The 72089-nt window shown below is 36.8% G+C and overlaps 1 long non-coding RNA gene across 1 annotated transcript; it reads right to left on the bottom strand.

The window, feature by feature from the left end:
• Positions 1–30879: 30879 nt before the first annotated feature.
• On the bottom strand, positions 30880–53772 carry LOC118530369 (uncharacterized). The gene is made up of 3 exons (XR_013445437.1): positions 53613–53772; positions 38847–38950; positions 30880–31010 (listed from the first exon to the last, which is right to left on the bottom strand). It is a non-coding gene; the product is annotated as an uncharacterized LOC118530369 (long non-coding RNA).
• Between the last annotated feature and the right edge of the window lie 18317 nt (positions 53773–72089).

Here is a 72089-nt window from a genome sequence, read left to right as displayed (position 1 = left end):
TTTTCTTGTATACAGATTTGTATGTTTTCTCCCATTAGGCCACAATAGATTATGTTTTAGTGTGGCTGATGTTCTTACTCTGTGTCCAAAATACATAGTACAAAACTCCAAACTTCCACTGTGAACCTGATTCTCTCTATTGTCTCAGATTTAGCATTAAGACTCTGGCTTAAATCCCCTACTTTAAAGTGGAAATAATCATGTCTCCCTAAGACCCAGGGCCTATTCAAAAGAAAAATGATACTCTTTAGTGCCACAGACTGGGACCATCCCTGAGAAAGCCATCCCCCATTACTGTTTCAAAGGTTTCTTTTTTTCAATCTGTTATGTTTTTCCTTCCTAACATTAGGATGTGTTTCTCATTTTGCTCTATGGACGCTACTGTTTTATAAGATTTTTCCCCTTTCTAAATTCTGTACATATGATAGTCATTCTCCTTGACTCCTGAGGACATTTCCTTGGAGTCATTTATAGAGACAAGAACTTCCTCCTAGGCTCTTTATATAGACTGCTCTCCATGATAGTGCCTTTCGAGCAAATGAATGTAAGGACTCCTAGATGTAATGGAGAAGGCAAAAAGGAAATTCACCATGGGTGGAAAAGAAAACGAACCACCAGGGACAAGATAAATGCGTACAATCAATATAATATTGTGCCCCAGGAGATGAGAGAGTACTGTACCCAATGGCTACAGAATATGGTAAAGCCATAAAAATAACATAAAATAAAATAGTGCACTATTCTCAGTTGCCACTCTCCCAAATATTGCCATAAACCTAGCAGTACCACCGGAAAAAATGAACAGACATTTCCATGATGCATGGACCACCAAAGAGGCTTGGAGAGATATGATTTAATTGTAGGTTTCTGGTTTATCTTTCAAAAGCAGTTCACATAGGAATGTAAAGTAAAAACCAATTTCAATTTCCAAAAGAAGCTTAAAACTACACATAATTTATAAACTCACACAAAGGGGTATGTATACTACTTATTAAGGCCCAGATTGTCTGTTATTAAGGAATTATACAATTATTAAGAAATAATTATAAAATTATTACTAAGTAATTATTAAGCTGTCATTAAGGAATAATGATAAAATTCATGAGTCTTAGGGATAATTACCTTTTTTTAGAAATTATAGTTTCCAAATATAATGTGTATATTAATTTTTAAACTTTTAAACTTGTGAAATATAATGAACAGATAAATAGTGCATAAACATAAAGTAGTGTTGTATTCAGCTGAATGAAATGTAATAAAAAGAACACCTGGGTTATTTATACCTGAGTCAAGAAAGAGAATGTTCCTATATCCCAGAAGCTCCTCTCTATCATAGACTGCTCCCTCTCCCCCCATGGCAACCACTTTCCCAAATTTTTTATAGCTTTATGGAGGTATAATCGACTGAACATATTTAAAGTCTGCAATTTGATAAATTTTGTTATATTTAGATGCTTGTAAAGCAATGATCATAATAAAGATAATGAACATATATGTGAGCACCCCCAACTTTTCCTGTACCTTTTTTTTTTTAAAGATTTTTATTTATTTATTTGACAGAGAGAGACACAGCGAAAGAGGGAACACAAGCAGAGGGAGTGGGAGAGGGAGAAGCAGGCTTCCCGCGGAGCAGGAAGCCCGATGCAGGGCTCGATCCCAGGACCCTGGGATCATGACCTGAGCTGAAGGCAGACACCTAACCATCTGAGCCACCCAGGCGCCCCCCTGTACCCTTTTATAATTCTTCTTCTTACATCTTCTATCCCATCCCTGGGTATCCAATCATCTTTTTTCTGTCCCTATATTTTAGTCTGAATTTCCTAGAATTTTCCATCGATGGAATCATACAGTTGTACTCTTTGTCTTTCTGCTTTCATTCTGCACATTTGTACTGAGACTAAACCATGCTGTGGCATTTATTAATAGCTCATTGTTTTACATAATGTAAAACAATGAGCTATTAATAAATGCCACAGCATGGTTTAGTCTCAGTACAAATGTGCAGAATAGTCCATCACATATATAATGTTATATATATGTTATAATATAATAATATATAATTATATAATGATATATAATTACATAATATAGTAATTATAGCATTGCATACATTATATATTATTTTATAATAACATATTATAATAGAACATTATGTATATGTAACAATTATTTTATCCATTTGCCTGTTGATGGACAAATGTATTTTTGTCAGTTTGGGATCATTACACATAAGGGTGTATCAGCCTTCAGTGAACATTCCTGCACATGTTTTTATATGGGTATGTGCTTTCCCTTGGGTAAATACCAAGGAGTAGAATGGCTGGGTTATACTGTAGACTTATTTTTAAATGTTTAGATAACTGCCAAATGATTTTTCCAAAGTGGTTCTATCTGTTTACATTCCCACCAGCAGTGTACGAGAGTTTCAATAATTTCACATCTTTGTCAAAACTGCGTATGGTCAGTCTTTGAATTTTAACAATTCTATTAAGTGTGGAGTCATATTCCCTTGTGTTTTTAAAATTTATTTTCTGAATGACTAATAATGTTGAGTAAATTTTCAGGTGTCTATTCCTTATCTGTGTATCTTCTTTGGTAAGGTGCCTGTTAAATATTTTCCCCTTTAAAAAAAAAAAAATCTGTGGTTTGCTTTTGTATTTCTGAGTTTCAAAAATTCATGATATACAAGTCCTTTCTCAGGTAAATGATTTGCAAAAATCTTTTGCCAGTCTATGGTCACTTTATTCCTTTCACAATGTCTTACCAAGAACAGAGATTTTTAATTTTGATAAAGTACGATTTATCAATTGTTGTGATGGCTCATGCTTTCTGTGTTGAGTCTAAGAAATTTTTACACAGCTAATTATAACAAAGGTTTTTTTTTTTTCCTAGGTATTCTTTAAGAAATGTTATAGTTTCACATTTTTACATTTAGGTCCATGATCCACTTTCTGTTTATTTTTGTATATGGCACAAGCATGGCTCAAAGTTCCTTTTTTTCCATATGGGTATCCGATTGTTCCAACAGTAATTTATAGAGAATTTTAAATAACCCTCGTTCAATAACTTCTAAAACAACTAGAGAGGCAATTAGTAAACATATAGAGGATATGCAGATAAAATACTTTGAATCAAAATAAAATAGTGTGGGTGATGGAGAATTGTTGTGGTTTTTAACATTTTAGAAGTGAGAAACAGACTAGGAAATTTTACTCTTTGTTTCCTTTCCAACAGCTCTGGGCCCAATGGAAATCTGTTTTCCTCCCTAGTGTAATGCCTAGGAAATTATTCTGTCTCAATATCCTGAGTACCCAATTGCCTATTATCAGCATGATAAAGGTTGTGGATTCTTGGAAACAGTCAAATGTAATATTTCACTATGTAATTAATTTCTGGTCAGAGTTTTCCACCAGATGTTGACAATATTTCTATTGATGCATTCAGAATATTCATGATAAATACAAAAATTTTCTCCCAATCAAGAAAAACTATATATATATATATATATATATATATATATATATATATATACACATATATATGTATATATGTGTGTATGTGTGTGTGTGTATATATATATATATATGATGAACATAATGGATTATTATGGCCAGTAATTTACCTGGGAACAAATGCTGTTTCAGGCAAAATACAGGATTCTAGGCTATTTATGATGATCGAAGATGTCAATGATGATATTAATAAATTGCCTTTGAAAGAATATCACTATCACTACATCAAAAACTAATGATGTATTGTATGGTGACTAACATAACATAATAAAATTTAAAAAAAAAGAAAGAATATCACTAACTAACTAAATATCAATAATATTTTAAGCCTTTATTTGTTGAGAACTGGAATTTTTTATGTTGCAAATGCTTCATCTAGAAAGCAGTGAGGTTAAAATCGAATACAGTGTGCAAGGAAAAAGAGAAGTAGAAAATGAAGCTGTTATCTAGCCCTAAAATTCTTTAACCACATTAAGCTAAATAGTTATTTTCCCCACTTTGAAAATCACATGTTGTTATGTAACAGAAAAGTGTAGGTTTATATCCATTAATTTAGCTTTTCTGAGAGATCAAACTGAAGCCAGAATTGTCATGCGTGCGTACGTGTGCACACACACACACACACACACACCCAAGATTAATTAAATAGGTTATAATACAGGCACATTGAAGAGGTAAATCCCAGGCTATATCTTGTTCAACATGTACAAAAACTAGGATATGTCTGCAAGACATTCACCTTGAAAACCCTAAGAGTATAAACTGTAATCCATGTTGGATGCCATTTCCTGTCCAATTAATACTTGTTCCCTATCTTGTTACCATGAAAGCTTCATAGCTTGTTAACAAGATGTACCCTTGGGAGATCTTGATTTTAAAAGATTATGATTAGCTCCTGCAAAATACAACCCACTATTTATGACCCGACTGATGTTACTGTATAAGTTAACTGGAATGTAAATGGCTTGGATTTACCTAATCAAGAAACATCAAAGGGCTTTTTCTCCTTTTGACAGTCATGATGGACTATAATAAAAATCATACTCTAACAAATTCATTTCTTAAAAACACAAAAAGTGAAACATTTTCTCTAACCTAGTAGCCATTTTAATCCTGTGTCTGTTATCTGTTTGCATTCATTGGCTTAAACATCTTATGCTAAGGAATGTTACTCCATAAGAAGACAGCTTTAGAAATAATTACATGTAGAGAAACTGTTCATTTTCAAACAGAACGTAAATGACTAAGAGTCAATTATGATCTACTCTGCTTCAAAAAACTGAAATAGAATATTAATAATAAAAAGAACGAGAGCTAGGATAAGAGGCTCATGGTTTAATGAGATTGTACTTGCAATGCTCTGAACAGGATCCTCAGCATCACCACTTATGGACCCAGGCTCTCATTTCTGGTACTCACTCTACATACTGGGAGTATTGCCTGCTGACACAGCTGAGTCCCTCCCTAGGATTGTCTTTGGCTGAAGAGAGTTTATGCCTCCTCCTTGGGGACAGCCTATGTTCAGTGACTTGTCTGTGCATCAGGTCTTGCCCCCTTGCCTTGACTTGAGGCATCTTGTAAGGACCATTCCAGCTGCAAAGCTTCCCTTGGGATTGGCCAAAGCCCTTGACACACCTGCTTCTCCTTCAGTCCTTCTCCCCTTTCTCATTACAGGTGATGGTCTCAAGAACTCTCCCCAGGAAATCTTCTGTACACACATCTCCACGTAGGAGTCTCTTTTGGGGGTAGGGGGCTGACTTACAATATGTGAGCATAGGACAGGTAGTACTTTCTCACGAACAAACTTCACTCACTTTCCTTCCGCGATCACCAGGAGCATTTTTTTTTTTTTGTCACACATTAGTCTTCATTCGTACATAAGAATTCTATGTGCAGTCATTTTCCACATCAGATTTCCATTCAACTTTAAGAATCATGCGGAATTTTATGAGCACAAGTGAAACCAGGAGAATCATTAGATCACCTTGGTGAATAGTGGAATGAGAAGGTGGAGAAATGAGAACTGGTGATTTTGGTGTTTGTGTAATCATAGAATTGCTGTTTTGTAATCGGGCCATGTTCAAATCACTTCCTCTGATTTTTCATCTGCTTACTAATCTTTGTGTAGACCTGACTTTTTATGTAGTTATAAACTCCAAATAATGTGGACATGCTATCAATTTCATAAGGCATACTTCTCTAATATAATTTTCTAGAGATTAGAAAAGTGTATATTGATGCTTTGGAATTAGAGAAACCATTAAAAAATGAAGCAAATTTTAATTTTCAAAGTTTAATTTTGGTCATTTCCATTAGCACCAACAACATATGTAACAACATTAAATCATCCAAGCAATCCTGGTATTATTTTGCATGAAATCAGAATATTTTAAACATTTCAAATCACCGCCAGAAAAAAAGTATGTGATCCACTGGCACAAGTTCTATGGAAATGTTACACTCACGTTTTTAAATTAAACATATACTCATGTTTAAATGAAAGCATCTGAGAATCACAGGGCCTGTAATATGAGATACACTGGTTAAATACAGTGGTATATTGCCGCTGACTTGCACTGGCTCATGAGAACCAATTGTGAGCATCTCTTCCCAACTTTGCATTCAGTGACAGCATGTTGATAGTTTAAAATTGGCCATTGTGAGAGTATTTACATATAGGAAATCTGTAAAAACTACACATTAGGGCTTTATTTATGTTTTTCTGGTTATTAAACTGTTACTAGGACCCCACAATCTGTAGATCAGATGATGGGCTCCAAATCAAAATATCTAAATATAAAAATGGAAAATACTTCAAATAATTTATTAATATTAATTAAAGAAAAAAGTGGGAGATCAGGAGTTTTCCAATGAATTATTTGATTTTTATATTCTGGGAAAAAGATCTACATATGTGTCTAATTATTGCACCCATATATATTTTTATAACACACGCTGCAAATCATCATTACAATGTTATAATTAAGAACCTTTTTGATTATCTAATTCAATATTTCAAAGAGTATTTTTTTCTCAGAAAAAAAACATTGTGAGGTTTCTCTAAAGATGAAAACCAGAAGTGCAAGGTTTTGTGAAGATTCAACAGAAAAAAAAAGAAGGCTTTTTACTTTCTGCCTTTATTTATAATTAGCCAATCCTCCAGCAGATTATGCTTTAATGGAGGTAAATTTAACAAGTAGTGTTCAGAGAAGATTGCAGCAATGCTTATGATACATTTGACATATGATATTACAGGGTTAGTACATTTAAAAATACCACCTTCAGGAATATCTTGCAAAACCCCTTTCATTTATCCTAACATTTCCTTCAGCCCTTGACTATCAGAGATTAAAAATTATAATTTGTTTGTATGTTTATTTGACATTTAAAAATCATGTGGCTTTGAAAAGATTTTTGACTTAGATCTCTGTTATGACATTTTGAGCTAGGATTGATCCCCAAATCAGGAAGAATTAATAAAGGAAAAAACATTTTTTTTCTGCCCTTATAAAGAAATTATAATACCTAGCCAGCAAATGATCAAAAATAATTGAGCATCAAAAGGATATCTGAAAAAAAAATAGGTGTAAGGATATGATATTTTTTTATAAGAACATGAGTTCTAGTTTTCTTTCCTTTTTTTCCTTTTCCCTTTCTTTCTTTCTTTGGTCTGAATTGCCTCGGTTTTTTTTCTCTGGATACCTTTAATTTGTTTGTTTGGTGTCTTTAGATTGGAAATTCTTTTTTTTTAAGATTTGCTTTATTTATTTGACAGAGACACAGCGAGAGAGGGAACACAAGAAGGGGGAGTGGGAGAGGGAGAAGCAGGCTTCCCGCGGAGCAGGGAGCAAGATGCGGGGCTCGATCCCAGGGTCCTGGGATCATGACCTGAGCCGAAGGCAGACACTTAACCAGCTGAGCCACCCAGGCGCCCCTAGCTTGGAAATTCTTATTCAAAATTCTGGTGATTCTCTCCTAGAACTCTAGAAAAACCTTTTGGAATTCTGTAACATACATGTAATATACCAGATGCATGTTAGTTAATGGGTTTGCATGTGGGGTGATCATACTGTGGCTGGCCTTTTAGTTACAAATCCTCTGTGCAAGTAAATAACACCTCTCAGGCTTTAAAGCAAACAATCCTTTAATCTTCTGTTTGTTGAGATGGGGTTCTACTTCTATATTCCAGGTGGACAATATGGGAAGGAGTTTGAAAGACTGTATTAGTTTTTGATGCTGCATAATGAATTACCACAAACCCAGGGGCTTAAAACAACACACATTTATGATCTCTCAGTTTCTATTAAGTCAGAGGTGCTGGCATGACTCATCCGCACCCTCTGCTCCAGGTTCTCTGCTCACAGGCTGAAATCCAAGGCTATGGTCTTATCAGAGGCTCAGTTGAAGATAGATCTACTTCCAGGATCCCTCATGTTGTTGGGAGAATTGTTTTCCTTGTTGTTTCAGAACTGAGGCTCCCATTTCTTCTAGAGGCTGCCTTCCATTCATAGGGAGACCACTTACAGTTGTTTGCTGCATGGGCTTCTTCAACATGGCTAGTTACTTTATGACAATTTGCTTCTTCAAGGCCAGTGAGGGGGAATCTCTATAGCTCCAGCCTGCTAAGACTGAGTCTTATATAATGTAACATAATCATGGGAGTAACATCCCATCTCATTCCATATTCTATTGGCTGAAGCAACTCAGAGGTCCCATTCACGCCGTAATGGTATTAATCTAGAAGACAAGAATCACTGGGGGTGGTAGGTGTCCCTTAGGCTTTGTCTACCATAGAGACCATGGTTCTCTGTATATTGGTTCTCTGTTTTTGAATTTGTGTCTCTAGGACCAGATTTAATTTCTTCAAATAAGAATCTCCAAGGAAGAGGATGAGAGGCAGTCATTGGGTTCTGTAGGCTCTGGGAGTCCAAACTGTATTAAATTCAACCACTTTTTGTATACTCAACACTCCACCTTACCCCACCTCCGGGTAGTATCCATAGTCTGTAGTCTAACTCTTGAGGTTTTTAGGGCCAGTTGGAACACTTCCTTATCAAATTCCCATCAGACTCAGGTTGCGAATTCTTACTATCTGCCCAGTCTGGTCCTTTCCTGAATCTCTTAATCTGCAGTTTCCTTAAAGTCTGTTGAAATTTCTGAATTTCATTTGAGTCCTCTCCAATTTTTTTTGTCTTTGGGTTTTCTCCTTCTTTTTACGCTAACTTTATTGTTATTTTAATGAGACATGGGGAGGAGAAGAACAGCAAATTTAACTCGCTGTTTCTCCTTAAGATGTTGGATTTTGCCTTTCCCAGTGCTGTCCCTGCTCTCTCTTGTATCCACATTATCCCAGGGGAGGATAAGACCAGGGCGGTTTCTCTGTTTTTCCATGTCACTTGAAGCACCTTTTGAGATTTCTTGCCCAGAACAGTCGTGGTCAGAGCAGGTATCCTCAGGAAGGATCTGATGAGGAGCCTCAAAGCCAGCCATGCTGATGGGCCTCACAGAAACCCACTTTTTAGCCAGAGAGATAGCCTTGCCCTCTGGCCTCCCCTAGGCCACTCATTAATTAGTACACAAGAGGAAGTACTTTGGCATATTTCACAAGGATAGGTTATATAGTCTTTATAAATGCAGTACATGGGACAGCAACAATGTGGTACTGTAGCCATCTGAGTCCATTCTTTTCTGTTACCCAATCAGAGAGGAAGGGCAGGGTTGCATTTTTATTGTAGCTCAGCATCTCTCCTCCAAATCACTAACGATCAAATGCATTAGCTCCTACTGATACATTTCTCCCGAAAAGACATTATAATATAATAAAGAGAATGCAAAATCAAACAAGAGCAAAGAAGAATGTTGTGCAGACTTAGCTCTCTTAAGTATAACCAGTTTAAAATATTAGAAGGTCTGCGTCAGGTGTCAGAACACCTTCCCCATCCCAAATCAAACCCAGGTCCTGATTTGAACTTCCATAACTAAAATCCTATCAAAGTGATTATTCCACAATGAAAAAATAAGCTACCCCCAGCTTAATTCACCTTTCCATTCTTTGGGATGGAGATACTGCTTACAGGTTTGGTATGACAGTATTTTCTAGTTGATAGCCTTAAGAATTTTGTAATATATGGAGGCCCATTCTCATTTTTCTTCTAATAGATGCAGCATATGGAAAGTATGCGTGTGTGTGTGTGTGTGTGTGTGTGTTCAAGCAAAGGTTTTGAAAATTGTTTTTAAATTGTAATTTAATTATTAATTGCTGAATTATGCCCCACAACAAGTATTCATGTTTCAGGTGAGGACAAATGAAAGACCTCAAGAACATGATTTGACCAAGTTGATGCTACTCTGATTAGGTCCTCTCCCTCCAAGACTAATATTCCTGGCTATCTCACATAGCTTGGTGTTTATTAAGACACAGAGCTAAAAAGAACACTATTCTTCTTTTGTAATTAACATAGAGTCGTAGAGGCCATACATTATTCTCTTATCACCCCAGCAAGTAAATGGCACTCAGCTCTTCCAGTGGACCCTCTTTATAGACCTGTGGCAGAAGATCAAACTGAAATAAGCCATTTGGACCCCCCATTCTCTTCTCTGTGAACTTGACAATGTTCTGTTTTGTATTTGCTGTACACTACATCTTAAGACTTTAGATTACACTTAAAAAAAAAACTTGCCACATTCTTATTCAGCAATTAGAAATCCTCAAATTATTGTGATCTTTTTCCTATAGAGGGATATCAGCTTTATACAGTGAGCACTAATCTTCATTTTAAAAAAAATGCAAATCTTAGCATTTCCTTCATCTATGTCTTTTAAGTGTAAGCTGTTGAAACTTAGAAAGGAGAGAAAAAAAAAAGGACTGCATCCAGGGATTATTTGGAAAAAAGAATGACCTCAAAAATTTGAACTTAAATGCATGAAAGGAAATACATCATATATATTTTTTTCCTATGGGTGATGACAGGGCTTAAGATGCAAAATGCTACGCTTGCCTGGAAAAGCTACCTATTTAAAAAAAAATTAGACTTTAAATGATCTCCTGGGTACTACTATGTTACTCAGGACTGTCGACACAGAGAAATGAGGCATTCCAGTTACTGAAATGTTGAGAAATGGCCCAAGCACTGCCAAGTGCATGTCCCCTACCGTGAGCCATTTCTCCTTTCCCTGGACACTGGCCCAATTATGGAGTGATAGTCATTCCAATGCCAAATATGGGGAGTCAGGATGCCAGGCCAGAAATGTCCCTTGATGTTTTCCCCTGTCCTCATTCAAGAGAATGAACATATAATTGTTAACTGTGATAAGATAATACTTCACTCACTCTTGTAAAAGTGTCTAAAAAAGTCTTCAGATTTTCCAGCAACATTTGGATAGTGATACGTAGTATATGGTGTGTGCCAAGCTCAAAGTTACAAAGCCTTATTCTTGGCAACAACTACAAACAATTTCCATTTTACTATGAAAACGAAAAGAACACACAAAGTTACAGTGTTCTTCTCTGGGGTGTTTCCAATGTGTTATCCTAGAGTAAGTATATTCTTCTTTGGAATCATTTTTCCATCAGAATCACAAGTAATGTATGAAGACAATTAACATTATTTTAGAACATAAAAGCCTCATAAAAGAATAGTAAGATAGTACTTATTTTATTTTGACTGATTATAAGAAATCATTTTGTATGGGAAATTTAGAAAGTAAACTAAAAACATGATAAAATGTCACCTGTAATTCCTATATCCAGCATTAGAAGGAATGTCATTATTTCTGTGCATGCATTTCCAGGAAAGTGTGTATGCACATGTATTCTCTGTGTCTATGCTTTTGTGTAGTTATTTTACCATGATTTGTGATCACACTGTGTAAATTCGTATTTAGGTTTTCCCTTATAATGAATCTTTTTTAAGATATCCACAGTCATGGGCACAGATAAATTTTACAAAATTCTTTGGCCAGAAAATATTTATGTGTAATCATAAGCAATGGTTAACCATAAGCAATATAACTGTAGAGTGATGTATCTGGAATGGTTTTTTAAAGTCTTTAAATCTTAAAAACAGGTATATCCAAAGGGGAATATTTGATTTACTCCATAGAAGTTTGGACCTTCATTTACCTGCTTTTGTAAGAAAAATGCCATAGGCTCAGACTATCATAATTTTTTTTCTTATGGGGATGACTTAATCTGCTTTACATTTTGATTTGCCTTTCCTTTTTGAAAGAAGTGGCAACCTAGTTTTCTTGAGGATTCCACTGAGTCACTTCATGTATTTTTTGTACAATCTGTGTTCCTTGTTTAGAACTGTGCTACACAGGATAAATATTTTGAGTAAAACTACACTCTACTATGGGCATTAGTTTATATTTTCCTGATGATTTTAGTTCTGAAATGAATTTCAAATTCATGTATGAATCCGGTGTCACTTCAGGTATAGATTTCTTTGTTCAAAGCCTGGCCACCACCTTTGCTATGCTAGGATGGTAATCCTAGCTGGACCAGATAGCTTCTACTTGTTCCTCCAGATTCACCCTGCCCATCCTTCTTCCCTGAGCTCTGTGTCTTAGGAAGCTGGTCTTTTGGGGTTCAGACCCTGGAAAGCCTCTGTCAAAGTCAGGAGATGGGAGAAAATTGAGGCCAGGTGCCTCATCCCCAAGCTCCCTCACTGTGGGGGTCTCTCACTCTCTCTCTACCCTCCACTTAATGGTGTCTTATCTGTTTTGTTCAAAATCGCCACCTTCTGGTCTGCCGGAAGCTGGCTCTGTTCCTTTCCTATTTTTTTTGGGGGGGGGGAGTAGACTTAGGGTCATAAGATTTAGCCAAAAAAAGCAAGGATTTGAAAATGGCATACTTATATTAAAACATTTATAACATTTATTTGTTATTTACCTGAAATATAAATTTAATGGGACACCTGATATTTTATCTGATGACCCTAAGAGTGATATAATCATTTTGCTGCTCTCTCATGTGGTTTATCTTTGTGCTTTCCCCACCAGACCCCCACATGTAATAAGTGGGTCCTTTGTCTATAAACCCTTCTCAGGTGCTCCTTATTTGATTATGCCATTGCTTTCCTATTGGGACCCTTGCAGAAGCACTGTCTCATCAAGCCAAGTTTAAGATAGATCAGTCTTAGGTGTTTTTTCTTGGTGTATCTTGATTTGTACCGGGGTTAAAAGGAAAGAATGTCTGTACCATCTCAATGTAAAAGCAAACAGTAATGAGCTCTTTTAGACTATTGAATGCAACACACTATGTCAAAAATGTCAGGGAAAATAGCACCTGTAGTAACCATACACCAGACACCCCAACCATGCCAGGTTAGTTCTGGAGTATGGATGATCCAACTTAATTATTCATAGCATTCTCTTTCCATCCAGGTTAGATATAGTGTATTATGGGATCAACCTGAGCATCATGGTGAAAAGCAAAGGAAAGTATACATTGTGTTCTTGGCATGTTCATTACAGAGCTGTGTGTCCTTAGAAAGGTAGCTACTTTCCAGGGGTACCTGGGTGGCTCAGTCAGTTGAGTCTCCAACTCTTGATTTTGGCTGAGGTCATGGTCTTGGGGTCATGAGATTGAGTCCCACATCAGGCTCTGCATTTAGTGGGGAGTCTGCTTGAGATTCAATCACTCCCTCTCCCTCTGCCCCTCCCCACTAAAATAAATAAATAAATCTTAAAAAAAAAAAAGAAAGCTAGTTTCCAAAGCCCATAATTTACTTATGAATAATATAATTATAATAGAGTGAACTCCTCGGATTTTTCTTTTTACAAAGTTAAGTATACACTTACTATCAGAATCTTTAGGTTCTGTTTCCTCATCTTTAACCCGAAGATAATAATACTATCTGTGAGAATGAAATGACTTGGTAGGGGCAGAGCACACAGAAGTACTAGTTGTTAGTAGCCAGTGCTCACATTAATGTGTTACTCGATTGCCAAATCTAAGTATGAAATGCTATTTTTACTAGACTTAGGAGTAAAATGGCCATAATGATTTATTATCCAAAGCAGGCAATTAAAAAAAAAAAACACACATTGCTTTATTATCATACAATTTACTTATACCCAAGTACACCTATTTTAAGTATAAGTCCAATGAGTTTTGACAAATTCATACACTTATGCAATCACCACCCCTACCAAGATATAGAATATCTCCATCATTCCAAATGGCTCCCTTATGTCTCTTTGCAGTCAGTTTCTATGCACAATTAGCCCAAGGCAATTCTAGGCTGCTTTCTGTCATTGTAGATTAGCTTTGCAAAGGACTTGTGAAATACGGTTTATTTTATAAATAGTCCCAGATGGACCCCTAGTCAAGAAAGAATTTCAGTTATAATGAGAAGTCACTCTGGAAATTAAATCATAACTGTAAAGAGGACCATCAAATTCCTTATTGTTTGTCCCAACATCAGATATTAGCCATTACAGAAAAATGCCATTTTATGAATAAAAGGCAAAAATGTAAGGATACTTTGTCTTATTTGTAATCTCATTTAATACTTAATGGTGACCCCATGCATTATTATAACACTCTGCAGAGACTATATGATCTTTGTTTCTTCTCAGTAAGTTGGATTTTGAAATCTGATTTAGTAATTTTAATTATTACATTAGGCAATGGTAGGAAGACATGTTTTGCCTCTGGTTTGTCTAAGTCGAGAGAATGTATTTTATCTTCAGCCTATACATTTCTCAGCCTCGGAACACACACACACACACACACACACACACACACACACACACACACCCCTCCCTAAAATAGGAAGCAAACTACTATGGGGGGAGGGGGGGCGTTTGCTTGTTTGTAGTGCAGGATTCCTATTTACATTTTGACTAGGTAATTGTTTGTTGGGTGCAGGGGTGGCCCGTCCTTTGTAATTCAGTATGTTTACCAGCATGTTTACCAGCATGCCTGACCTCTACCCACTAGATGTCAGTAGTCAACCCCCTCCAGGGCCATGCTAATCAAAAACTCTCCAGACCTTGCCGAATGTCCCCTGAGGGGCAAAATCACCCTTTGGAGAACCACTTTTGTAGAGGGTATTGGGATGTGTAGTTTTTTTATTCTCCTATTAAGATAGCAATCAACTAGAAGTCGACCTCTAGGATTCTCCTGTAGCTTAAATCAGCTTGGCATTAATGTTGTTACACATTAATGTTATGCATTGACATTTTTCCGTACTAACATTAAGCTCATAAATACGATGTCAATATGTACTGTGGGATGATAGGTAAAGCAGGAATCATGGGATTTATTATTTTTTAAATTAATTTTTTGAAATTGGGACAGGATGCCATGGACAGATTTACTACTACCTTTCTACAAATTAATTAGGAAAATCTTCCAAGGGGTGGAAGATTTTTTTCTTTTTTTGAAGCAATAACATGCAAAAAAACCACCATAGGTTACATTAAGTTTTGATTTGTATGTGAACCAGCTAGTTTGCCTGAAACATCCAAATCATTAAACCACCGTGGTTCTGCTTCCTCAGCAGAGGGGAAGTCAGAGCAGAGTTCCCTGAATTGGCTCATTATATACAAAGGTAACACATCCAAGACGGGCAGTGCAAAGAATTTGTAGGAACAAACCAATGAGCAAGTCATCAAAACTTCAGGAGTAGGAAAAGCCCTCGTTTAGATCACGAAAGCATGTATCAGTCGTTTATATTTAGCAAATTGTTCAGAACACAGCTCGTGGCTTCCTATCAGTACAAATTAGAGATAACCTTTCACTCTAATAAAGAAACAATTAGATTGTCACACTTGTTGAAATGCACACATGTGACCGAGATAAATTCCCAGTTTAAATTCTGCGAATTCATCTCCCTTTCTCCACAGACTCTCAGAATCCAGGTTATTTTACCCTGAGAGGAAGTACATCAGGACAATTCTCACCCTTGTGCTTGAGAATTAAGGTATTCTGAGATCCCACAGTGGACAGCTAGCTTCCTTAGAGTTTACTAGCTGAATGAGCAGCGTGGCTGAGAAAAGTACTTTACCCTTCTACTTGGATGGCCCTCAGCTCTTTGAAATTAAGAATTTACTCATTTTATAAAAACATGTGTTCTTGCAATAGCTGCTGTCACGATGTACCTGGAGAGGAGAGATGTCCACACCATGGATTTACTAGAACAGCTTTTTAAAGAAGTTCTTCTCAAATTTAAGTCTTTGTCATCTTCTTAACTTGCCATTTGGAAAAGAGTTAAATTTCCTAACTTTATTTTTCTTTAAATTCCTGATAATATTCTATTTATAAAGATAATTTTAAGAGCATTTCAAACTTCCACCTCCAGCCACACAGACAAACACACACACACACTTCAGAATTCAGTTCAATAGCCTGTTTTCCTTGCTCAATGCTTTTTCTAATTTATACTACTTTTCAATATTAAATTCATAGTTTAAAGGACAGAAGGAATACCTCAATAGATCTATTAATTATTCACTGTTTCATGAGCAATTAAGAGCTTTGGTCTTGCTCTTAAAAGCATGTATCCCTACATATAATGCATTTATATCAAATATCATGAGACAGACTTTCCAAAGACTACAAACTCATTTTGCATATCTCAATTTATAAACTGTCATGGTTGAGAGATATCTTTCTCTTAAAATATGGAACTTTTATAGTCACTTTTATTTTTTGTTACTACTCTTTCCATTTATAGATTGACACTAGGGACCCCCCACTTACAGTTGGGTGCAGAATGTCCCTCTAGATAAACATCTAGTTTTAATAAGTTCAGATGGGGAAAAATGGTATTTCATATTATCTTAATCACATCTTCCTTGAACAGACTTATAAAGTGAGTTCTGTTGCAAACCAAAAAGGCATTGAAGACTGTGTGTGTGTGTGTGTGTGTGTGTGTGTGTGTGTGTGTGTGTGTGTGTTTGTAGGGGGGAGTTTGAAATGCTCTTTGGGGGATTTCATGGGGCATGAGGTTGGGGACCTAGGGGAAAACTGTGTCAGGTTTATGAGTATGTAAATTGAACACATTTTCAATATTTTTTTTAGAAAGTTGTCCGCATAAAGGATATTCTCTGACATTTTGGTGTGCTGTACATTCAATATCTTATAGCATCTTAATATAAGGAGCTATGCTGATACACACAATAGCAAAAGAATACTTCTAAAATCAAGGGTGTTCAAGTAGTTGGAAATCCTAGTCATTGAAAGGAGCATACCAAAGTAACATGTGAACTCCCCACTGGAGGGGACTAAACTTTTCATTACTAAGTAATTCCAAAGATGAAGATTCCTTCTTCTTTTTCGCTTTTCTTTTTTTTTTTCTTTTCTCTTTTCTTCTCTTCTCGTCTCTTCTTTTCTTTCTTTTCCCTTCCTTCCTTCCTTTTCTTCCTTTTGTTCTTCTGTTCTTTCGTTCTGTTAGTTTTTTTTTAGTATTGATTTGGGACTTTTGATGCCTTAACCTAACAAAACTCCTTGAGTCTCCAAGTGCAGTGGGTTCCTCCTTCCATGTCATGCAGCAGTTTTGTTTTATTTTTTTCTTTTGGTTCTGCCACAACTTCACTTTAGCCTCTCATCGTCCCCTTCAGTGCTATAGCAAAAGTCCCCCATCTCCTTTCCTTCAGTCTATTCCTTATCAAACTGCAGCAAACTAAGTCTTTTGAATATAACACTTTAATTCATTTTGCAAAACTCCATTTCTTTCATTTCCTAGAGGGTAAACTCTTAAATTCTGACCATGCTATTCAGACCTCCTGCAGTCCAACTAATCCATCTTCCCTTTTACTCTTCTCTGCCCTTTGCCGCTAGCTAGTCAATCCAGATATGGGGCTCCAACAAGCCCTGTGTTATCTTACTTCCCTTCCTTTCTTCATACTTACCTCTCCTGCCTACATGCATTTGCTCTCATTTCAAAAACTCCTTCCAGGCCCAGATAAAGAGTTCCCTTTTCTATGCAGCTGCCTCAGTTCATTCATGATAAATATAACCTCTCTCTCCTGTGAAAGTATCTGAGCCACTGTCCTTACCAATGGAACGTACCTTGCCTTGTGACACTGTATACAAATATCTTCAATTATTATTTAACTAGCCTATGTTTATAGCTTGTTTGCCCAACATGATGGCATCCTTTATTTTTTTAGCTTAATTATCCATTTATGTGTTTGTTTGCTTATTTGTTTATTTATTTTTATATTCAAGGAATGATAATGGATTATGAAGAAAGGAAGGAAAGATCAAATTAAGGGAGAGAAAAAGAAAATTAATCCTACAGATTTCATCTATGTTCAGTAGAATTAGGAGATATTTAAGACCTAATCAAAAGTAGACCGGCTCTGTAAGACAAACATAAATGTTTTTCAAAGCTTACTTGGGTGATGGCAAGGGACAGAAGCTGTTGGTATTGCAATATGATTACTCTGAGGAATTATTCTATTATTTTACCAAATTAGATAAATGAGAGATGAATTAGAAATTGTAATAGACTAAAAATACCTATCAAATATGAACCATTCATTAATAAGTGTTCCTAGTACCACTAAATGCCAAGCATGAACCCTATTATGGTAAATCAAGTATGGGAAGAAGTAGCTGTTGGCTTGAATTTTTGAGAAGTTTTGTTGAGGTCTTATATGGGCCTCAAAGGATCACAGAGATTATAGATCATGGAGAAAGGGTATCAAGAAAGTCTTAGAGAGTGGCAGGCAAGAAGGGGAAAATAAAACAGCACAGAACTTCATAGGAATTCTAAGAAAACTGTTTTCTGTAAGAAGATATTAAACTAGAATTTTTTTTTTTAAAGATTTTATTTATTTATTTGACAGAGAGATAGCGAGAGCAGGAACACAAGCAGGGGGAGTGGGAGAGGGAGAAGCAGGCTTCCTGCCAAGCAGGGAGCCCGATGCGGGGCTCGATCCCAGGACTCTGGGATCATGACCTGAGCCGAAGGCAGACGCTTAATGACTGAGCCACCCAGGTGCCCCTAAACTAGAATTTAGTACTTGGTTTATGTCATAACCTGTTCACGATAAGAGGAAATCTTTTTAAAATTAAATCTTCTAAGGCTAGGCCTTGCAGATGTGGAAAAAATTTTAACAGGATGATATTTTAAATTTCCTCTTGGTTAAACTTGCCTACTTGTAGCCAATATAGAAAGAAAGAAAGAAAGAAAGAAAGGAAGAAAGAAAGAAAGAAAGAAAGAAAGAAAGAAAGAAAGAAAGAAAGAAAGAAAGAAAGAAAAAGACAAAGAAAGAGAGAGAAAGAAATCTTTTCTCCTTATGACTTAGGGTAATGATCTATCTCATTGTTCTTTCTTCCAACAAGTGGTGACCCAGAAGTATTAAAAGGTACCTCCTAGTGTAACATGTTTTGCAGGATTTTGGTACATGCATAAAATGAAAAAGGAAGTCTGTGGCTTAGTGACTCATGTTTATACCAATCTGGATTTTATGATATCACATGAATTAATGTGAAAGTGACAATAGGACTCTACCCATATGAATATTTCTACCCCAGTCCTCTGGAAGAGAAATTTGTCCCAATTAAATGGACTTACTTTGTTATTAAGGCATTGCATTTTTGAATTAGATTTTATTATTAACAACTGGGAAATTGAAATCAAAATAACATCACTTTTGAAATAGAAAAGCATTTTAACAAGGACCTATATTAGTTTCCACTACGTAATTAATGTCATCTACAAACAGTGGAAAATAGTTTGCGGACTTGAATTTAAATTAACTCTTTTTATATGCAACTAGTCAAGAGAGACCAATGCCATATAGGCCAGGAGTTAAAACAAGGGAAATTATTCTTCTGGAAAATTTAACACCTGGGAAATAGATCCTATTAAATAAAAGACATTTTATAGGAGAAATAAAAGCCTAACCAACATTGTGATGATTCCAATTGGAGAACGGAAAATTTGTTGTCTTTCTACACATTCTGAGAGCAGGGGATTTCAGAGAATATTTGTTAAGAGGGAAAGGACTCAGAACTTTTCACACTAATTAGACACAAACCAGATTAATATTAAAATATTTCCCCAAAGCAGTTTGTGGTTTGATATACCAATTAAACTGTAGACTTTTCAAGCTATCCTACCCACATATATTATTGAAAAATTTTGGGTGCGTGGGTGGCTCAGTCATTAAGCGTCTGCCTTCAGCTCAGGTCATGATCCCAGGGTTCTGGGATCGAGTCCCGCATCGGGCTCCCTGCTCAGCAGGGAGCCTGCTTCTCCCTCTGCCTCTCTCTCTCTGTCTCTTATGAATAAATAAATAAAATCTTTTTAAAAAAAAAAGAAAAATTTTACCCTAAAACGGGTAAAAATGATTCAAGAATTATTCAATAACCCTATATGCAATGTTGATAAAAATTGTATATTTTTTAAGAATTTCTGTTTCTCAAAATTGTCATCATATTTTTACATTTCACTTTCATTTATAAAATCAGATTTAGTGAGCTTAAGGTAGTTATTATATTCTTACATAATTACCTGTGTAAGGCAGGAATTTGGGGGTATAAGCATTCACATAAACTTTTGTTCATTTAAGTCTAAGAAGATGAGCTTATTAACAATGAACAGTATCTCCAGAAATCAGGGTTAGAAAGTAGGCAACAATGGAACCAAGAAATGGAGACTTTAAGGAGCCCAGGTTGAGATGTTTGTAATCTCTCTGGACATATCTTTCATTCTTACATTTCCGCAGATTGGCATTCTTTGCTTTGCTGATAGTGAATTCTGGTGAAATCATTGTGCCAACCTTGGAAATTTTCCATCTCTCTTACCAAGGACAGCTCAGGCTGATGAGAACCACTTAGCCACTATTTCAAGCTTTCGGGCGAGAGGATCTTACTGGCTCCTCTCCTTTCAAGTGCTTACCCTTGTTTAATCAACTAGGTTCAAATTTGGCTGCTGGAGACACATTCCATTGGGTGCTGTGGGCAAGAGCAAAATGTCATTCTGAGCTAAGCAAACATCACCTATGGTACCTCTGGGCATTACAAGCTGAAAAAAATAATAAGACTCAAGCATTTGCATGACGAAGACCCCACAATATGTGGTAGAGTTAATTTTCATCTAATGAATTAATCTTTTTAGCATAAATTCAGCTGCAAGATCCCTCTTTACTAATGAAAGGAATATTTAAGATTATACCTGACCTAAGATCAATTATTGTTCCTATTTTCTTTTGTCCAAAGGGTTGATATTTTGACTTATTATGTGAGATGTTTTAGTTTGTTTGTTTTTTTCTCTCTTGTCTTACTCTTTTGTGTGTATGTGTACGTGCTATGTGGTTGGGGAGGGGGGGCACAGTAGTACTGGCAGAGATTTATCACCGAAATAATATTTATCATGGCATTATTAATGGCTGACCACGTGGGGTGTTCTTATTACCACTACATAATTCAATTTCCTTTGGATTTTAATATGAATCTGGACTTTGTATCATCAAAATGGTATTTCAGAACATAAGTTTGGATAGCTCACTCCTTATAAAAAAAAAAAAGAAAAGAAAAGAAAACTCTTTGGCAGCACAGTTTAAATTTCCAAATCCTAAAGATGTGTTCCTGAAGCTCCCTACAGAAGACAAGATTTGTAGGAATTTAGAGTATTTAGTAAATCCTCTCTGCGTTCTAAAGTGAAGCATGATTCCATATTTCTTACAGCAATTCGGCTTCTATGGATACTGCAGTTTTTCAGAATGGAAACATAGGAATGGAGATTGAATACAGTTTTTAAATCTCCAGATCATGAAAGATAATTGCGAAAGATTATTCCGTCAATTAGCAAGTACTTCTGAAATGACACAGCAGACAGGAGATAATTCATTTGGAAAGTCATTCATTCACCCCTTCCTCTTAGGTCACAAGGTGTTTAAATAATTTTGTAGAGGAAGTAGGAAACAGCTGTGGTAAAATTGTGGATTTTTATGTCTTTCACTCTTCGGTATGTAGCTGCCAAAATGAAACCATTAATAAGATTGAGACTAGGTGAAGTTAAAGTGTGCAAACCTGAGCTCCTTCTTTGAGTGAGGCCTATAATGGGCTGCTTTCTATTCCATTGTTCCCACAGAATACTGAGGGTAAATGAGTTAAAGATTTGATTTTTTTTAGCTTAACTCTTTGCTGGAGTCATAATTGAGCGAGGCAAAGAGAAGAACCCAGTACAAGATCTGGCCAGTAGTTTATTTTCCCCATGCCTATTCTCCTCACTAGATGAAAATTGAACCCTTGTAAGATACTTTCAAAGCCTTTAGGTAGACAGGGTACAGTAATTTTGTGCACTGATAGGAGAGATTGTTCTAAATAAAGTAAGACATCTTAAGATGCTCTACGGTTTAAGAATAGGACCGAGGAGATCTTATTCTGAAATGTCCTCAAATTGTATTCTTAAACATCCAGATCTAGAAATTGTTATAAATATAGATAAGCAATATATATATATATATATATATATATATATATATATATATATATAATAACAGATCAGTGGAGAAGTTCACAGCATGATAAAATGATTATTAATGTGAGGCTATAAGCAAGTGAGGTCCCAATTTCAAAAGAGTTTAGTTTAGCTGCCTGGAATCTTAAATTGTATTTCTGAAAACAACATCCAACACCTAATGGAACAAATATGCCAGACAACCTTAGGTATAATTAGGCAGACAGCAAATAACAGCATTTATTTTATAAATTATTTAAAGACACCATAGATAAAATTCAGACCAATGGAAAAGGATTGCAGAGTCATAGCATTTTAGCAGCAATAGGAAACTTAGGGATTAAATCATCTCATTATTGAATATAAGGGAAGCAAAATTCAGAGAAGTTGATTTACTTAAACAAGATCATACAGCTGGAGCAGGACAGAGCAAAATTTATATCCTGTTTCCACTTCAATTCCAGTGTTGTTTCTACAAAGTCAGGTTGATCTTTGATGTCTGATACTCTCTCCTATGAGAGAGGTAATAATTCAAGGGGAAAATAAATCATGTCTCCTACTATTAAGATTTAATAGGCATGGAAAAAAGCTGATTCACTCCTCAAAGTTACCATGTAGGCTTGTCAAACTCCCAATGTATTTAGGCTTACACACAAAATGAAATGTGTATTAGCAAGATCCAGGAAAATGAATATATTCTCTGAATGAGACTATAACCTTTGTAACAATTTTTTTTTTTTTTTTGCTTCATTTCTAGTCAGGACTAGGACTTATAATTGAAATACTAATCTAGTAACTAGTTGCGGTTGATTGAATTTATTCAGAGAAGAAACATTGAGAGTGCTATAATGGGCTATAATGATACTAATGCTATATGTAATGATATTATAACTGACCAAGAGAAAGATGGAAAAAAAAAAAAGAGAATTTCCACTAGAATCAGTTGGTTTGGAATTTATCCCACAAAAACTAACATGCATTTTATCCCCTTCATTCCTTTTTCCTTGTAACACTTAGAAAATACTGCAAAAAATATATATACAATAGTTATCTAAAGCAAGACACTGGGAATACAGCCTAAGAAAACTACCAAAAGTACATTCGCAAACATAAATCAACATAAGGCTTGTAAAAACACAAGAATAGGGCTGCATTCTTGGGCATCAAACCAGAGGGGTGTTGGTCGCTTCAGAAACCATTTCTCTATTGTGTCTCTTGACTTACCAATAACCCCAGCTATGCACTTTTTAAACATCAATAACTAAATACACATTCTAATGCAATTTTTAAACACCAAACATAAAATCAGGCAGTCACACATAGCATATGCTTATGGAAAGCAAAGAGAAGGGGTATGATAAAGAAAACTAGCATCCATTAAGTACACATTATAGCCAAGGCATTTGGTCTTTACAAAACCCAGCTAAGACTTCTGTTTTACAGAGGAGGTGCAAAGAGTTTGAGTGTTTTTTTTCCAGAGTACATATAGCAGGAAGTTATAATGCCAAGATTCAAACCAAGGTTCACTTGAGTCCAAAGTGCAAGGTGTTGTGAAATGATACATTTTCTGGATCACTGATCTCTCTCTCTTTCTCTCTCTCTCTCTCTCCCTCTCTCTCATTCTCTGTGTGTGTGTGTCTTTCTGTGCAGGCTTGGAATAGTAAAAGGATATGTTGAAAAAGAGTTATAAACTCTAAATAAATTTATATTTAATAAGATTTCCTTCCCAGCATAATGGGATTAGGAAGCCAACTATCTTCTGTCTAACAAAAAGCAACCATAAAACTGGGAAAAACTGTCAAAAAGAATCATTTCAGATTTCTAAAACTCTAGAAATCAACCAACATTGAACATCAATGTGAATCACATTTATCCATGAATACTATTAAACTTTGGGTAAGAACAGCATGAGCCTGTGGTGTTCTTGCCTAGGACGGATCCCATGACCCCACTGGCTCTGTCCATGATAATTCAGCCAGGGAGAGTCAGGCTGTCACTGTCATTGCTAGTAAGGACACACAGGATTTAGGACATTATTATCAAAGTGGTGTGATGATTAATTTTATGTGTCAACTTGACTGGGTCACAGCATGTCCAGATATTTGGTTAAATATTATTTCTGGGTGTGTCTGTGAGAATGTTTTGGGGAGATATTAGCATTTGAACCCATAGACTAAGTAAAGCAGATTGTCCTCCCCAAGGTGGGTAGGGAATTTTCCAACCAGTTGAGGGCCTAAATAGAATGGAGGAAGGCAGAAGAAGAGAGAATTCTCTTTCAATGCCTTACTGCTTGAGCTGGATGTTGGTCTTCTTCTGCTTTCAGACTAGGATTTCCACCATTGCCACTCATGGTTCTCAAGCCTTTGGACTCAGATTGGAACTAACCACTGGCTTTCCTGGGTCTCAGAGGTCTTGCAGATGCCAGCTAATGGGACTTCTCAATCTCCATAATCACATGATTATATATAAATATGCAAGTATACATATGTATTTTCATTTATATGTGTGTATGTGTGTTTGTAGGTGTATTCTATTGGTTCTGTGTCTCTGGAGAACCCTGACTAATACAAGTGATAATCCTGATGCAAGTGAAGAGAGAGGCCAGGAGCTCTATTTGCTCAAATTTGCATAGCTAGGGATTCAACAAGAGTTCCAATAAGTGAGGCACACATAGGGGGTTTGATAAGTTTTCTACATATCTGGGGTTGGCCAGAAGCTATGTGTGTACACAGCAGAGATCAAAACAGACGTAAGCCACTCACAAATCTCTGGCCTATGGTGCCAGGGCATCTGCTCAAAGGAGACACAAGAAAGTTCCATGGAAAGTAAAAAATGGGTAAACTTAAAGCAGCCTGTTTGAATGTGCTCCCCAACTTACATACAGATCTGTCAGCAGAGAGTGGAGGGACTTCTAAGCTTGAGGTGTTTGAGAATAATCTCTAATCCTGGTCTGAACAGTAAGATATTCCTAGGAAATATGCCTAGGAGATCAGACTTGAAGATAAAAACAGGCTTGCAAATAAAATTGAAACAAAACAACAATAACCCAGCAGAAACATCAATAGCCACGCTTTTAGGGGGAGGCAGAGGTCACAGATTTAATGAAGAAAAACAAAACAGAGCAACAACAACAACAAAACAAAAGCCAAAACAATTCTCAGGAGGGAAAAAGTCAATATTGTCTGAAATATGCAATATTCCCCCCCAAAATTATGTGAAGCAACAGGAAAATGTGACTCCTACTCAGAAAAAAAAGGGCAATCAATAGAAACTGTGTATGAGTGCTCCCCCCCATTATGGATTTAGCAAACAACTTCAAAGGAATCCAAATAGCTAAAGAATACCATGTTGAAAGAATAAAAGGAAAGTATGATGACAACGATGCAATGAACAGAAACTCGTATTAGGGAGATGGCAATTGTAGGAAAAAAAATGGATATTTTGGATTTGAAAAGTAAAATAATTAAAATGAGAAGTTCACCTGACAGTTACAACAGAAAAGTCATGTGAGCAGGGAAAAAAATGAAGAGTCCACGAAGTTGAAGATAGATCGTTGGGAAAATGAAGAGAACTTCAGAGACCTATAAAACACTAGCAAGCATGCATGTGTGTGTAATGAATGTCTCACAAGGCGAGAGGAGAGTGAAAGGGGGGAACTGTTTGAAGAAATAATGGCCAAAAATTTCCCAAATTTAATGAAAGCCAATAATCTATAGATCCAAGAAGTTCAGTATACTGAAACTTCTTTTTCTTTCTTTCTTTAAATTTAAATTCCAAATTCTTAGAAGCAATAGTAAAATAAGTCATTCAGGCATATACACCAGGCTTGTAATTGCTTTTAAAAATATGTATGTGGATATATTGAATTGGATACTTAAAGTGAAAGAAATAGATGTTGGAGAAGCAGGATCATGGTACATGTACTTGACCGTCTGTTTTCACTGGGCCTCACCGCTAGCTCCTTCTAAGGTTTCCCCGTAAGTGCAGAGGAGGAACTGAAAGCTACATTTTCTAGAATGTGCTCATGTATCTGATTCAGGATTAATGTGTATGAAGGGCAGGCATTGGAGTCCAACTGGGAAGTCTGGAGAGAAGGATGCATGACCTTGACAGAATGTTTCAAGCAGAATATATGTTCCCTGAACTTTTGGTAATTACCCACATTGGAATTTCAGATTGATATAAATCATTAGGAGATTCCCAGGGTTTTGTTTTGTTTTGTTTTGTTTTTTAATCCTAATGGTTCTTGAAACTTGCAGACACCATAGGAAAGATCCTGAGAATCCTGTTCTGGTGCTGAAGCATCTATCTGGTTGCTGGTTTCCCTGACATTCACTTCCTTACGCCTTCACTAGTTATATAAACTCCTAATCCCAAATATCAAAACCATTCATAATTGAGGAAAATATAATGATGCTTCAGTATTAATGTGATGCTGAGTTTTACATTCTATGATTCAAGTTTCTAGAATATCTTTGTCACCATTGGAGAATAACCACTACCATTCTCTCCAAATAACTGCTCTGATTCTTCGCTCTAGCTCACTGTGTAAATTTTGGTGAGAGGAGGTTTTTTTCTTTTTTTAATTCTTTATTTAAATTAAATTTAGTTAACATATACTGTATTATTAGTTTCAGGGGTAGAATTTAGTGATTCATCAGTTGCATATAACACCCAATGCTCATTACTTCACGTACCCTCCTTAATGCCCATCACCCAGTTACCCCATCCCCCCACCCACTTCCCCTCCAGCAACCCTCAGTTTGTTTCCTAGAGTTCAGTCCCTCCCTATTTTCATCTTAAACGTTCCTGCCTTTCCCCTATGTTGATCTGCTTTGTTTCTTAAATTCCACATATGAGGGAAATCATATGGTATCTGTCTTTCTTTGACTTATTTCGCTTAGCATAGTACCCTCTAGTTCCATCCATGTCATTGCAAATGGCAAGCTTTTGTTCCTTTTGATGGCTGAGTAATATTTCATTATATATATATATGTATATATGTATACATGTATAGGTATATATATATGTATATACTTCTTTATCCATTCATCTGTCAATGGACATCTGGACTCTTTCCATATTTTGGCTATTGTAGACATTGTAGACATTGCTGCTAAGAACATTGGGGTACAGGTGCCCATTCAAATCACTATGTTTGCATCCTTTGGATAAATACCTAGCAGTGCAATTGCTGGATCGTAGGGTAGCTCTATTTTCAACTTTTTGAGGAGCCTCCATACTGTTTTCCAGAGTAGCTGCACCAGTTTGCATTCCCACCAACGGTGTAAGAGGGTTCCTCTTTCTCTGTATTCTCACCAACATCTGTTTTTTCCTGAGTTGTTAATTTGAGCCATTTGGTCAGAGGAGTTTTTTTTAAAAACCCTTGAATTGACCCAGAGTTGTTAATTTTGGACATGGCTGGGCTTGAATTGACCCAGAGTTGTTAATTTTGGACATGGCTGGGCTAGATATCAGCAGTAGAAAATGCGAAAATTTGAGTTCCATAAATGGTGACAGGTTTTACAACAAAACCTAGAGTGAGCATTAAAGTTAGCTTTCTGGAATATTTAAAACTACTTTCGAATCTCTAATGTCCTCAATCTACAATCTCTTTTTCACTGCTAACTCTTGATAAGAATGCAAATGAAGGAAAGGCGCAAAATAACCATGTCTGTGCCAGAAAGATGGATAAGCGATAGCCAGGATAAAGCCTCCAAAACGCATACAGCTCATTGCCTGCTTCCCTTAAGAGAAATGCCACTATTGAATTTTCTTGTTTAATAGTTTTGAATTATTAATGATTTCTAATGATTCCTTAATCGTTAAGACTAGTCCTTTACCTTTTCAACACAATATGGCACAGATTGAGGAAATAAAAGGGATTTTTAATGGACTTAAGGACAATGCAGAAGGATAAATTTGTTTAAAGCACTTAGATATAGAGAAACTGGTCATTTTCTCTTAAGAGCTTTATTGACAGAAAAGCCAACATTCTCTTGTACTGCTACCTTGGATGAGCATATTTTAAAAGTGTTTTCTCCCTCCTTTTAAAGAGGATTTATTTTTTGGAGCAGTTTTAGGTTCACAGCAAAATTGAATGAAAAGTATGAGTTCCTACATAACGCCCCACAGCATCCTCCACTATCTATAACCCACCCCCAACCCCAAAATGGAACCGACATTCCTATATTTTTATCACTCGAATTCCATAGTTTATATTAAGGTTCACTCTTGGTGAACATTTGTTCACCAAAAATGGTACATTTTATGGGTTTTATTTTTTAGCAAATGTAAATGTCACATATCCACCATTTTAGTATCATACAGAACAGTTTCACTGTCCTCAAAATCCTCTGTGCTTAGTCTATTCATCCCCCCCCATCCACACCCTTCCCCTGTAACCACTGATCTTTTCACTGTCTCCATAGTTTTGCCTCTTCCAGAATGTTATAGTTGGAATCCTACAGTATGTCACCTCTTCAGATTGTCTTCTCTTACTTAGTAATGTACACTTAAGATTCCTCCATGTCTTTTCATAGTCCCCTAGCTCTTCTGTTTTGTTTTGTTGTTGTTTTTAAGTGCTGAATAATATTCCATTGTTTGGATGAACCAAAGTTTATTTATTCATTCACCTCCTGAAGGACATCTTGGTTGCATCCAAGTTTTGGCAATTAAGAACAAATCTGCTTATAGACCATCTGTGTGCAGGTTTTTGTGTGGATGTGTTTTCAGTTCCTTTGGATAAATACCAAGCAACGTGATTGCTGGATTGTTTGCTATGAGTCTGTTTAGTTTTGTAAGACTGTCTGTCTTCCAAAGTGGCTGTACCATTTCCATTCTCACCAGCCATGAAGGAGATTCCTGCTGCCGTATATCCTCACCAGTATTTGGTGTTGTTAGTGTTCTGCATTTTGGCCATTCTAATAGGTGCGTGTAGTGGTATCTCATAGTTGTTTAAATTTGTACTTCCCTAGTGACATATGCTGTGGAGGGTCTTTCATATGCATATTTGCCACGTGCATGTCTTCTCTAATGAGGTGGTTACTCAGATCTTTTGCTCATTCTTTAATTGAGTTATTTTCTTTTTGTTTTAAGAATTCCTTTTATATTTCGGAGTGAATGCTTTTGACATAATTCTCAAGGATGTGGTCTCTGCCGTAAGGAAATGCAGAAGGGTCATCGATAATGATTTTGGTGAGGGGTCTCCCCACAAATACAAATACATGAGGCATTAATTCCTTCCGGGGGGGAAAGTACCACTGCTATGTTAATGACATTGGCTTTTCCAAATGAAATATTATTGGAATAGGAGAAGTTGGGAAATGATCATTATTTAGGTTTAAATACACATGAAGCATGAAAAATGAATCCTAAAAGCTGCCAAAGTCTGCCACTTTCCTATTTTTTTTTAGCAGAGAATATGTTCAATTATAGAATTACTCTGTTCTCAACCATAGTTATATAAAACCAATAGATGATCACAGATAAGTAGGTAGAGTACTATATAGGAAATGCATTCCTTCCCCCAGGAATCCAGAAATCCAGGTTATGGTGGTTTGGTTATTTGGAATTTGAAACCAGTTTGCTTTGTATCCTTGGTGATAGGACTGAAAGCCTTCAAATTCTAACATTCTTACATGAGGAACAGCAGCTTCAACCTAAAAGAAACTACTTCCACAAATGATTTAAGAAAAAAAATAATGATAAGCATAACAATGACCCTTCTGACTTAGTCTGCAATTCACTTATGGTCTCAGGGTCTTATCTTCCTGATCATAAATAACTCATCCTCTAAACTGTAGGAAAGTAATATTAAGTCAATACCAATTTAAAACAAGAAAGGGAAATTACAAGAGAATCTATCTAAATTCTTTCTTTAAAAAAAGGAAAATGCTTGAAAAAGATACTACAAAGATACCAGAAACTAGCATTAGGAAAATTTAAATCCAGGCATTTTGACCACTTCCTCCAGAAATAGCATGACCGTGCATTTTGGAGGTCCTTTTATTAAGTATTAAAGGGATGTGCAAGAATTCTGTTATGAGAATTGTATCATGTATGAATAGATAGAATGATATCTCTTAAGCTCTAAATGATGTCTATCAACCCCAGGCTGGTGCAAATTAGTGAAATTAGTGTGTATATTTCAGGCACAGTGTAAATTAGTAAAGCCTTTTTTTTTTTTAAAGTAGGCTCCAAGCCCAATGCAGGGCTTGAACTCATCATGACCCTGAGATCAAGAGTCACATACTCTACCTACTGAGTCAGCTAGGCCCCCATATAAAGCCCTTTCTTAAAAAGCCATTTAGAAATACATTTGTACAGCTGTGAAAAATGCATATTTTGGGGGACAGTAACTTCATTCTTGTTCTTTTGCAAAAGTTTCTGATTTGAAAACTCTAGACAGTAAGTTAAAATTTCCTTCTTTTGCCTCCAGGTACCACCATTGTTACGCTATTTGCTGTTACTTCTATCATGTTTCATATATGGTTTCGCTCAGTAAGGAAGCTACTAATTGCTTTACCTATAAACTGGGTCATGATAATTCACCATTAGCATGGTAGTGTCACTTTGAATTTGGCCATAAAGACTGAGGTTTTCTCAGGGGCACCTAGGTGACTCAGTCAGTTAAGTGTCTGACTTCAGCTCAGGTCATATTCTCAGGGTCCTGGGATTGAGCCCCGCATCGAGCCCCTCATCAAGCCCCACATCGGGCTCTGTGCTCAGCGGGAGTCTGCTTGTCCCTCTCCCTCTGCCTCTCCCCCTGCTCATACGCTCAAATAAATAAATAAAATCTTAAAAAAAAAAACAACACAGGCTTTCTGTAGGCATAGCTGAGATCTAGAAAGAAGCACATGGCTGCTCAAGACACAGAAATCTTTATTTATTAAGATTGAAAAGGAAAAGAAAAATTTCATATCATAAGATTTTGACAAGTATAGAATTATGTCCTAGAATTTTCAAGGCTGAGCTGAAAATCTTGCCTCCTCAATGTTTTCTTTCCTTTTCTTTTCTCTTCTTTTCCTTTCTTTTCTTTTCTTTCTTTCCTTTTTTTTTGGATGGTGAGCTTGGAGAGGTGGAGAGAGCATGAGAAAAGTCATTTAACCTAGCCTTCAGTTTTCAGTTTCTGCTATTGTAAAACAGAGGTAATAAAACTCCCTCCGCATGAACTTGTCATGAGAGCCAATAAACTAATAGTTGTGAACTCAATGCATACAACATCTAATCCAAAATAAAATGCCATTTTTGTTACTCATCACATCAGGCAAATGGAAAACACAGAGAGAGAACCAACACTTTGTGCCTCTCGGATCATGCTCTTCCTGAACAACGCCAAGACTATAAGCAAGTTTCTAACCAAAGTGTCCATGGTGGTACTTTTAAGCATAGTAGGTTCCCTACTTAGTATTCAGCAGACACTTTTCGGATGTTTGGCCCATGAAGGGGCAGCTGTGCCATTTTTGGTATTTCTGCAGGTCTCTCTCTGCTTGCTGACAGTGACGTGCACACGTTTGGTTGCTTTCTGCCTGTTTCACAGATTCATTTGTATTTGTGCCCTTAGAATATGCCTTCAAACCTGAAAGTCATATGAGGTCCGTCTTACCGCATTCACAAGGTTCATTATGTGGTATTTGCCAATGTGTAGCCTACCCCCACCCCTTCTTGCTGTTTCCTCAATCAGAAGAAGAAGGTTTTACTTTCTTTCCAAATTCATCCCTAATTTGCTTTGAATGTCAATTATAAGAACCTCTGCAAAATGTTTTATTTTTCAGAATTATTTTTAATAAAATCTGTTTCTGGGTATCCATTAAAGATGAACAGAAGATTTCGAAAACATTTATGTTGATTACATCTTTTACAAAGTATATAAAATTGTTTAAGTGTCTGTAGATAATATGTATGAAACAATTGATCCCCCCACCCCCCCACCGCAATCTAGTTAGCTGATTTTCTTAGTCAACTACCAATAGATTTCATTTTGGGAGCAGAAAGGAACACATAGTTCTAATTATTTAGCAATTACTTGGGTGAAGAGTTTATTTTTATGCTACATGAGGCCAAGCATACCTATGAATATTGAGCATTGATATTCTTAAAATAGTTTTCAAATATGCAGACTGTTCCCATTTTATGGATCTTTGGATGATATTTTTACTTAAGACATAAGTTCTCCTACTCAAGGGAAATGCTGGAGACACCGGCTATGACCGGAGAGTGTGACAGGGTTTGTGTCCCCTTAGTGCCCACGGTTCTTGGTCACGCCACTTCAAAGAATGAAGAGGTAGACCAGACAAAGGGTTGGTGGCAACAAAGCAAAGGTTATTGAGCAAGAGTACAAAGCTCCCAGAGAGGGAGTGGGACCCAAGTGGGTTGCCCTCGGAATTTCTGAGTTTAAGGGGTTTTATGAGCTCTTTTGTGGAACTTTCTTAAGCAATCAGGGTGTTCTGAGTCCTGCCAATTAGGGCTTTGGTCATGTATCTGTCCATCTATTAGGTTAATGTCCACATGCTGATGGTCTTTTTTTGCTGACATCTGGGGGCTTAGGTCTTCACTGCCCCTTGCCCGTAATATTGACAAATGCTTTTGTGGTTAGTTGTCTTATTTTAGGACGTTTTGCACAAGTTGTTTCTGCAAAGGCTGCAAAAATGTCAGTGTGGTCCTGTCTAAGCTGCAAAACAGGATGTCAGTGCTGTTTTATCTTAGCTGTCCTGACTCCATATTTTCTTGTTGGGAACCCTGGCCCCTGACTGCCTAACTCTCCAATTAGCTCCTAACAAGAGGACCATCTTGGATGTGACCATGTAACACTGCATTTGCATTGAGAACTGGAGAACCTTCTCCAGCTTAACACAATATTTCCCTAGTTTTCTTTGATGAAGGGAGGTAGCCCGGTAAAAATTGAGTGAATTTCATATCACTCATTCAAGGTGAAATTTAATTTTACTTAGATCTTTTTTTTAAAGACTTTATCTATTTATTTTGAGAGAAAGAGAGAGAGAGAGCGTGGTTACAGGGTGGGGAGGGAACAGAGAGATGGAGAGAGAGAATCTCAAGCAGACTGTACACTGAGCGTGAAGCCCGACTCGGGACTCGGTCTCGCAACTGTGAGATCATGACCTGAGCCGAAATCAAGAGTCAGGTGCTTAACTGACTGAGCCACCCAGGTGCCCCTAGATACTTTTTTATTCAAGTGTGGCTGTGGTGAACTTAGGAATTGCAAAGCATCCTTACATACCAGCCTCTAATTCCAATCCACAAGCTATGGACGATCCCATTGTGCGGAAATGCACTTGTCTCTCGGAAGTCACTCCTGATTGGAGGGATACCAGTAGATGATGATCAAATTAAGATGGAAAGAATGATGGTTAATGCTTCAAAATCTCTGGACAGATTCAGAGTAGTCTGCATAGGGATCAGGAAAGAACTAAAGTAGATTTGCTAGAGTTTGCTGAGGAGATGAATTTCTCTGATAATCCCAGCAACTGTCATTTTATCTGTAGACTATACATTCAAAATACTTCAGTATAAACAGCGATATGTGTATGTATACAAATTAACTGCAATGTATTCTTTAGGGGTCTTAATTAACATTCGAAGAATAGTAATCATAATATATCCTGAGAGATTTAAATAATCTTCGAGGGAAATATTTATAATATTTGATCTCATTTTACATGATAATTTTAGAACAAATGCACTGTATTTTCATAGGCCATAGCTACATAGTACCTTTTAATATATTGCTATCACAAATAACATATATTACATATAATCTAATTTCTTGATTATGACCTTGAAGACTTCCCACCAAATTTTCTTTTTTTTTTTTCCTGTTAAAATGTTCAGTTGGGGGGTGCCTGGGTGGCTCAGTTGGTTAAGCGACTGCCTTCGGCTCAGGTCATGATCCTGGAGTCCCGGGATCGAGTCCCACATCAGGCTCCCTGCTCAGCAGGGAGTCTGCTTCTCCCTCTGACCCTCCTCCCTCTCATGCTCTCTGTCTCTCATTCTCTCTCTTGCAAATAAATAAAAAATTAAAAAAAAATAAAATGTTCAGTTGGGAACCGTGAAATCACTCTTTTATAACTATTACTGGTATAAGAAGAAGCATAGCCTAATGGATGCAAGTGTAGACTCCAGAGTTATTCTCTAATACAGTCTGAATCATGATTCTATCATTTACTGGCTATGCGACCTTGAGGATGTTATTTAACTTCCCTGTTTAGCACTATTTTTCATCTATAAAATTGAATACTAATAGTACCTAGTTGTTGGGGATTACATGAGATCCTAAATACCTGAAACATACAGTATAAATGCATAGTAAGTGCTCAAAACTTATCATTATTGGCAACAGTCATTTTAAAAGTATAACCTTATTTTTTTCTCTTTACGATTGGTAGTAATACTGTTTTTCTTGCTAGGTAATATGTTAAGAGTTTTATTTAAATTTTCTGACTCAATCTTCTCAGAAACTCTGAAGAATGTACTAACGCTGTCAACATTTTATAGATAAGGAAACAGATTTTGAGAGTCTGATACATGATGTGTCCAAGGTCATACGGAGAGCAAGTGGCTGAAGGGAAATGGGGATAATTTCTTTATCAAAACAAAGCTAGCAAAAATCAAACAAAATGTAGACATTGAAGGGCAAAGGTTCTTGAGTAACTCTGAAATATAAACAAAACTAGAATCAAAACATGTAAGGAAAAAAATGGAGTAATGTTTAAATTAGGCAAAATCCTGGGAAACTAATAATCAATTTTGTTCCTATTCCTTCCTCATAGCTTACATTAGTATAAATTAAGAAATAGTTTAGCACCGCCATGGGGATAAATATCTGATTTGTGGCCTGTAATTAACTTCTATATAGGTTATATTCTTGAATAGCTCCTACCATACAATTTTCTCAGAAATAACCATAAAAGTGTATGCTGTATTTCTTTATCTCTTGGCCAATCCAGAACTAAGGGTCCCAAGCAAATCAAGTCTTAAAAAGTGCTGGAACCACATAGTAAGTGTTCAACAAAGATTGATTGAGTGATTTAGTAATTGTATAATCACTCTAAATATCTTTCATAGGAATCTAACCAACTTTTGAATCTTGGAATTCCAAACTCTTCAGTAGATTTCAAAAATGGGAGATCTGTTATCTGTATGAGAAAGCCCAGGGACGTAAAGGTTAGTAGGTTGTGAAGGAGGATGATGAAGCAGTGTGTGACATAAAGTTCTGCATGCTAGAGATAATCCACAGAGCTCACAGATAAGCTTCCAGAACCTGATTGATTATTCTTTAGAAAGTGAACATTTTGACAGTTTCCAAGTAGGAAAATCAGAGGTTTTGCAGTTATCCTGTGCTTATAAACAGTGAGGAAAATTGATCTGGACCTTCAGTGCCCTTAGAATATATTCTTTATCATCAAAGTTAAGGTGTGGTGCAGAATTCCAAATACAATGATTTTAATTCCTTAATTTATTCTGCCAGGATACTAAACAAACAAACAAACAAAAAAACCCAAAACCCAAAACAAACAAAAAGTGCGTCAAGTGGCACGAAGAACTTCTCTCCATCCAGGCACAACTTGTCTTAAAGCATTCCCTGCCTCCTCTCTGTTCTTCAATCTTTTGAAAAGCAGTAAAAGATCTCAGTCCTTTGCTTGTGAAAACCGTTCCCATCCCTAAAGTCCCTTTGACATTGATAATGAGATTCAACTGTGAGGGAGTATTCTTGGGCTGTCTTTAATTGTCTAGAATTACGGTGCTCATTTATGTGATGTGCTGGCTTGAGCAGAGCTCACAGGACATCGTGTTCTGTCTAAAAGGCTTCAATTAAATGCCGGGGATGTCAAAGCAATCACCTGGTTCCCTTCGGCAGGGAAATTCTCATGGCTGGGCAGCTGGGCCAGCTGTTTGTAGGCACATAATACTGCGCTTGCAACAGTACAATTTTCAGGGTTCTAAGGGTTGATTTAATACAAGACAGCTTCCATGAATTTGTCTTGAGACGAATGTCTCAAATTTTCTGCTATTTCAGAAATATCAGAAAGTTACTGCACATAGTCTCAATAGGGGAAGAAAATTAAGTTCAATAAGTTCAGTGAAATTCAGTATAGATCTTGAGGCACAAGCCTAGCTACTGTAATATTGGGAGGAAGAGAGGAAGGGTATGGGAGTCAAGTAGAGCTGATTACAATAAGGACTCCACGAGGCTGACCGACTGTCCTTGTTTACCAGGGATTGAGTATCCTGGCAAAGACCTAAGCAAACCAGGCTGAGTTCAGTGAATCTCTCTGTACCACTTCCTTGGGCAAACCATTTCATCCCTCAACTAGAAACTATGACCTCATTTATTATATACATTCTATGCAGATAGGGTATTTTCTTTCCTAGGGTGATTTTGAAGATTTTATGGGATCACACAGCTATTTATTAAGTGCTATGTGCCCGATCTTGTGGCAAGTATTTTATGTACTTGATTTTATTGAATCCTTGAAGTTCAATAACGCACAGCTAAGAGCAGCTTGATTCTCTCTGCCTGAGTTTGAATTGTGGCTCTCCTGCTCACTAACTATATGACCTTTAATCTCTGAAACATGTTTCTCAACTGTAAAATGGTAATAGTTTCAACTTCACAGAGTTACCGTTAGGACAATATCTAGAACAGAGTAAGCAGAGACATGGCCTCTACTTTTATGGCCCTTGCTTTCTCATGGGGGTGGGCGTGGGGTGGGGGTGGGGGAATAAACCAAAAAATAAAAAAATTAAGAACAGTAAATAGATGATTTTGGAATTCACAAGCACCTTGACAATAGAGTGTTTTGTAATAGAAAACTCCTTCTGAAGATGGGGCAGGGTCTACTTTATAGGGAGTTATGCAGAGAGAGCCTATCTGGAGAAATAATATTTGGGCTGAACTTGAAAATGAGAAAGGAACAACCATGGGAAGAACTACCAGCTCATTCCTGACAGAAGAAATGGCAAGTGCAAAAGGCCTGAGGCAAGAATAGTTTTACTGGTGCAGAGGAATGGGAAAGAGGTTGGTAAGGCTAGAGTGTCGACCAAAGACAGGGATGCCATGGCACCTGGGGGTAAATGGTTTGGTAACCAACAGAAACACCAGTTTTTAATGATACAAACCAAAAGCAATCTAAGTTCTCTTCTGATCTCTCCCAGGCAGTGAAACAACTTTCATAAAAGCTGTGTAGCCAAGTGTCAGCAAAATCCACTAGAAAATGACCCAGAGCATGTCTTCAGAAATAGCTGTAACCTAGAAAACACACATACAGCATCACCTGAGCATTTGGGGAGGAGCGTGGATGGAGTGAGTGGTGAGGGTCCAGGAGCTCTGGGAACCTCCTCTTCTCCCTCACTTAATATATCTCTCCCTGGCGCCTGGGTGGCTCAGTCGTTAAGCGTCTGCCTTCCGCTCAGGTCATGATCTCAGGGTCCTGGGATCGAGCCCCGCATCGGGCTCCCTGCTCCGCGGGAAGCCTGCTTCTCCCTCTCCCCCCTGCTTGTGTCCCTCTCTCGCTGTCTCTCTCTCTCTCTCTCTCTAATAAATAAATAAAATCTTTAAAAAAAAATGTATATGTATATATATCTCCCTTACTTGACCAGGCAAAATAAGCACTGGCTACTTTTGAGGGAATAAAAATATATTGTAATTTTTTTTGTTTTACTTTCTGAGAAATGTTTCTGATTTTATAAACTGTAGAGTTTAATGTTCCAACATGCATTTTTCCGAAAAAAAAAAAAAAATCCTATTGCTGTTCTAGCTTGCTGGGGGAAAAACAAATCCATTTTCAATGAAAAGAAAGCAATGTGAGCTCTTTTATCATGCATATGTGTGTTCTTGGGGCTAATCTGAAATAATTATCCCTCTCTTCAAAAATCCACATCAACCAAATATTATGACAGCCTGATGTTCTACTCTTAGTAACTGCCTTAGGCTAACACCAGCTTTTCTCCATTTAAGTGCGCTACTACAAAGTTAACACCTAAATTCCATTTTCAGTTTTTCTTTTAGTGAGCTAGTCCCTGATGACAATATAACAATGGATAATAAGTTTCAGAGAAGTTGAAAGAAGAATAAGAAGCACCTTAGAGAGATGGTTTAGAGGAAGAGTTCCATGTAACACACTTCAGGAAGTAAAGGTAGAGTGTGAAGTTAGATGTTGCTTAAAATGAGGACAATGTATGGGAGATGAGAGGATGAATGGAGAGATAGTTATTATTTAATTATTCTTGTGAAATGTTATATTGGCCAAAGCTTTTCCAAGGTCCCTGCCAAATGTAAAGTCTGATACTGTGATTATGTGAATTATACATCTGCATTTCCCAAAATCTTCACTAGATTTTACTGGTGATGTTCCTGTCCTTCATCAAAGAAGTACCATTAACAATAGTCAGATATAATTCAGTCACATGCAAGCCATATGCAAAATTACAGACAATATTTATAAATGTATATATACATATCCTGAATATCCATCCTTCTAACACCAGTCTTGACTCTTCCATGTTCTTTTAAAACTTTTATCCAAGTTTTGAATACCAATTTTTTAATTAGCCATCGATCTGAGAAATCATAGTATAAATTCATCTTCTTAGCTTTTGATTTTGATCTAATATTAGAGTTATAGAAAAGTTGCAAAAGTAACACGGAGAATTCCCTTAACACTTCACTCAGCATCCCCTAATGTTAGCATCTTATAAAACACATTAAAATGATCAAACCAGGAATTAACATTAGTACAATACTGTTAACTATAGACCTTATTTGGATTTTGCCAGTTCCTCTACATATATCCTGTTTGTGTTGTAGAATCCAACTGAGGATCTCACATCATACTTAGTTTTATGTCTGTTGAGTTGCCTCCAATGTGTAACAGTACCTCAATCTTACCTTGTCTTCCAGATTTTGACACTTTTGATGACTACCCGTTGGCTATTTTGTAGAAAGTCAATTTGGGGTTGTCCAAAGTTTTCTTTCCTCCTTAGAATGAGGCTCTGTATTTTTGGCAAAAACATGATATAAGTAAAGTTGTGTTCTCCTCAGTGCATCATATCATGATGTCCGTGATGTTGTGCGTTACCACGGATGATGTTCTTGATCTCTTGATTAAGGTGTTATCTGCTGCATTTATACACTGCAAAATTACCATTTTTCCTTTTGTATCTGACAGAAGATAATAAATATCCTGAGGAAGATACTTTGAGGCTGTGTGAATATCCTGTTCTCCTCAAAAATATATAATTTTAATAATTTTAGTGTTCATTGGTAGATCTTGCCTGCAACAATAATTACGGTGGTGTTTTCCCATGGGTGATATTCCATTCCCTTCTTTCTTTCTAAATGTATTAATAGAAATCTTATGGGGGCACCTGCGTGGCTCAGTGGTTAAGCCTCCAACTCTTGATTTTGGATCAGGTCATGATCTCAGGGTCATAAGATGGAACCCCTCCCATAGGGCTCCATGCTTAGCATGGAGTCTGACTGAGATTCTCTCTCTCCCTCTCCCTCTGCCCCTCCTCCTACTTGCACTCTCTGAATAAATAAATAAAATCTTTGAAAAAATAGGTATCTTATGCAAGAAAGAGCTGTCCCTTCTGAGACATTAATTTTTTCCTTCAATTATTCAGTTTTGTATGGGCTCATGGATGATTATTTTGTTCTACGAGTGGTAGTCCAATACAATTATTATTATTATTTTGCTCGGATTATTCTATACTTGGCCATTAGGACACCCTTCAATTTGGATTCTGTGTCCTTTTGTTATGCTCCATCCTTTTCTGAACACATTCTTATTTTTGGTACTACAAATGCTCCAGCTCATTGTGCATTTTCTCTGCCCCAGCCCTGCAATTGATCACTTCTTCAGGCAGCCCTGGTTCCTCTGATTAGAGAACAGTGCTTAGGAACCAACGTCTGGGTGCTAGTGGTGCTCATTGTTATGAGGGTTTCACTGCTCTCAGGCCCTCCCAGCATACAGAGTTAGGGAATGTATGCATGTCTGCTAACCCCTCCACACACACAAATCTGTGTTTGTGTGTACGTGTGTGTGTGATTTCATATTGATAACTCTGGTTCCAATGCAATGCCATAGGGTTCATTTTAGCCTTCCTCTTTCATTATTTGTAACTTCTTCTTCCCACAGTGACACAGCTGGCTCTCATTATATTTAAAAAGGCTTTGGTTCCTTCAATATGATACCCACATAAAGTTGTAAAGCAATAACTAACCAATACCTTTGTGAGAGATAGATTTGCTAACTAGAATTAGTATTTATGTATAGTTCTTTTGACAGATTTTATTTATTTATTTATTTATTTATTTATTTATTTATTTATTTATTTATTTATTGAGAGAGTGAGTGAGAGTGGAGGGAGGAGCAGAAGGAGAGGGAGAGAGAGAATCTCAAGCAGACTCCACGCTCTGTGCCAAGCTGACATGGGACATGATTCTACAATCCCGAGACCGTGACCTGATCCAAAACCAAGAGTTGGACACTCAACCAACTCAGCCACCCAGGTGCCCCTAGTTCTTTTGATCTTTAGAGTACAGAATCCAGTCAACAAATTGTTTCCCGAAGTTATTTATGTTACTTATTTCCTTCCCCACCCCTCCAGTATGATTTTATAATTTGTAATGCAGATAGGTTCATTTGATACAATTTTATTACCTTTTGGGCTTCTCCCAGTACATTCTGGTTGATTTTAATATTGCATTAATTTGGGAAGGTGGTTAATTGCAATGGCTTTAAAAGTCAGAGCTATACCAGAAGATACACACAATGTCATGCCATTTCTCCTCACTCTTACAACCCCATACCTGTTTATCCTTTCTTTCTACTCCTTTCAACCATTCCCTTGTAGGTGACCAATCTTTTTTAGTCCCTGATTTATCTTTTTTCTGTTGTGCAAATAAGAATATACATGTATAGTTTCTTACATTCCCTTCTTTGTTACATGAAGACTAGAACATTCTAAGTCATCTTTCGTATATATTTTTTTCTTACCATTATATCCTGGATATCACTCTATCATTCCACAGAGATCTTACCCATTTTTAACAGCTGCATAGCACTCCATTAGGTGGGTGTACCATAATTCATTTAACCACTTTGCTGTGTATGGACATTTAGGTTTATGCATTATTTCTTATTACAAACAGTGCTAGAAGGAATAATCTCGGACATATATGCTTTCATACTACTGTACGTGTATCTTCAGGGTAGGTTCCTAGAAGTGAGATTATTGTGCCAAAAGGCAAGTGTAAATATAGTTTTGTTGGGTAATGCTAAATTTTCTTTCAGAATGTGCAAAACTGCATTCTTACCAACAGTACATGGCAATGCCAACTTCCCCAATCTTCTCCAATACACTACATTGTGGGTTTTTTTTTTTTAAGTTAGTCTATTGGTAAAAAATAGTATCTCAGTGTTTTAATTTTTATTTATTTAATTATAAGTGTGTATTTATCAAACATTAGATGCCCACTTTAACCTTATATTATGAACCTTATATTATGAATTGCCTGTTAATATTTTTTCCTGTTTCCATCAAGTCATTTTCCCATATTTGATTTTCAATATTTAAAAAATTTTCAAATGTAAAGATAATAGTCACTTGTCTTTGATATATGTTGTAAATATTTTCTCCTTGTTGTCAATTGTTTTTTGATTTAATGGTGGTTTTTTCATGCAAAATTTTTATTTTTATGCAAATCTATTATTTTTTCTTTTATTGCCTATGGATTATGAATTGTAGAAAACCTTCTCTTATTATCAAGGTCAAAAAGGAATTCATCCATGTTTTCTTCTATTATTTGCATAGTTTCTTTTTTTTTAACCCCCACATTTATATCCCTGATCCAGTTTGGGCTTTATTCTTGTGTATGGTGTGAAGGTATGAATATAATTTTATTGATTTTATTCAAATGGTTACTTCATTATTCCAGCATCATTTATTAAAGAGACCATCTTTCCCACATAGATTTGAGATGCTACCTTTATCATTCACTTAGCTTCCATATGTATTTGAACCCATTTCTGAACTTTCTATTCTATTCCCCTGGTCTACTTCTCTGATCATGTACCAATACCACAACTTGTAGTTTTGGAAGCTTTACTGTATATCTCATTATAGCTAATTCCCTTGGTCACTTTTTTCCCTCTTTTGTGTGCATTTCGCTGGAGAGTTTTTCATGTTTGTTTATCTAAATAAATTTTATCATCAGCTTGCCTAATTCTATACATGGCTCACTTAATATTTTCATTGAGATTGCCTAGAATTCATAAATTTAGGGAGTTCTGACATCCTTGTAAAGTCTAATCTTCCTATATAAGAACAATTAGTACTTTTCCATTTATTTAAGTCTATTTTTATGCCTCTCAGTAGTGTTTAAAATTTTTCCTCATATAGGGGCACCTGGGTGGCTCAGTCGGTTAGGCGTCTACCTTCAGCTCAGGTCATGATCCCAGGGTCCTGGGATCGAGCCCCGCATCGGGCTCCCTGCTCTGCGGGAAGCCTGCTTCTCCCTCTCCCGCTCCCCCTGCTTGTGTTCCTGCTCTCGCTGTGTCTCTCTCTGTCAAATAAATAAATAAAATCTTTAAAAAAAATTTAATTAAAAAAAAAAACGGGATGCCTGAGTGGCTCAGTTGGTTAAGCGTCTGCCTTCTGCTCAAGTCATGATTCCAGGGTCCAGAGATGGAGTCCCACATCGGGCTCCCTGCTCAGCAGGGAGTCTACTTCTCTCTCTGCCTCTGTCCCTCTCCCCTGCTCATGCTGTCTCTCTTCAGCAAAATCTTTAAAAAAATAAATAAAACTTTTCCTCATATAGTCTTGCACATTTTTTACATTTATTCTAAGTATTTAATCTTCATTGATTCAATTTTATTTTCTGGTTTTAAAATGTGTAAGCATTTGCCATATTACCACAGGTGTACATAATAAACAGTTATGCAATATTTCACTGGAATTATTGTGGTTTTAATGTGAGAAATTTCACTTCCTCTGACTATTCCTATTGCATATCATGCTATGTTAAGTAACTTCATACATTTCTTTCTTACTTTGGGATGATTTCCTATAAATGGGTTATTATTTCTTTAAATGCAGTTCAAAATGTATTTCTTAAATGGGTTAATCAATTTATAGTGTCGACAGCATTAAATAACTTTGCCAGCTTTATTGCATCCTTTTTTTTAGCATTGATTGGGGTTGAATTTTAAATGTGGTTATTTAAGGGGCAAAATGTCATTTCCTTTTAATTTTGAATGGTTTTAATATCTCAAATTGCTTATCCTATTTATGAATTTTACTTGCTCTAGTTTGAGTTGTTTATCAACTGTCTAGTTTTCATAAATGTTTTATTGTACTCAGTATAATTTTGAAGGTCTAGCAAATGTGTTCAATTTACCCAATATCTTTGTGCTAAAAATCTGATATTCTCTCAGAGATATCCAAGTAATACCTTCACTTAAAATGTGTGCTCTTAGATACATGACTTATATTTATATTTTAAATATGTGGTTCTAGCTTTAAATGAAAATATAGACTCTATTCTTAACCCTTATTGACTGCAAATGTCCAGCCTTGTCTTTGGGCTACTACCCCTTTTCAACTCCTACTGGATTCTTTGTGCATATAAATAACCTGGGGAACTTGTTAACATTAATTATTTCAGTTTATTCTGAATTTGGGTTCCTTCTTCAGCTGTCAATGTACTGGAGATAAACAGTTTTCAATAATTTATCATCCTGTATGAAATCTAAGCCATAGCTAAAATGTAAACGCCTTGAATATACACCTGCCATTACATGCCTGACTACCCAATGTCATCAAGGTTAAGTTTTGAAATGTCCTATTTCTTCTTGACTCCTGAGCATCCCATGTCAGTTGTTTGCCACTCTCTCTATTCCTTAGCTCAGTGGTCCTCCAACCTATCAAAATAAACTGTGTATCTTTAAAATAGAGTTAATGCAGTTTTTATCTATATCTCTGAGCTAAACTTTGCTTAAAACCTTCCCAATGCACACTCATATCGGGAGGAATGATCTGTTCTTGAAGTTGTTGGTATTTCTGAACTGAACAATATGTACTTTTCATCCCAAAGGACTGAAAATGTCATGTCTTCAAACTGACATTTTTCAGTCAACCACACTGTTAAGCCAAGATTTTTCTGGTGTACACAAAGATGGAGATACTGTGTTCTACACTCCAGGATGGAGGAGAGATTGACAGTTGTGTGTATTTGTTTGAACGTGTGTGTGTGTGTGTGTGTTCGTGTGTGTATGTGTGTGTGTGTGAGAGAGAGAGAGGAGAAAGAAGGAGGGAGGGGAAGAGCAAGCACTCACAGGAAAATTCAATTCACACAGAAGGAACAATAGTTGGAAATGGTCACATACACAATAAGATGCTGTCATCCACCAATGTCCTTAATGAACACTTTCCCATGCATTTTACCAATGAAGGCTAAGTATTTTAAGTTACGTACAAAATAAATGAACATAATTATCTAAGCATCTCTCTGAGACTTTGTTACTGGATTCTATGCAGTGATGTGTCACCAGATGGCCTGTACTATCAATGCTAGACTGTCTTTTGTGTAGGTTTTTACTGTTTGGTAATGGGTTTCAGATAATTGACTTCACTTCATCTTAATGAAACTACTTAGTCACTCTATGAACTTGATTATATTTTTTAGGGAAAATTATTTATTCATTCACTCATTTATATATCTATAGAAACATCTGTTCATTTAATCATGACATTCATTCATTCATCCATTCTTTTGTGAATTCATTTATTTATATCATGCCTTGTCTATAACTAATTTAAGATAGCTGGAAATATGGATTATATAGACTGTTACCGCTTACATTTTAATGTACATGTGAGTAACATGGGGAGTCTTGCTAAATACACATTATGTTTAAATAGTTCTGAGTGGGGCCTGAATTTGGCATTTCTAACAAGCTCCCAGATGTTGCCAATGTTACTGGTCCACCAAGCCCATTTTGAGGAACAAGACCTTGATGGCCTTCTCTCTTCTTGAGGAGACATCGTAAAGGAATATAACACATACTGGACATTAAGCAATTAAGAGTAGCTTCCCAAGCACCCATCTGTGTCTGAGGGAGTGTGTCTTAGAAAGTGTTTAATGCTCTTACACAGGGTATGCAATTTTTCTGTATAATAAGGATTTGATATTTAATTCTACTTTCCAGAAGAAAGTATCATTTCCCAACTAAATATGGTACACCCATACAGCTCATCTTCAGAATATAGGTGAACAATGCTCCAACAGAGAGACCACAAACCTGCAATGCTCATCTGCTGTATTGAGCTCAGAAATAATTAGGCAAAGGTTAAGAATTATCAGTGATCGCTGAAAATGGTTCTGAAGCCAGAAACTGTGCTCCCCAAAGCACATTGGGCACACAACTTGAATGTCCCAGATCCACTCCATTACTCACCAGCTTAAGGATTGGCTCCAGCTGCTTAAAGAAGGAAATGAATTCTGAAGTCAATTCAATGTACCTATCATTTGTTTTCAACAAATGTGTGCAATTTTCATCATAGCAGATGGTTCGGTGAACTTCAGTGAGTTTCAAGCAATCTATTATTTAACCTTTCTTAAATCTTATTTTTGTTTCTTCATAAAACTCTAGTTTAAAGAAAACCTTTAGATATCAATACATACACACACACACACACCCCAGGGGGACAAAGAAAAAGATAGATATGCATTCTTAATAAATAAGAATCTTATGGTTCTTTCTCTCACTGTATAAATGAGAGATTTACTCCCAAAGACTCATTTAAAGCATAAAAAATGGGATATGGAGGCACATAAAAAGTCCCCTGATACTGAAAACAATAAATGAGTTATCACAATACAAATAAATAATAAATTTATTATTATTAATGTAAATTTATTAATGAATTTAATACAGGAAATAAGGAAAATAAAGGAAATAAAGAAAATTCTCTGTGCCCTCTTACCGACTCTCCTTCCCCTTTCCCACCTTCCCATCACCTAAAAAGTGATCTTGACTCATGTTTTTAAGGTGTCTGGAAACAAATACAGGAAGAGTAATAACAACAAACAAGAGGAGAACAAGAAACATAACTGAGGTGCACTAACCTAATTGGAACATGAATGAGGATTGTGTCCTTTCTGTTTGTGATTGTTCGTGTCCTTCAGAGTATCCTGAAAACATAACCAGGGAAAACCCATGCCAAAGAAGGCAGAGAGTCCCATGGGGTCAGAAAGAAATAACATTGCTTTGCAGAGGTTGAGGAATAAAAAATGACCAAGAAATGAGGAATACAGTATGATCAAGAAATAAGAATTTCAGAGGCCTCTGGTCAATGTCAAGATCTTGTTTTTATAAGTCTCTGGTCATTGTCAAGTTCTGGTTGGTGGTGCACACAGTGCTACATCAATCTTTTGCTTATCCATGTAGTTATGTCATGGCTCAGACTGGAGCTGATTTGTGATGTTAAAGTAACTGAAAACACACTGGTTGACCACACCGGTAGTTTCTCTGTTCCGGAGTTGTCTAAGCTTTCTTTTTTTCTTCCCTTCCTAATATCGATATATTTTATTTTGTTGCATTGAATCTGATAACAGCTCTGCATGTGAGGTTTTAAAACATCTTTCAGGACATCTTTGGACCCCTTGAATCCAAAAGTATTTAGGTAGGAAGACCAGTATTGCACTGTGTTCTGAAAAGGTGAAGCAGAAGTTTGAATGTTAAGGAGATCTGTTTTCTAGTCTGCTGAGAACATTTTGCCCAGCATCAGTTGTCTTCTGATGAGAATGAGCCACAATATCGATTAATCAAAACCCACATCAGGCACATTCTTCCCAAACCCTGGCCAAATGAAAGTGCTCTTCTTTCATTTCAAAGGGTCCAACTTTGCCTAATTTCAAAATCATAGCTAAAAATATATCCAAACCCTCAGAGCACCATCTGAGTGGAATCAGTAATTCTACTGACCGTAGTCCATCTACCTGGCATCTACCCAGTGTCCATTTGATTGTGAGTGATCCCTGTCAGCCCACAAACTTCCTCATTCCCAACTTGCTGGCTCAGGCTAAGAGACAAATATTCTTGCCTGGTTTTCTTTAAACTGTTTGGATCTCTATTGGCCTTATAGCAATGTTATGATCTCATGCTTGCCTGCCAACTCTCCTGAGTAGTTGGATTCTGTTCATTGTGCTTCCAAAGTTAGCTTTTCTTTGTGAATTACTCAATTATCAAAAAGGAAGAACCTAAAGAAACCCTTTCCCTCTAGGGTCCTGCTCCCATTTCTCACATCCTGGATTTATCTCTTTAGTTATGAACATTGGCTCAATTCAATTCCAGTTCTACCATTGTCTCAAAATCTGTGTATTGGACTCTCCTCTCATTGCTATAAAGGGCAGTCCTACCGGATTATCAGTTCTCTTAGCTCCTACTTGACCAATGAAGCTATCTTATCCTTCTGACAACTTGTTCTGTGTTCTCAGAGTCTCCGAACTTATAAGTCAGGCTGTGTTATGGACAGCAAGACATGAAAGAGAAGCAAAGAATCTTACCCCAAAGAACCCCTATCAGTGAAAATTCTTAGTTACAAGACAGAATCTGACTATGGCTAACTTATGAAAAAAATTAATGGATTACAAGAATACAGGGTAGTTTGTGACCTAGAGAACCTGGTGCAGAAATGGTTAATAACCAATGTAGGAAAGAAAAATTAGTATCATTGTGAGGTAGGAAGAAGAGTGGGCATGATCATATACAAGAGCCTTCTCCTTAGGTGAACTTTATTGGTATCACCCCACTGGTACTGCTCAACAAATGCTCAGCCCCAGCATATCTGGATTCCTGTGGCTGCCACCTTCACCACACCCCCAACAATTCTCACTGCCATGATCGCCATAGGCACCATGAATCATGTTTACCTATCCCTGTATAGCTGAAGTGGTCTACCAAGATTCAAAGTTCAGGGTGGGTGCATCTAGTTGGTCTTGTGCACTAGCTGTCAAGGATGGGAGATGGTGTTTCCATAGTGGGAATCAGGGCCCTCTCTTTTACCTAGATTCAGATAATGGGGGAATTCTTTTAAAAAAAACAAAAAAAAGAATATTCTTCAGATGGGTAACTTCACTCATTGGTTGCCCAAAACACATATGACAATTGGAGTGGTGGTAGACAGAATAATGACCCACCAAGATGTCCATGTTCTAATCCCTGGCACCTATGAATATTTTGAATATGTGACATTGCATGGCAAAGGGAAATCAAAGTTGCAAATGGAATTAAGGTTGTTAATCAGATGATCATCAAATGTAGAGACTATCCTGGATGCTCTGGGCTGGGAAAATGTGATCAAAAGGGTGGAAGAGGTAGGCAGATGGGAAGGTCAGAGTGAGAAGGACTTGACCAGTTGATTTTGAAGATGGAGAAAGGGTCCTGTGACCCAAGGAATGCAGACAAGTTCTAAAAGCTGGAAAAGGCAAGGAAACAGGTTCTTTCCTAAAGACTCCAGATGGAGGTATGGCCCAGCTGACCCCATGATTTTAGCTCAAAGACCTGTGTTAGACTGCTGATCTATAGGACTTTAAGGTAATCAGTTTTGCATTGTTTTAAGCCACTAGGTTGATTATAGCAACACTAGAAAGCTAATGCAGGAGTCTTTGACTTTATGTTCTTTTGGAGCTAATTAAAATTTCCCCACCCCAGGTGACAAATTAAAAAAAAAACAAAAACAACCATTAACTTACATTTAATAAATAGGCAAGAACTTTGCTATTTTGCTGCTGAGGATTTTTATTTTCTCATGATTGTGGGAAGATTTTTAAGTGTTAGTATCTGCTCAAAAATATGTTTCTTAAACTAATATTTAATGTATGGAAAGACCCTGACATATTCCAAAAGCAAAGAGAAGCTTCAGATAACAGTATTACTGATAGGCATCTGAAAGGTTATCCCAAAAATTCAGTATTAATAGGCCTATCTAGTTCTGACTTTTTATGCTTTCAAAAAAAAAAAAAATAGAGCTGTGTTTGACCTCATAAAACTTTACAATTTTTCAATTCCCTTGCAAGTTACTGATTTTTGGATGGTAATGATTTCCCCCAAACCAGTCAAGTTAGTTTTGTTCCCAATTGCCCACCATAAGTTGTGAATTGTGGAATGTGCAATATGGTGAATTAGAGGCAGGTTTGTAGTTTTAGGAAGTTATTCACATTAGGTTTAGAAACAGAAATAGAAATTTCTAATTCACTGCAATAGTTTCTAGATCAAGTGGTCAGCAAATTTGTTCTGTAAAGGCCATATAACATCTTCTGTTTGTGGGCCAGAATGTTTGTCACAACTACTCAATTCTACTCATTGTAGCATGAAGACAGCTATATTCAATACACAAACAAATGGGTCTAGCTGTGTTCTGATAAAACTAGATTTGGTCCATAGGTGAGTTTGTCATTTGTTGGTCTAGGTTATAATGTCTGCTTGGAAGGGAGTTTGGGAAAAGAGTCAGCTAGAAAATTCAGTGCTGTTTACTAGTTAGATGAAGCAGCAGAACCAAGCAAAGTCTGAAATATGAGAAGCACCCCTGGGCTATTTCAGGTAGGTGTCAGAACAAAGAGCGACCATGTAGGACATCAGCTCAGCAGAGATTGCAAAATGTGATAATTGGAAAGGCAATCATTTTGACTTGTTCTACTCAGAGATCCATACTCCTGTATTTATTGGGTACCCCATTCTCTCAGAAGCACACAATTAAAAAAAAAGTCATTTGGTCCAGTTTGATTGTTGATTTTTTTACGATTACTGATCTTTCTAAAACTCTCACAAAGCTCACCCATCTACTTAGGAGAAATATAATCAGTAATTGGTGGAGGATATGTTTTACAAGGAAAAAAAAAAGTGAAGCAGAGAAGCATTTCTTTCAGGGGTACCAGTGAATAAACTAAGAAAATACAAAATATGAGGAGGAAGAAGAGGGAGAGAATGAGAGAGACTGATTTACCATTGACCCAAGATTGCTGCTAAACTATGTACCTTAAATTCTATAATCATTTATGTCCCTTTGGTTGTATATCTTTGAATATTACCTTTAAAAATAAAGGAATAGGGTGCCTGGGTGGCTCAGTCGGTTAAGCGTCTGCCCTGGCTCAGGTCATGATCCCAGGGTGGTGGGATCGAGTCCTGAGTCAGGCTCCCTACCCAGCGGGGAGCCTGCTTCTCCCTCTCCTCCCTGCTTGTGCTCTCTCTCACTGTCTCTGTCTGTCTCTCTCAAATAAATAAAATCTTTAAAAAAATAAAGGGATAATGTGCTGTAGTGGAATGATTATGTAGAATATACAATGGGAAAAAGATGGTCTCTTCAATAAATGGTTCTGGGAGAACTAATTATCCACATGCAGAAGAATGAAACTGGATCCCTCTCTTATATCGTACACAGAAATCAACTCAAAATGGATGAAAGACTTGAACATAAGACCTGAAACAATTAAACTCCTAGGAGAAAACATAGAGGGTAAGCTCCTTAACACTGGTCTTGGCAATACATTATTTTTTAATTTGACACCAAAAGCAAAGGCAACAAAAGCAAATACTAAACACATGGGACTACATTTTACTAAAAAGCTTTTGCAAAGGAAACCATCAACAAAATGAAAAGGCAGCCTATGGGATGGTAGAAAATATGTGCAAGCCAGGTATCTGATAAGGAGTTAATATATAAAATACACAAGAAAGTTAAACAACTCAGTAGCACCCCCCCAAAAAAAATATTTAACGAATTAAAAATGGGCAGAGGACTTCAATAGACTTTTTCCCAAATAAGATATACAAATGGCCAACAGGTACATGAAAAGTGCTCAACATCACTCATCACCAGGGAAATGCAAATCAAAACCACAATGAGGTATCGCTGCACATTTGTTAGCAAAAAGACAAGAGATAAGCGTTGGTAAGGATGCAGAAAAAAGGGAATGCTTATATACTGTTGGTTTTAAACTGGTATAGTCACTATGGAAAAACAGTATGAAGGTTCCCCAAGAAATGTAAACTAGAACTACTGTGGGACCCAGCAATCTCACTCCTGGTGTTTCAAAGGGAACAACATCATTATCTCAAAGAGATCTGTACTCTTAGGTTCATAGCATTATTCACAGTAGCCAAGGTATGGGAAAAACCTAAGTGTCCATTGGTGGATGAAGGGATAAAGAAAATGTGATAGAGTATACACAATGGAATATTATTCAGCCTTAAAATACAAAGAAGTCCTATCATTTATGACAACATGAATGAACCTCATGACTATTGTGCTAAGTTACATGAGACAGAGAAAGACAAATACCACATAGTATCACTTATGTGTAGTATCTTAAAAAAAAAAAAGTCAAATTCATAAAAACAGAGTAGAAAAGTGGTTGCCAGGGGCAGGGGTGGGGTGGGAATGGCTAGAGGTTGGTAAAAGTGTATCGACTTTCAGTTATAAGATGCACAGGGCCTGAGGATCTAATGTAGAACATGGTGATTATAGTTGATAATTCTCTATTGTGTAATTGAAATTTGCTAAGAGTGTGGGACTTAAATATTTTCACCAAAAAAAAAAAAAAAAGGTAAATATGTGAGGTGAGAAATGACACAAAATAAAGAGGTAACATGCTGTAATGGAATGGTTTGAGATAAAAAATATGGGTTTTTCTTTCTACTGGTTTTTCATCACCAGTTCTTCTGAGGAGTGATCATTCTGTTGTTTATTGGAAAGTGATCTTCGGATTTGAAGTGTTGGGACCTGAATTCAAGTCCAATTTTATACGATTACATGTTTTATCTCTAGTGGTTAGATTTATCTGTGAAAATGTGAGCAGATCTGGTGCTCGATGAGCCCTTTCTGATTTCATTTCTTTGTTACTATGATTACATCCATATCATTTCTGAAGAAGGGGGAAAACAGAGGTTTTTGTTGAAGACCTTCCTTGCTTTTTCTTCTCCATGCCAAAGATGACAAGTTTAAAAAGTAGCCAGTAACCAACTTTCAGTTGAGAAACACATGGTGGGGAAACACACAGAGGGAGGAGTTAATGCATATTCATGCTTCTCTTCCCCCTCAACTTCTGCCTCCTTGTCCTTCTCTTTCCATTAACTAAAAAGTCACAACAATCAAGATCCATTGCCTCTCTCCCCATTGAGAGAAACAGTACTGATGCTCAGTTCCATCTCTGGAAATTGAGTTAATTGGTGTAGCATACAGCCTAGACAACACAATTTTTAAGGTTCTGTATGTGATTCTAATCTGCATCCAGGGTTGAAAATCCCTGCTTGAAAAATGGTCCCTAGGCCTTGGACGGACAATCAGCAACATTATCTGGAAAGATTCAGGTACAAAAAGAAAAAGTACAGATTCTTAGAGGCTCTTGCGATATCTACTTCTTCAGAATTTCTCAAGGTGATGTGAGGCATTTTTAAATGTGCTTTGGAAAAATTTGATGTGATCCCATGTTTAAAAACCTTAAAAACCTTTAAAAAATCTTAAAGGAAATGGAATATGTACCAATAACCACTCCTCCTCGCTCTTTCCATGTATCTTCTGCATTAAATAATAATTTGGTTCATGCACTGATGGATAAGAAAAACAACTTGGAGAAGTTGGCTTAAGACTTTACAATATTAAATTCTCTTATCTGGGTTATAAAGGAATATCAGCTTCTACTAAAAGAACTGCCTGTCAGTGTGGGCAGACTGAGTTATTACCATGAAGCAAAGGAGAAGGGTAAGCCCATTTTATTTGAACGTAGCCTTCAGGAGGGGTGTAAGACAGTATTGGAGGACTGAAATTGGGGAAAGAAGAGGAGGTCGAAGGGCTTTCTGGAATATATGGGTTAATCTCTCAGGAGAAGGCAAAATTTATCCTCCTGGGTAAATTATTTAAAAACCTAATGGTCTTTCACTGTGTCAGCAAAAACAAACTTCATATTGTGGGTGCCTCTCACATATTTTAAATTTAATCATAGGGTTTTACTCCATTTGCAAAAGGATGCTTGTAGGAGGAGGACAAGGCAAAGGACTCTCCATTCCCTGCTCTTCCCTCATTACCAACTTCCCTTCAACTCACACCAAGTATATAACTACCAAGTAGAGAGCAAAGCAACTTGAGATAAACACTGCTCTGGGCACCAGGTCTTAATTCTGAATATTAAGCACCTAGAAAAATATTGGAACATAATAGGTATAACAAAAGATTATTTAATGACTGACTATAGGGAAGAAGAATTCCATGTAGAGGACAAGATGCATTTTTAGAATGCCAAAATTCTGGAACAGTTTCAGGGACTCAGTCACGAGGACTCCTCTGTCCAAAGTGCAGGTTTCCAAAGAAGTTCCAGACCTGAGTTGCATTGTCCTCTGAGGAACATAAGCCTCAAGTTAGATTATATAGATACACAATTATATAGATACACAATCCTCCTCTCTGGCATTCCCAGCAGATCGCACCCCCTCCCCCAAATCATATCCATTTCTTCCTCCCCATATCTTCACAGATAAAAATATCAACTCAAGATTCAGTGTGAAGAATTCTGCAGAGCACTTATTTGATTGAATACAGAGTTTATAATTATTCTCATTAGGTTTTCCTAATTGGGTGTTTACAGCTCTCTTACCTTCAAACTGGAACAGTAGCTCATTCCTATTTGGGTCTTGAATTATAATGAAGAAACTGGCCCATTTTCAGAATTTCAGTGCCTTAGTTATTTATGGCTGCCCATAAACTCATTCTTCTTCCACCTCCCTGGACAGCAATTGCGAGGCTCAGATGCCAAGCTGGGAAATGTATTTTTCCAGGAGCAACTGGCTTCTTGGCCAGCACTTCTGGCAATGGTGTGGTTGGTCCCCTTTGAAGTTGTCTACTGCTCTGACTTGTGTTTTTAAGATGCGTGATGAACTGTTTGGGCTGCTCTACCATGCTACATGCTATTTTCCTTTTGACTCACCTTTTAAATAACGAGGAATTTATATCCATTGAATCCACATGGAAAAAAAGCTACTGAAGCAGAGTATCACTTTTTTTAAAAAAAGCCCATATATGGAATTTCCACAAAGTTAAATCTTAATGCTGGAAGCAACGTGAGAGGCCATCTAGTCCAACTTCCTACAAAATGCAGGAATTTCCTCTGAAAGGATCCGTAAGCAGAAGTCAACATCTGCTGAAAAGCTTTTGGTGACAAGGTGATGACTAATTCTTAAATTGGGCCACTCTATCTCTGGATTGCTCTAATTGTTTAAAAGTGCTTCCTAAGACTGAGATGAAGTCTGCCTTCCCCCCGGGTGTTAATAGTGGTCACAGTCCCGCCTGTGGAATAACCCAGAATAAAACCCGATCCCTCTTCAACACTGCAGCCTGTCCAAAGTGTCTCACTTTTCAGTCTTCCCAGAGCTGACTTCTCCAGTGGCATCAAGCGTCACTACCCTCTAGTCAGAAAGACCTGTCTGTGTACATCTTAAAAGATGTCTTCCTCTCTTGGAATGGCTCACTGGGGTTTATGACAGCTCATTACTGGAACATAATTCTATCAGTGTAGACTCTCCTCACTTAAACTTTTTTTAGCTCACAGTTGATCAGGAACTGCAGTCGTCTCTGCATATCCTTGACACTCTAATAGCTTTTCAGTACCCTCAAGACAGGTACTCTAGTACTTCTCAATGACGTTTGAGAAAACTGAAGGTCAGAGAGATGCAGTCTACTCAATGCCACACAGCTAGTTCTTTCTGATCACAGAACGCTTAAAAAACTACATTGTTGAACTTGAAATAAATGCCAACCAACTCTGAGTTACTTATGAGATAAGTTGCCATCAAACCAGGATTTCTTTCATTTTTTGCAATACAGTATTAACTATTGTCACCATGCTGTATATTACATCCCCGTGACTTATTTATAATTGGACGTTTGTACCTTTCGACTCCCTTAACCCACTCCCCACCCTTGGCAACCACCAATCTGTTCTTGGTATCTATAAGCTTGGTTTTCTTTGTTTTTAGATTCCACATGTGAAATCATACAGTATTAGTCATTCTCTGACTTATTTCACTTGGCATAATGCCCTCAAGTTCCATCCACGTCACAAATGGTAGCATTTCATTCTTTTTAATGGCTGAATAGTATTCCATTGTGTGTGTATGTATGTGTGTGTGTATACCACGTTTTTGTTTTTTGTTATCCACTCATCCATCAATGGACACTTACCTTATTTCCATATCTTGGCTATTGTAAATAAGCTTCAGTGAACATTGAAATGCATATATCTTTTCAAATTAGTGTTTTATTTTCTTCAAATACCCAGAAGTAGAATGACCAGATCATACAGTATTTCTATTTTTAATTTTTTGAGGAATCTCCTTACTGCTTTCTATAATGGCTGCACCAATTTACATTCTTATCAATGCAAGGGTTCTCCTTTCTCCACATCCTTGCCAACACTTATTATCTCTTGTCTTTTTGCTAATATCCATTCTAACAGGTGTGAGGTGATACCTCATTTTCATTTACATGTCCTAGATGATTAATGATGTTGGCCATCTGTAGGTCTTCTTTGGAAAAATGTATATTCAAATCTTCTGCTCAGTTTTTAGTCAGATTTTTTTTTTTAGGTTGTGAGTTCTTTATGTATTTTGGGTATTAATCATATGTCTTATCGGATCTATGATTTGCAAATAGTTTCTCCCATTCAGTAGGTTGTCTTTCCATTTCATTGATGATTTCCTTTGTTGTGCAGAAGGTTTTTAGTTTGGTGTGTTTTTTATTGTTTGTTTCTATATTTGACAGGGCAATCATATGTAGTTTTACCCTGATAATCTACCCTGATTAATCTACTACAATTAATATATTTCATTATTACAGCAATTCTATAGAGGTTAGTTTTTGTTTAGCCATATTTTATGGATAGCTCAGAGTTGCCCAGTCGCATTGCTAGAAACTGGATCACCTCTGAGTCTGTTTCTACTGATCATTTTACTTTTTAATTATCAATCACTGCTGCTGCTTTGAATATAGACACTATTTTTTAGTGCTTGCTGGATATCGTAGGTGATGCAATATAGATGCTCTGTATTATATCATCTTTCTATAAATATTGAGTTCTGACAGGCAGTTAAATTGTGGATGGGGTCACCTGACCTACAATGTCTTGGTTTTAGACTTTAATAAGGATGCTACATTTTGATTTTAAATTTTTTTATCTAGAAAATTGTCCTTTCTCCTAAGCATGTGGCTTTTCTGGGTCCTCAACTAAATTCCCAGGGGGCGGTTGGGGGTGGGGTTCACCAACGTGTCTCCACCATGGCTATGACTGAACTCCATTTCTCACAGACTATGCATCTGTGGTCTCTTCCCCCCTGTCTTCCCACATGTATCCCCAGGGGGCTTGCAGATTGTCATCTGAGCAGGCACATATTTGTAGCTGATTAAGTACATTAGGTGAATTTTTGCAGCATTTTGGGGTCTCTTCTTTGCCACGCCCTCCTGTTCAGTAGTCTGCTGCTCCCCAAGCCCTAACTTTTGCCTTCAATACTTATTTCCTTTGAATAATACTGGTTTCTCCTTGTGAATTAGAAAGTGTCTTCAAAGAGAAAGCGAGCATGAATATGGGAATCATTTGATCTCTGCCTTCTTTCAAGAATCAAGGCTCATTTCTCATTAGCAAGGGCCAACAACACCTCTTGTGTTAGTTTACCTCGTTCCTGGCTTCACTTCTCCTGTCCTTCACTCCTGGATCAGGATAAATTCCAGAAGAGCTCTCTATGTGTAAGTCTTTGTCACAGGCTTTGCTTTTGAGGGACCTCAAGATACTACCTAGTTCTGGGGTGCCTGGGTGGCTCAGTCGTTAAGCGTCTGCCTTCGGCTCAGGTCATGATCCCAGGGTCCTGGGATTGAGCCCTGCATTGGGCTCCCTGATCTGCGGGAAGCCTGCTTTTCCCTCTCCCACTCCCCCTGCTTGTGTTCCCTCTCTTGCTGCGTCTTTCTCTGTCACAAAATAAATAAAATCTTAAAAAAAAAAGATATTACCTAGTTCTATCTTCAGTCTTCATTCTCCCTTTATCAAAACTGTCTGCATGTAAGATTTGCAAAATGCTCTACCAAAAGCAGGACATCCTACCTGTGGGATTTCTCTGCTACAGCAACCTGAGAAGAATAACTGGGGAAAAAAATGAATCAATTATAAAGTTATAATTTATGCATTATTTCACTTAATGTATATATATTGAGTTGATTACAGTGTTACGTATTAAAGAAATGAACACAATGTAACTTCTACACTCAAAAATCTTACTCTGTGTCATGAAGAAACATACTTTATACAAAGAGGTATGATAAAATGTTATACGCAACACAATGGAATTTTGTGCAGGTGTAGTAGATACACATTGAGGGGAGTTTCATAAAATAAGGGATGCTGAAGTAAAATTTTAGAAGATGAGTAGGCAGGCTCCATGCAGTCAATGGGTGGAGAGTATCCCAAACAAAAGAAATGGTTTGATCAAAGGCACGGAGACATCCATAGAGTATTTACGCAGGGAGCACATGTCAATTTTTTTTTTAAAGATTTTATTTATTTATTTGAGAGAGGGAATGAGATAGAGAGAGAGAACGGGGGGGGAGGGTCAGAGGGAGAAGCAGACTCCCTGCTGAGCAGGGAGCCCAATGCAGGACTCGATCCCGGGACTCCAGGATCATGACCTGAGCCGAAGGCAGTCGCCTAACCAACTGAGCCACCCAGGCGCCCCAGCATATGTCAATTTTAAGCAGAGAGGTTGAGAGTATAGCTAGCAGAGGAGGCCACGGATGAACTTCTCTCTCAAAGATGCCTGGAAACTCTTTAGTATAGTGAATTTGAAAACTTTTATCATTATTCCAGTTCTCTATAAGGAAAATATTTTATATTGTGCTTCAACACACACACACACGCCTACTCACAAAATAAGCTTTACAAAATAGTACTTATTACATAATGCTTTCTTAAATTTTAATTTCAATTCTATTCTACTCTACATCAAAAATAAATTGTTTGAGATCTGCCAAAATGATTTCATAACCGGCTCTTGTAAAAGTGCTTCTGTAGACAATTACAAGTATCCTGAGATACTATTTGTCACTTATCCAATTGGCAAGTATCAAAAGGCTTGATAACATTTTGTCAGTAAGGGTGGAAAAAGAGGCTTTTGCAAACAGAACTGTTGAGGATGCAAAATGTACTATTGTTACAGAGCAGACTTTGATAAAACTTAATAAAACTACATATGCATTTATCATGTGGCACAGACCTAATTCTAGACATTTATCCCAAATATACACTGACAGAAATACAAACTAATATATATAGAGCAATTTTTTGTGACAGTCTTTGTGATATGGGACAAGTTGAATAAATTATGGTACTGCATATCATGGGATATTAAATATTGTTTATATGTAAAAAGATATACATACTGCTCTGGCATAATCTCCAAGCTATAAACTTAAAAGACAGAAAACAAGGTAGAACAAAATGTATATTGTGTGATACTTTTTACCTAAGAAGGGGAGGATAGGAGCATGTCTGTATATGTTTTATTAAAAAATCATGGTAAGAAGTTCAATCATCTTTGAAAAGTTACCTAAAGAGGAAGGGAGTAAATTTGGAGGAAACAAGGATAGAAGTTAGATTTCTCTAAATTATTTTGTCTTATAGTTTTTGTCTTGATTTTGGAAATCATATAAATATTTAATATAATTCTAAAAATTATAGTAAAAATCAATTCATAAAAATAAAAAGGAAAATGAAACTGGACTTTTCTTTGAGTTGGAGATGTAAATACTCAGTAAAGAATTATTTCAAGTGACTTAAAACACAAAACTCTGGACATTCTTAGTGGATTGGAAAAAATCTGAAAATAAGTGTTTTCAGTAATCTCATTTATAAAAGTATCATTGGTATTTTAAAACATATAAGTATATAAGTGTTATAATGATTATGCTATCATACATCAACAAGTAATCATATTAATTTTATCAGGAAGCAAAATTTTAGTATATGATAAAAAAATATAAAAATCCAAAATCATAGGATATAAGTAAAAAGTCTGTGTCTCGATTTTCACAGTTTACTTTTTGTTAAGAAACCATTCATCTTCTTTAAGTTTTCCACTTGTTACCATAGAGTAGCAGATGATATTCTTTAATCTCCTTCTTTCTGTGAGTATATATCATGGAAATATATACCACTCCTGGAAACATACACCTAGCTGCCCCATGATTGTACCAAACACATGTCTACCTGAGGAGTGGGGAATTTATATAATAATAAGAAAATCTTCTTTAAAGCTCAACAACACAAAGGTTTTTTTGTTTATTTTATGTGAGAGGAAAAATACAATGCATTGAGATGAAATCCAGGTGGCCCAACCTATAAATAACAGGAGATCCAGAAAGAAAGAATAGTGAAAACACAGGGCAGAATATTATCAAAGCAACAATATATAGAAACTAACAGAAGTTAGTTAAAGATAGGAATTTTCAAACAGAAAGTTCCCTTTGTCTACCCCATTGTTATTTCAGAACTCAAAGCAGAAAGAGAAGGCCCTCCAAACTTCCACAGAGAGGAGAGAGGAAAGTCACCTACAAAGAAATTGAAATCAGATTTCTTGCTAGAAGACAAGACTGTTGCCTAAACATTTCTATTATATACAGTTCTTTACTATAAATTTTAATCCCCAGCTAAATAACCAAAAATCATAAGGTCAGAATAAAGTAATTCTTAGACATCCAAGAACTCAGAAAACACACTTTTTATACTCATCCAGGAAGCAATAAATTCAACCCCACAGAGTAATTATAGAAGACTCCAGGAATTAAATAAAAATATGCCATCTATCGATATGAAAACTGATCAGCTACTATATACTATCCCCTCCCCTCGGATGTGTCCAGTTCCTCTCTGTACCTTCCATTTTTATTTTTATTTTATTTGAGCAGGATTATTGAAGGCTCTTGGGATGAGAGTAGGAAGAAATCATGAAGGAGAGATGAGATACAACACACCCCACTAGAAAAACTTAAGGTAAACTCAGTGCCAAAGGAAGTCAGACAATCAAAACAGAATATTGAAAATAAAATACGTAAGAGAATTCAATATGAAGTTACAGGATAATATATTGATGATGAAATCCAACCAATCAAGTGATCATTGCCATAAAGAACTCAAGAATAATAAAAGAGCTGTTCATTAGTACTATCATTTAAACACAGTTTTTAAAAAAAAAAACTGGGAGGTTACAGAAATGTATAAAACTTGAACATTTAAAAGATCAAATCTCAGGGCGCCTGGGTGGGTCAGTCATTAAGCGTCTGCCTTCGGCTCAGGTCATGATCCCAGGGTCCTGGGATCGAGTCCCACATCAGGCTCCCTGGTCAGCGGGAAGCCTGCTTCTCCCTCTCCCTCTCCCCCTGCTTGTGTTCCTGCTCTCGCTATCTCTCTGTGTCAAATAAATAAATAAAATCTTTAAAAAAATAAAAATAAAAATAAAAGATCAAATCTCCGAGTTTTTTTTAATTTAAATATATATTTTTTAACATTGGGGACATCTTAGAAAAACTAGCAACTTTTATACTGAAAAAATGTTTATCTGAAATTATCAAACCCTTTAGTTTTACTTCTATTTTCGTTCCTTCTATTAAATTCCAGAAAACTAAATTTAATGCTTATTGTTAAAAACAGCAAGTACTGGGGCACCTAGGTGGCTCAGTCATTAACTGATGGACTCTTGATTTCGGTTCAGGTTGTGACATTAGGGTCATGAAATCAAGCTTGGAGTCCAGCTCCATGCTGGGCAGGGAGTCTGCTTAAGATTCCCTCCCCCTCTCCCTCTACTCCTCCTCCCCAACTCACACATGTGTGTTCTCGCTCAAAAAAAAAAAAAAAATTAAAATTAAAAAAAAATAGTAAGTACAGGTTGTTGGGCATACTCTTCCTCCTTCCTTATTGCAGATTCCTGACCTTGTTCACCTCTTCGGGAAGGCACATCCTTCCGGGGCAACTGGGCTTTTTTTCCCTGCCCCACAGTAACTCCTGTTTGATAGAAGTCCTTCATGGTGGTCTCACCTTCCTTGCCAACTGCCAAGACAGACCCAGTTCTGGAAAATTCTTCTGGGAACCTCTGAGAAAGTTTACTTCACATTTAAAAAATGAATAAAAGGAGGAAAATTCTATTTTTTGTGTCTAGAATTTGCAACTCATTCCTAACTCAGCTCTGACACATTCTAACTCTTGTCATCTTGGGTGAGTTGGGATTGTTTCACTTCTTTGTATTTTAGTTTTCTTATGTATAAGCTGGGGATAACAATAAGCAAACTACCTCATGGGGTTTCAGTGAGGATTAAAAATCAGAACACTTAGAACAATGCCTGGCAGACACCGAGCCCACTGTTTTGCTGTTATTACTATTAACGTTATTATTTGAGACATAGGAAATTACTTGTATTAAATCTGATCAGCGATTATTATTATGCCCTCATCTCAGGTGTTGCAAATTCCTCTCTGCACCTTCCATTTTATTTATTTTTTTTCCTTTGCTGAAAGTACCAAAAATAAAATCCAGGTTCAGCTGCTCTGCCTTCCATCTGTCACCTGTGAGGCAGACACCAGCTTCTTCAAACCGTGGGCCTCTTCCTACCTTGTTCTTATTTTTACTCAATGCTTTTAAAGTCCTCTCACTCTCTTAAAGAAGTTTTTGGATTTTTTTTTGGACTTTTCTCTAACTGGGTTCCACTGCCACCCTTTCAAATTTATCTTTTTTTTTTTTTTTTCCCTGTGTATGGGATCAGCCTGTGCTTGGCATGTCTTCTGAAAAGTTTTCCAGAATTTATCTAGCAGCTATGATGACTAATCCTTCTGTCCCTAATTTTTTCTCATTGGAATTGTGATTTCAAAATCAGAATTTTTTTTTTAAAGAATCTCTCTGACATGGGATCATACCTATTTTTTCTCTATGAATATTTTGAAATCTGCTTTCCCAAAGCCAAGGTCACATCCAAATCTGCCCAGCAAATATAATTATAATGATTATAGAAAAAGCAGATGTCTGAGAAAATAGAAACAGTTTCAGGGAGCTATCAATTTGCCTACCAAGAGGATAAGGGAGGAATATGCCTGCCAGCTTAATCCTGTTGGCAGGTAGAAGTTAAAAGATAAATTAGTATTAATCTATTGACTTGTTTGGCTTTAAAAAGACATCTCGAATGGGTGAGACACTCTAGTTATTCTTTGTTTCACAAAATCCTTTAGCAACCAAAGTTAGGAGGTCTGTTGCAATAAGAATAGGAGGGTTCTCTCTGATCAGAAATGAAGAGAGAGAATACTCACCTGATTTCCTGAGTCCTAACTATAGGCCAGGCACTGTACTAAATGCTTTAGATCAATAACTCATTTAAACCATTTTACAGGGGATAATGACAGTAGTTGAAAAGTGGATTCAAGGACACAAAGCTAGTAAGTTTGGATCTGTGGGATCTGAACTCATTAACTGTTTAATCCAACATCTGTGTTCTTTGCATCATGTGTTTCATAAAATGCTCAGCATAAGTATACCCTCAAAATACAATCTTGTCTGAGACTGATGGAAGGGCCAAAGACTTTGCACATCCTATGTTGTCAAAGTGTTCATTTTAGGTTTCTGACACCAAGTTTGAATTTTCCAGCATTGCTTGGTCCAGTTGTGAGCACTTCGTATACAATGTTTTTCTGCTCACTAAATTCAGACATACAGATTTGGACGTCTCCTGTCCACCACCAGCAATTAAGAAGGAAAATGTGTAATATTTCCACTCATGTAACTTGACTTCCTGACTTGGGAATCATGCTTTTTCCTGACTATCTTAAGAGTAAGTTGATTTTATCTGGACACATCATTCACAAGGGTGATTACCACACTATCACGAAGCTGTCATCTGCATGTTTTCATTTCCTAAGGGTTCTACAGCAAGTGCAAAGAGTAAGATAAAACACCAAGTTAATGAATACTATATAAATAAGTTACATGCCTTTGAAAAATTACAATTAAAATGATATGAACTACCTATGCATTTTGATTGTGTGTATATGTAGCATAACCTCATGTGCAAGTATAGACAATCATTTTCAATTAACGTTAAGGGGGAAAAAAACTAGCATTAATAAGCTTTTAAAAGCCACCAACTCTTCTGTACGATTTCTGCATTGGACATCCATGGCCAGAAAAGGAAATTGCTGGAACTGCTATTTCTTATTCAGAATCTCAACGCCAATTGTCAAGTGGAAGGAAGAAAGGTGTTTGTGCCTGGATTGTGGGAACACATTTGACATTCCTATATTAAGAAAGCAGCTTTCTGGGATGCCTGGGTGGCTCAGTCAGTTAAGCGTCTGCCTTCAGCTCAGGTCCTGGAATCGAGTCCCATATCGGGCTCCCTGCTCAGCGGGGAGCCTTCTTCTCCCTCCCCCACCCGCTTGTGCTCTCTCTCTCTCTCTCAAATAAATAAACAAAATCTTAAAAAAAAAAAAAAAAAAAGAAAGCAGCTTTCTTTTCCCTGTATCTAGGCTTCTTACATTTACCAGAGTATAATTACACAAGCCAGATCATTGTTGTGTAACACACTATACTCTAGCTGGATTGTGTAGGTCTTTGAGTGTCAAAGAGAGAAAGACACAGGACAGAGAAAGAGGAAAAAAGCATAGCTAATTTTGAAATAGTGATATGGCCATTTGGGCAAACAAAAACAATCTTCATAATTCTATTTGTCTTGAAATCTGGTTTTAACTGAGTACTATCTGTCTCTGCTAGACAGGTTGTTCAAGTATTTCTAAGCTAGCTTCCCCTGAGTACTATAGAAATCAGGAAAACGATAACTTGTCTCACCCTTGGGGTGATCACAGAATTTATCATCTGAAGGGGACACTTTTGAGTGCAAACAGTGGGGGGCACTATTGTCAACCAGATCAGGACAACAACAGGCTTAAGGGGAGAAAACCAAGCACGCTGGTGCACCCTACTCATATTAGAGCTTGGTCTGGATATAGTTCTTCTGGTAACATAAACCTGCAAGAGTTCATATTCTCCCTCATGTCTGCAAATATACATGTGTTGTGGTGTGTGGGGGGGTGTCTTGATATGTTTGTAATGAACTGATGTCATATATCCACAAGCATATAAAAATAGATGAACAGCCACATAAAAATACAATGCATAGGTAATTTTTTCCTAAGCCTTAATTTAGCTAGTGGGCTGGAAAATGTCAGCAAGCAGAGGGTTAAAGGACAGCTGATGCCTCATGGAAACTTTGTAAAACATTCTATTTATAAACAATTCTATTTGGATATCACATTTTCTATAATGCTATTGGCTCGTTTTATTTTTATACCTTAGAAAGTTTCCATGAAAGGGGATGAGCTCAGGGATTCATTTTCCTTTAAAGTTTGTACCTATTTCTGCTAGAGTCTGAACTCAGGTTTAAGGGCTGCAAGGACTTAAATGTAAATTCTACGAGTGAGAAACAAATTCACAACAAGGAAGACCTGGGATAATGTCTAAGTCATGTACTTGTGTTATTGTGTTGACTGTAAGGTGTATCACATTGGGGACATTAGAAATCTTTGAAATGTGATATTCGATATGCATAAATGATGGCTTCCAATTAAGCTTCAAATAAAAGTATACTTCTTAGTCTTTGTGAAGAAGTCAGCACGAAAAGAACAGAGCAACATGAAATATAACCTACTGTTTGGAAAAGGATGTTGGGGTCTCAGGAAACTGCTAGAACTGTTTTTGTTTGTTTGTTTAGGCTAGACAAATACTGTGATCTTTTAGAAATGCAGGTTATCAGCGTTCCTTAAAAGGGCCTCTGGAAATCTGGCAACTTGTAGCTTGAAGGTCACGCTTATGTGATTGTAACAATCCAATTCTTGAACAGATCCTGGTGGGTTGGAACTTTATATGAGGATGCCTGTATATACATTGTTGCTCTGAGGAACTGGCGGGGGTGGGTAGGGTAGAATCACCCAGCTTTTAGCACCCCTCTTCAGTTTTTTCCTCCATAGAGACTATCCACAGAGTCTATTTTACCTTTGGATCTGTACTCTCATTTTCCACCGCACTGGTATTAAAGTTGTTACACTATCTTCACAATCTGGGCCCAGATCTTTCTCATCTTATTTCTGTTACTTCTCTTCATACACCTAACATTATAGGTACAATTGGCCTTTCCTTAATTCACAGATGCTACTGTATCTCTAGGTCTTCGTTCAACCATTCTTTCTGTCTGAAAATCTTTCGCTCTTCAGGTCCTTCTTTTATCTTCATGTCAGGATGCCTGGAATTTGTTGCAGGTCCCCCCTCCACAATCTTAGCAGTTGTGCTACCTCTGATTTCATCTTCCTGGGAGATGGGTTAAGGAACCCCAGGGACATTAAAGGGATTGAGGGAATTATGACAGTGAAACAGACAGTAACACTGAAAACAATAAAGATCAGGATCCATTTCCTAAAAATGTGAATAAATCACGTGGAAGATAGGTTTCAACAGATTCCACTTGAAACTGTAGAAAATGATTATTAGAAATAGCATGGTAAGCATGGAGACCTGACAAGATAGATCCAGTGTACAGAAAACCATCCTTCTTACATGAGAAAGGGTGAAAAGAGGTGGAACAGAACAAACCTCAAGATACAAAAGAAATGTTCCCAAAATTTAAAAGCCAGATAATACAAAGGACTTTTCGGGTTGATAGAGAACAATACTCTCCCTCTCTCTCTCTCTCCAAACACACTGCTTGGTCACTTTTTCTCTTTGCATACCTATATTTGGTGATTTTTTACCTGTACTAACTTCATTACTAGGTAAGATTCAAAGGCTGCTTTGGATTTTCCAGGCATTGCATCAGTCAGTATTTACTATAAAGATACTTCATCCATCTGATTTTCCCTTCAGTGCTGTTCTTTGTCAAAGCCTCTACAGTCTAAATAAATATCAATCACACGACTTTGCTTTTTGTTCCTGTGTGGTCACATGTTTGGAAGGAAGTCCTCTGGTCCAAACTCAGACCCCTTTCTTGGGGGAGTTTTAGATGTCAACACTTTTTATATAGTTTTGTGACATCAGCTAATTTTTATTCTCTAACAAGAGTCATTCTTTGGATATAGATTCTGTACAAGATGAATTATCTTGCAACCAATGCTGTTATTTTGTAGGACTACAGTTTTCTCCCTTGAGAAAGCCTTATTTTTTGACCCATTGTTCTTTTTGTTTTAGGTAGATTTCCCTTTGCTGGGATCCCAAGGGCTCAATTTAGAGTTTGTAGGAATTGAATGAAAATCATTCGCCAAATGTGTAAAAGAAAATACATGGAAAATAAATGTGTTACTTCCTGTCATAAAAAGTGTTGGTGCCTTCATAACTCTCAGAATTTACCCTTATTAACCAAAGGCCATTTACTGTAATTCCCTGTGAATCGTTGCCTGAGGTTTTATTTCTGGAACAGGAAACATGATTGGCCTAAACTAAGTTGACATGATATATCATCAGGGATTGGGGGCATTGGGGAAGAAGGAAAGCCAGGAGGAAGCTGATAAAATAATTTTTTTTAGTACAGTTGACACACAATGTTATATTAGTTTCAGGTGTACAACTTAGTGATTTGACAAGCTTATACATTATGCGATGATCATCACAAGTGTGGCTACCATCTGTCCCTTTACATCACTATTACAAGAATTTAACGAGATAAGAGATCATGGTGAAGCAGGTGGGGTCAGAAAGTGGGAGATGTGCAAAGCTAAGAGAAGGCCAAGTGTGGGATGAGAAGCTGGAGATTAAGAATCTATAGGTAGAGTAGTTTTATATTATAACAAATATCTAAGGTGCAGCCATGAGAGTGGGTGATTGCTTTTATAATACTTTATTTAGTTTAATTCCCTAGCTAGAATAACCTAAACACGGAATTAAAGGAAGTATGTGGCTAAGGAGGTATTGAAAGGTCAGTGATATGAAGTGTCTCAGGATGTTAAAATTGGCTTGGTAAAGTTATAAAATTATCGCAAAACCTATCAACAGCACAGTGGCATAATTCATCATTTAAGAAATTGTACATTCATCAAGAAATAATCATCGATCATTCTTAGGAAACTCATCACTAAACAAAGTTCAATGGATAAAGCATTGTATTTGGAACCAGGAAATCTATATCCTAGACCTCATTGCTCCAACTCAACTGCAGATATCAGAAAATCAAGCAAACTTGATATTTGATAAAATATTATGGCTTTAGTGGGACCCAGAACTCTGCAAAAATGCCTTGACTTCCTATATCAAACTCAAATACTCATTCAATTGGAAATCTTTTGAAGATAGGGATCGTGTTTTATGCATCTTGATGATGCTCTCTGTCCTGAGCTCTTGACCCATGGTGGGTTCTCATATATGTTTGTTAAATCAAATAGTTGAAGATCATCCGATCAAGCTTCACACAAGGTCATGGGCTTGGATCCAGATGTAGACAGTGCAATGTAAACCTCATGGGATACTGTCAAAACATAGCTCTCATGCTTTGGCATAAGGATTCTTTGGCAAAATGACTTTCTCCATGATCTCATGCCTTGTTTGTAGAAAGGGGAAAACCAGGTGTCCTGACTTCTGTTCCATTGTCTCCAAGAGAAGTACATCACATACATTTCTCAGACAATGACTTGGACAGTGGCTGCCAAAGTTCAGTTCTGGGATAGTGACTCGGTTCTGAGATGTAAGCGTTGGGGTGAGGTGCACGGATAAGCCAAAATGACAAATTTATATCCTCTTTATAATCCTCCATTAGGATGGCTAACATGCAAAAAAACAATCACAAATCAGTGATTTTATGTCCCATGTGTCAAAAAACTAAGAATCATGCAACCTTCTCTACCTAAAAGAACAGTAGTGGTATATGGAGTAGCTATAGCTTTCATACTTGCCCTGCATGTAGGTAGTATAAGTCAGTGAACCAGTTCTCTCTACTGATGAACATGCAGGTTTTCCATATTTTAATACAAACACCATTAAGATATAAATAGCTTTAAAAATTAAAAGGAAAAGGAAATGCATTCATTCTAAAGAAATATTGCCATAAAATTGTATGCACCGATGTGAACATTTGTTCAGTTGTGTCTTTAGACAATATTCTAGGCATGGATGTGGGTCAAGGAATATTCACATTTTAGCTGCCCTCTTGAAAAATTCAACTAGAAGAGCCTGTATTCTCATTCCCTCACCATGTCTTTTAATTTTTGTCCATTTGAAAGACTATACTTTCTTTGATTGGTTTCACTTGCTTTTATTTGGTTACCACCAAGGATGATCATCTTTTCATTGGGTTCTTGTCCAAGTCTCAGCTCAAATATCACCTCCACAGAGATGCTTTCCCAGGGTTTTTAATCCAGAGCAGCCTCTCTGGTGTCATTTTCCTCATTTGTTAAATTTCATGTTCATGTTTAGCTCCCTCAAGCATTTATCATGATTACTGTTTGAAGAGGATTTATTTATTTTTTTAAAAAAAAGAAGAAGAAGATAGCAGGAGGGGGAGAATGAAGGGGGGAAGTCAGAGGGGGAGATGAACTATGAGAGATGATGGACTTTGAAGAGGATTTAATCACTATGCCATGTTACCTTCAATAATGACAGGCTCACATCATTGAGGATGTACTGTTCTACGTGCTTTTCAACTTATCATTTTATTTCCTCCACATAACAGATCTATAGGTTGAGTACTATTATGTCCATTTCACAGATGAAGAAACTGAGGCTCCAAGCTATTAATTAGGTGACTTGCCCCAAGATCACAGGGCCATAATACAGTGCACATACAGTTTTAACCTGCAGCATAGAGTTTGCCCAGAAGGACACATAGCTAAGTAAGTTGAAAAACTGCAGTTCAAACTCCAGTATGGGTTCTTAAGCTTCAATTTAACCCACTCACTGACTAATCACTATAATCTATATATAGATCTCTCTTTTCTAGAATATCTCCACTAGGTTTCAGAACCAAGTTCTAATGGCCACTTCCAGATTTTTTCTTTTCACTTTAAACTACAAGGCTCTCCTCAATTAGGAACTAATAACAGACTAGTAAAAGGAGTAAATTAGAATGTTTTACTTAGCTCAATATTTTCACAAGTGAAGAATGGAAGAGAGGCATACCCTATTGTAAATGATTGATGTGTTGCATTTAAAGTTATCTGGGAATGTTCAGGGGCACCTGGGTGGCTCAGTTGGTTAAGCGACTGCCTTCGGCTCAGGTCATGATCCTGGAGTCCCGGGATCGAGTCCCGCATCGGGCTCCCTGCTTGGCAGTGAGTCTGCTTCTCCCTCTGACCCTCCTCCCTCTCATGCTCTCTGTCTCTCATTCTCTCTCTCTCAAATAAATAAATAAATAAAAATCTTTAAAGTTATCTGGGAATGTTCAAATGGCAATACACAACAGGTCCTACACATAGTTTTCTCTTTATTTTTCTGCTTTCTCTTTCACCAACTGCTTCACTTCCTTCAAAATAAGCCTGGGAAAAGTTAGGGTTTTTAAAATTATTATTAAAGACTCCTATTAATCACATAGTTAACCTTAGGGGTTAAAATATTTTGAAATGATTTTTTTCTAACCAGGGGGAAGGCCACAAGAGCCAGTAAGGCTCGAGTTCCAAACACAAAGAGTATAAATAAAATCAAACATTATCTTCAACGTCAAATATCCATAAATCTTTCCTCAAATCATGCTACTACATTTCTTCTACTATTCACATTTTTTTTCCTGTTTCCTCTTAAAATAGTGCCTATCATTTGCCTCAGTTACTGACTCTGACCTTTCCTTCATACAAAGAAAATTCTATATGAATGGTCTCTCCAATTTTATGCTGGCGCCCCAGCACCTACCTTTCTTCCTCTGATTTGTAGTGTTCTATGCTGCCCTCTTCAATCCCACATCAGATGTCCCTGACTCCTCTTAAAGTATATCAGCAATTGGAACTCTGTTTCTTCCTTCTCTGGTTTGGCCTTTTGGAAAGACAATTCTGTAAACCTCATAGCATGTTAAGTAATAGTCAAGCACACAGAGAAGCAATTGAATTTGAGAAAAATTCAGCAAAAATAGTAGGCAATACAGCTTAAGATCAAGAAAATGAGATTGCCATCTTTATTGCCTTAGTTCAACGTGTGGTTTTGCATCTTCCTAGCTATGTGATCTTGAGCATGTAATTCATTCTCTCTAGAATTCAGCTTCCTCATGCCTAAAATGAGGGTAGTTATAGTAACTATGTTATAGATGAATGGAGATAGAGGAAATCCCTGTGAAGAACTTAACAGTTTCTGGCGCATAATACACCCTTATTGTTTTTATTAATAGTGGTAGTATTTGCAATTCATGGAAATTTGGGGAAGTGGTAAATTTATCTTCCCCAGCATCTTCAATTTAAAATCTGTTAAGTATTTCTCTGTACCAGTTATTCGTAAGATAAATTATAAAGAGAAAATAGATTTGGCTCCTCTTTTTGCCATAGAAATTTTCTCATGAGGGCAGAAGAGAAATTGATCTTAATTCAAGATCTCTTTTTTGTGTGTGTGTCACATCTATCTTAAGCTGCCAAAGTCAGAGCAGGGAACACGTAGAATGTGTTTGAATATTAAATTGATTCAGTAATAAATTCATGACCTGACCTCCTCAAGGATCTTGGAATTTCAACAAATGCAACTGAGAAAAAGAACAGGTTGACATTTAGAAAGTGTTTATGCTTGCTAGTTTTCAGCAATATTTTGAACCAGATTCTATCTCCGGCATAGGATGCAGTCACCAAATGCAATATAGATAGGTATTTAGGTTATTTATTTGGTAGGCAAACTAACCACTGCCAAGTTAATGCTTAAGAGCTGGAACCTGCACCTCTATTTGCTCTACTTGAGGTGGAAAAGAAAGGAGAATAAGCTGGTAGGAGGCTTGTGGTACTTTATTAGGGATACAATCATTAACATGGAATTACTACTATTACTCCTATTTGGATGGCTATTTTAATTGATAATTATATAATCACTAAGAGTAGTGACGATTCAGGCTTTCCTATGCCTAGATAGTATATATTCTTGTTAATACTACCCCCTCGCCCCTGCAAAACAAAACATATTCTCCAAAACAATATCTATTAATGCTATGGCCTAAAAGAAAATGTAAAAGGAAGTGAAGATAAAATTTCATTCAGTTAAATCAAGGGCTATCACGATAATAATATTTTAGGTTGTAGAGAACCGAAATTGACTCTACTAAAATAGTGCCGGCCTACACCGAACGAGGAGACAATCTTTTTGTTCTCTTGAATTATATCTCAGAGTCCTTATCTGTTTTTCTTGGAGATAGTCACATACCTAAGCATTATAAAAAAAAAACAACAACTAAGATGTTATCAGTGTACAGCTGGGCACTACTTTCTTCATCCTTTGAAGATGGGATGCTTTTAGGACCTATTTATGACCTTTGTCCACAACCATCTTGATGTCATGGACCTTTTCTATTCTGTTCTTTCTCACGGTTTTTTTCTGCAAGTTCAATCCAGATATTTGATCTCTAAAGTAGGATCCCCAACTATTCGCTGCCCATTTTTCAAGACTATTAGAATTGGGTTGTTAAATTTTCTAGAAAATGCCTTGAATTGTCACGTTCTTCACTTAAAACAACATAATTGTCATGTGTAGGGGAGAAAAAAAAGAAGACATTTGCCCTTGTCACAGAGAACTTGCAATGACCCCCAGCGTCCGTTCCCAAATAACACCAGTACCTCAGGTTAATTGAGGAGGCCTCTGAGTGAAGATTATGAGGTCATAGCCTTTTGTTTCCTGTTTGTAAATACACAGAATAGATTCTAATTAGACTCAAGAGGAAACGTTGCCCAGGAAAGATATTTGGAAGGCATGGAGGTGCTTTAAAAAATTCAAGTCTGTGCAGAAAGAGGTTGGCATTGTTATGTGATATGCTTATTTTTATTTCCTTCCAAAGCTTTACCAAATAAATGAAACTCTAATAAAGAAGAGATAGAAGGGTGATTTCAGCTACATGTCTCAGGTATAAATGAGAT

This window comes from Halichoerus grypus, chromosome 2 (genome assembly GCF_964656455.1).
Source record: "Halichoerus grypus chromosome 2, mHalGry1.hap1.1, whole genome shotgun sequence".
Classification (NCBI taxonomy): Eukaryota; Metazoa; Chordata; class Mammalia; order Carnivora; family Phocidae; genus Halichoerus; species Halichoerus grypus.
This window is presented reverse-complemented; position numbering and strand designations above follow the sequence as displayed.